This window comes from Oncorhynchus mykiss, chromosome 3, assembly GCF_013265735.2.
Source record: "Oncorhynchus mykiss isolate Arlee chromosome 3, USDA_OmykA_1.1, whole genome shotgun sequence".
NCBI classification, from domain to species: Eukaryota; Metazoa; Chordata; class Actinopteri; order Salmoniformes; family Salmonidae; genus Oncorhynchus; species Oncorhynchus mykiss.
This window is the reverse complement of record NC_048567.1, coordinates 78,201,046-78,272,443: the sequence shown is the minus strand read 5'-3', so window position 1 is coordinate 78,272,443 and position 71,398 is coordinate 78,201,046. Positions and strand designations below refer to the sequence as shown.

General features: G+C 43.6%; 3 protein-coding genes across 14 annotated transcripts; all 3 read left to right on the top strand.

The window, feature by feature from the left end:
- Nucleotides 1–31,259: 31,259 nt before the first annotated feature.
- Nucleotides 31,260–37,405, top strand: LOC110520639 (uncharacterized protein C21orf62). 7 transcript variants are annotated; one of them, XR_005051388.1, is made up of 4 exons: nt 31,260–31,385; nt 31,503–31,628; nt 33,828–36,386; nt 36,611–37,405. XR_005051388.1 is itself a non-coding variant. In XM_036975292.1 (3 exons), exon 3 carries the CDS (start codon nt 33,891–33,893, stop codon nt 34,665–34,667), a length of 777 nt encoding a protein of 258 aa, XP_036831187.1. In that variant the 5' UTR covers nt 31,260–31,385; nt 31,536–31,628; nt 33,828–33,890; the 3' UTR covers nt 34,668–37,405. The 7 variants fall into 7 exon arrangements, 4 of the variants coding, with proteins under 4 accessions (XP_036831187.1, XP_036831185.1, XP_036831186.1 ...); XR_005051387.1 differs by having other exon boundaries at nt 36,499–37,405; XR_005051386.1 differs by having other exon boundaries at nt 36,443–37,405.
- Nucleotides 37,406–45,017: 7,612 nt separating this feature from the next.
- Nucleotides 45,018–53,242, top strand: LOC110520637 (interferon lambda receptor 1-like). 4 transcript variants are annotated; one of them, XM_036975287.1, is made up of 8 exons: nt 45,018–45,517; nt 45,921–46,034; nt 46,825–46,945; nt 49,052–49,212; nt 49,438–49,586; nt 49,779–49,938; nt 50,084–50,253; nt 50,631–53,242. In XM_036975287.1, exons 2-8 carry the CDS (start codon nt 45,986–45,988, stop codon nt 51,525–51,527), a joined length of 1,707 nt encoding a protein of 568 aa, XP_036831182.1. In that variant the 5' UTR covers nt 45,018–45,517; nt 45,921–45,985; the 3' UTR covers nt 51,528–53,242. The 4 variants fall into 4 exon arrangements, with proteins under 4 accessions (XP_036831182.1, XP_036831183.1, XP_021453728.2 ...); XM_021598053.2 differs by having other exon boundaries at nt 45,022–45,517; nt 50,126–50,253; XM_036975288.1 differs by lacking the exon at nt 45,921–46,034.
- LOC110520638 (interferon lambda receptor 1-like) lies at nt 51,718–63,971 on the top strand. 3 transcript variants are annotated; one of them, XR_002473015.2, is made up of 9 exons: nt 51,718–52,946; nt 53,982–54,135; nt 54,809–54,938; nt 56,441–56,619; nt 56,895–57,040; nt 57,271–57,436; nt 57,512–57,624; nt 61,745–62,658; nt 62,725–63,971. XR_002473015.2 is itself a non-coding variant. In XM_021598057.2 (9 exons), the coding sequence occupies exons 2-8, from the start codon at nt 54,087–54,089 to the stop codon at nt 62,528–62,530; spliced, it is 1,569 nt and encodes a 522-aa protein (XP_021453732.2). In that variant the 5' UTR covers nt 51,718–52,946; nt 53,982–54,086; the 3' UTR covers nt 62,531–62,535; nt 63,276–63,971. The 3 variants fall into 3 exon arrangements, 2 of the variants coding, with proteins under 2 accessions (XP_021453732.2, XP_021453730.2); XM_021598057.2 differs by having other exon boundaries at nt 61,745–62,535; nt 63,276–63,971; XM_021598055.2 differs by having other exon boundaries at nt 61,745–62,801.
- Nucleotides 63,972–71,398: the final 7,427 nt, after the last annotated feature.

Here is a 71,398-nt window from a genome sequence, read left to right as displayed (position 1 = left end):
AAGGGAAGAAGAAGAAGAATCAGGGAAAGAGAAAGGAAAGGGGAAGAAGAAGAAGAATCAGGGAAAGAGAAAGGAAAGGGGAAGAAAAGAGGAATCAGGGAAAGAGAAAGGAAAGGGGAAGAAGAAGAAGAATCAGGGAAAGAGAAAGGAAAGGGGAAGAAGAAGAATCAGGGAAAGAGAAAGGAAAGGGGAAGAAGAAGAAGAATCAGGGAAAGAGAAAGGAAAGGGGAAGAAGAAGAATCAGGGAAAGAGAAAGGAAAGGAGAAGAAGAATCAGGGAAAGAGAAAGGAAAGAAGAAGAAGAATCAGGGAAAGGGAAAGGAGAAGAAGAAGAAGAATCAGGGAAAGAGAAAGGAAAGGAGAAGAAGAAGAAGAATCAGGGAAAGGGAAAGGAAATGAGAAGAAGAAGAAGAATCAGGGAAAGAGAAAGGAAAGGAGAAGAAGAAGAATCAGGGGAAGAGAAAGGAAAGGAGAAGAAGAAGAAGAATCAGGGAAAGGGAAAGGAAAGGAGAAGAAGAAGAATCAGGGGAAGAGAAAGGAAAGGTAGACTTCTCTTTGCTAATAGGTGAAACCTGAAGAGACAGTTTCAATTGACTACAAACATTCTGTATTACACTACATGACATGTTGTAATACCTCCATTACATTTAACAGACTTGTCCAGATCCAGTTACTGGGGCAGTCAGCGTTAAGTCACATGTTGTAATACCTCCATTACATTTAACAGACTTGTCCAGATCCAGTTACAGGAGCAGTCAGCGTTAAGTCACAGGTTCTAATAACTTCCTGTTTCCCTTTGGAGTAGTTTGATTGGGCACAGTTCATGTCAATAGGGAATGTGTGTGTGTGTGTGTGTGTGTGTGTGTGTGTGTGTGTGTGTGTGTGTGTGTGTGTGTGTGTGTGTGTGTGTGTGTGTGTGTGTGTGTGTGTGTGTGTGTGTGTGTGTGTGTGTGTGTGTGTGTGTGTGTGTGTGTGTGTGTGCGTGTCAGCTGGGGATGATTCATTTCTAGAACAATTATTTTTTAGTTCCAGGAACCGTCTCCCTTCTGTTAGCAGTGGTGGGTCTCTCTCTCTCTCTGTGTGTGTGTGTGTGTGTGCACTTCTTAGAATATCAAATACCACCACAGTAAGTAAGACACATTTTGTTCCTGGAAACTACCCCTTCATTTCCTACTACTGATGGGGTTCACTGCCTACCTGAGAGAGAGACGGAGAAGGAGAGACAGATACGGAGAGACAGAGGCGGAGAGACAGAGGCGGAGAGACAGAGACAGAGAATGAGACGGAGACAGAGACAGAGAATGAGACAGAGAATGAGACAGAGACAGAGAATGAGACAGAGAGAGACACAGAGAGAGAGACAGAAGCAGAGCTAGAGACAGACAGAGATAAATAGTCAGACAGAGAGACAGAAAGACAGAGCGACAGAGAGACATGGAGACACAGAGAGAGACAGGGAGACACAGAGAGAGAGAGAAAGACAGAAAGACAGAGAGACAGATAGAGAGACAGGGAGACACAGAGAGAGACAGAAAAACAGAGAGACAGACATAGAGACAGAGACAATCACATTAGAATGCAACCAAACATTTCAGATAAAGAATTATTAAAGTCTTAGAAATGTAGAATCAGCAGCTCCTCCTTTTAGGTAGTTGATCAGTGTTAAATAGAGCTGCAGGCCTGTAATGAGCCGGTCATGGTAAGTGGATCACAGAGAGCTGTAGGCCTGTAATGATCCGGTCATGGTAAGTGGATCACAGAGAGCTGCAGGCCTGTAATGATCCGGTCATGGTAAGTGGATCACAGAGAGCTGCAGGCCTGTAATGATCCGGTCATGGTAAGTGGATCACAGAGAGCTGCAGGCCTGTAATGATCCGGTCATGGTAAGTGGATCACAGAGAGCTGCAGGCCTGTAATGATCCGGTCATGGTAAGTGGATCACAGAGAGCTGCAGGCCTGTAATGATCCGGTCATGGTAAGTGGATCACAGAGGGCTGCAGGCCTGTAATGATCCGGTCATGGTAAGTGGATCACAGAGGGCTGCAGGCCTGTAATGATCCGGTCATGGTAAGTGGATCACAGAGAGCTGCAGGCCTGTAATGATCCGGTCATGGTAAGTGGATCACAGAGGGCTGCAGGCCTGTAATGATCCGGTCATGGTAAGTGGATCACAGAGAGCTGCAGGCCTGTAATGATCCGGTCATGGTAAGTGGATCACAGAGAGCTGCAGGCCTGTAATGATCCGGTCATGGTAAGTGGATCACAGAGGGCTGCAGGCCTGTAATGATCCGGTCATGGTAAGTGGATCACAGAGAGATGCAGGCCTGTAATGATCCGGTCATGGTAAGTGGATCACAGAGAGCTGCAGGCCTGTAATGATCCGGTCATGGTAAGTGGATCACAGAGGGCTGCAGGCCTGTAATGATCCGGTCATGGTAAGTGGATCACAGAGGGCTGCAGGCCTGTAATGATCCGGTCATGGTAAGTGGATCACAGAGAGCTGCAGGCCTGTAATGATCCGGTCATGGTAAGTGGATCACAGAGGGCTGCAGGCCTGTAATGATCCGGTCATGGTAAGTGGATCACAGAGAGCTGCAGGCCTGTAATGATCCGGTCATGGTAAGTGGATCACAGAGAGCTGCAGGCCTGTAATGATCCGGTCATGGTAAGTGGATCACAGAGGGCTGCAGGCCTGTAATGATCCGGTCATGGTAAGTGGATCACAGAGAGCTGCAGGCCTGTAATGATCCGGTCATGGTAAGTGGATCACAGAGAGCTGCAGGCCTGTAATGATCCGGTCATGGTAAGTGGATCACAGAGGGCTGCAGGCCTGTAATGATCCGGTCATGGTAAGTGGATCACAGAGAGCTGCAGGCCTGTAATGATCCGGTCATGGTAAGTGGATCACAGAGAGCTGCAGGCCTGTAATGATCCGGTCATGGTAAGTGGATCACAGAGAGCTGCAGGCCTGTAATGATCCGGTCATGGTAAGTGGATCACAGAGAGCTGCAGGCCTGTAATGATCCGGTCATGGTAAGTGGATCACAGAGGGCTGCAGGCCTGTAATGATCCGGTCATGGTAAGTGGATCACAGAGGGCTGCAGGCCTGTAATGATCCGGTCATGATAAGTGGATCACAGAGGGCTGCAGGCCTGTAATGATCCGGTCATTGTAAGTGGATCACAGAGGGCTGCAGGCCTGTAATGATCCGGTCATGGTAAGTGGATCACAGAGGGCTGCAGGCCTGTAATGATCCGGTCATGGTAAGTGGATCACAGAGAGCTGCAGGCCTGTAATGATCCGGTCATGGTAAGTGGATCACAGAGAGCTGTAGGCCTGTAATGATCCGGTCATGGTAAGTGGATCACAGAGAGCTGCAGGCCTGTAATGATCCGGTCATGGTAAGTGGATCACAGAGAGCTGCAGGCCTGTAATGATCCGGTCATGGTAAGTGGATCACAGAGAGCTGCAGGCCTGTAATGATCCGGTCATGGTAAGTGGATCACAGAGAGCTGCAGGCCTGTAATGATCCGGTCATGGTAAGTGGATCACAGAGAGCTGCAGGCCTGTAATGATCCGGTCATGGTAAGTGGATCACAGAGAGCTGCAGGCCTGTAATGATCCGGTCATGGTAAGTGGATCACAGAGGGCTGCAGGCCTGTAATGATCCGGTCATGGTAAGTGGATCACAGAGAGCTGCAGGCCTGTAATGATCCGGTCATGGTATGTGGATCACAGAGAGCTGCAGGCCTGTAATGATCCGGTCATGGTAAGTGGATCACAGAGAGCTGCAGGCCTGTAATGATCCGGTCATGGTAAGTGGATCACAGAGAGCTGCAGGCCTGTAATGATCCGGTCATGGTAAGTGGATCACAGAGGGCTGCAGGCCTGTAATGATCCGGTCATGGTAAGTGGATCACAGAGGGCTGCAGGCCTGTAATGATCCGGTCATGGTAAGTGGATCACAGAGGGCTGCAGGCCTGTAATGATCCGGTCATGGTAAGTGGATCACAGAGGGCTGCAGGCCTGTAATGATCCGGTCATGGTAAGTGGATCACAGAGGGCTGCAGGCCTGTAATGATCCGGTCATGGTAAGTGGATCACAGAGAGCTGCAGGCCTGTAAAGATCCGGTCATGGTAAGTGGATCACAGAGAGCTGTAGGCCTGTAATGATCCGGTCATGGTAAGTGGATCACAGAGGGCTGCAGGCCTGTAATGATCCGGTCATGGTAAGTGGATCACAGAGAGTTGTAGGCCTGTAATGATCCGGTCATGGTAAGTGGATCACAGAGAGCTGCAGGCCTGTAATGATCCGGTCATGGTAAGTGGATCACAGAGAGCTGCAGGCCTGTAATGATCCGGTCATGGTAAGTGGATCACAGAGAGCTGTAGGCCTGTAATGATCCGGTCATGGTAAGTGGATCACAGAGGGCTGCAGGCCTGTAATGATCCGGTCATGGTAAGTGGATCACAGAGGGCTGCAGGCCTGTAATGATCCGGTCATGGTAAGTGGATCACAGAGGGCTGCAGGCCTGTAATGATCCGGTCATGGTAAGTGGATCACAGAGGGCTGCAGGCCTGTAATGATCCGGTCATGGTAAGTGGATCACAGAGAGCTGCAGGCCTGTAATGATCCGGTCATGGTAAGTGGATCACAGAGAGCTGCAGGCCTGTAATGATCCGGTCATGGTAAGTGGATCACAGAGGGCTGCAGGCCTGTAATGATCCGGTCATGGTAAGTGGATCACAGAGAGTTGTAGGCCTGTAATGATCCGGTCATGGTAAGTGGATCACAGAGAGCTGCAGGCCTGTAATGATCCGGTCATGGTAAGTGGATCACAGAGAGCTGCAGGCCTGTAATGATCCGGTCATGGTAAGTGGATCACAGAGAGCTGCAGGCATGTAATGATCCGGTCATGGTAAGTGGATCACAGAGAGCTGTAGGCCTGTAATGATCCGGTCATGGTAAGTGGATCACAGAGGGTTGCAGGCCTGTACTGATCCGGTCATGGTAAGTGGATCACAGAGAGCTGTAGGCCTGTAATGATCCGGTCATGGTAAGTGGATCACAGAGGGTTGCAGGCCTGTAATGATCCGGTCATGGTAAGTGGATCACAGAGAGCTGTAGGCCTGTAATGATCCGGTCATGGTAAGTGGATCACAGAGAGCTGCAGGCCTGTAATGATCCGGTCATGGTAAGTGGATCACAGAGAGCTGTAGGCCTGTAATGATCCGGTCATGGTAAGTGGATCACAGAGGGTTGCAGGCCTGTAATGATCCGGTCATGGTAAGTGGATCACAGAGAGCTGTAGGCCTGTAATGATCCGGTCATGGTAAGTGGATCACAGAGAGCTGCAGGCCTGTAATGATCCGGTCATGGTAAGTGGATCACAGAGAGCTGTAGGCCTGTAATGATCCGGTCATGGTAAGTGGATCACAGAGGGTTGCAGGCCTGTAATGATCCGGTCATGGTAAGTGGATCACAGAGGGCTGCAGGCCTGTAATGATCCGGTCATGGTAAGTGGATCACAGAGGGCTGCAGGCCTGTAATGATCCGGTCATGGTAAGTGGATCACAGAGAGCTGCAGGCCTGTAATGATCCGGTCATGGTAAGTGGATCACAGAGGGCGGCAGGCCTGTAATGATCCGGTCATGGTAAGTGGATCACAGAGAGCTGTAGGCCTGTAATGATCCGGTCATGGTAAGTGGATCACAGAGAGCTGCAGGCCTGTAATATCCGGTCATGGTAAGTGGATCACAGAGAGCTGTAGGCCTGTAATGATCCGGTCATGGTAAGTGGATCACAGAGAGCTGCAGGCCTGTAATGATCCGGTCATGGTAAGTGGATCACAGAGAGCTGCAGGCCTGTAATGATCCGGTCATGGTAAGTGGATCACAGAGAGCTGCAGGCCTGTAATGATCCGGTCATGGTAAGTGGATCACAGAGGGCTGCAGGCCTGTAATGATCCGGTCATGGTAAGTGGATCACAGAGGGCTGCAGGCCTGTAATGATCCGGTCATGGTAAGTGGATCACAGAGAGCTGTAGGCCTGTAATGATCCGGTCATGGTAAGTGGATCACAGAGAGCTGCAGGCCTGTAATGATCCGGTCATGGTAAGTGGATCACAGAGGGCTGCAGGCCTGTAATGATCCGGTCATGGTAAGTGGATCACAGAGGGTTGTAGGCCTGTAATGATCCGGTCATGGTAAGTGGATCACAGAGAGCTGCAGGCCTGTAATGATCCGGTCATGGTAAGTGGATCACAGAGGGTTGTAGGCCTGTAATGATCCGGTCATGGTAAGTGGATCACAGAGAGCTGCAGGCCTGTAATGATCCGGTCATGGTAAGTGGATCACAGAGAGCTGCAGGCCTGTAATGATCCGGTCATGGTAAGTGGATCACAGAGGGTTGTAGGCCTGTAATGATCCGGTCATGGTAAGTGGATCACAGAGGGCTGCAGGCCTGTAATGATCCGGTCATGGTAAGTGGATCACAGAGAGCTGCAGGCCTGTAATGATCCGGTCATGGTAAGTGGATCACAGAGAGCTGCAGGCCTGTAATGATCCGGTCATGGTAAGTGGATCACAGAGAGCTGCAGGCCTGTAATGATCCGGTCATGGTAAGTGGATCACAGAGGGCTGCAGGCCTGTAATGATCCGGTCATGGTAAGTGGATCACAGAGGGCTGCAGGCCTGTAATGATCCGGTCATGGTAAGTGGATCACAGAGAGCTGTAGGCCTGTAATGATCCGGTCATGGTAAGTGGATCACAGAGAGCTGCAGGCCTGTAATGATCCGGTCATGGTAAGTGGATCACAGAGGGCTGCAGGCCTGTAATGATCCGGTCATGGTAAGTGGATCACAGAGGGTTGTAGGCCTGTAATGATCCGGTCATGGTAAGTGGATCACAGAGAGCTGCAGGCCTGTAATGATCCGGTCATGGTAAGTGGATCACAGAGGGTTGTAGGCCTGTAATGATCCGGTCATGGTAAGTGGATCACAGAGAGCTGCAGGCCTGTAATGATCCGGTCATGGTAAGTGGATCACAGAGAGCTGCAGGCCTGTAATGATCCGGTCATGGTAAGTGGATCACAGAGGGTTGTAGGCCTGTAATGATCCGGTCATGGTAAGTGGATCACAGAGGGCTGCAGGCCTGTAATGATCCGGTCATGGTAAGTGGATCACAGAGGGCTGCAGGCCTGTAATGATCCGGTCATGGTAAGTGGATCACAGAGGGCTGCAGGCCTGTAATGATCCGGTCATGGTAAGTGGATCACAGAGAGCTGCAGGCCTGTAATGATCCGGTCATGGTAAGTGGATCACAGAGGGCTGCAGGCCTGTAATGATCCGGTCATGGTAAGTGGATCACAGAGAGCTGCAGGCCTGTAATGATCCGGTCATGGTAAGTGGATCACAGAGAGCTGTAGGCCTGTAATGATCCGGTCATGGTAAGTGGGTCACAGAGGGCTGCAGGCCTGTAATGATCCGGTCATGGTAAGTGGATCAGAGAGGGCTGCAGGCCTGTAATGATCCGGTCATGGTAAGTGGATCACAGAGGGCTGCAGGCCTGTAATGATCCGGTCATGGTAAGTGGATCACAGAGGGCTGCAGGCCTGTAATGATCCGGTCATGGTAAGTGGATCACAGAGGGCTGCAGGCCTGTAATGATCCGGTCATGGTAAGTGGATCACAGAGGGCTGCAGGCCTGTAATGATCCGGTCATGGTAAGTGGATCACAGAGGGCTGCAGGCCTGTAATGATCCGGTCATGGTAAGTGGATCACAGAGAGCTGCAGGCCTGTAATGATCCGGTCATGGTAAGTGGATCACAGAGAGTTGTAGGCCTGTAATGATCTGGTCATGGTAAGTGGATCACAGAGGGCTGCAGGCCTGTAATGATCCGGTCATGGTAAGTGGATCACAGAGAGTTGTAGGCCTGTAATGATCCGGTCATGGTAAGTGGATCACAGAGGGCTGCGGTCCTTGAAAACAATTTACTAAACAATTTAGAAAGTAACTGTAAATGCAGAAGCTGCTTAGAAAAATAGAAACTAAATTAAGGAAACCTGTTCTACAGTTGAAAAATAACAAATGCTTGTTTCCTAGAAATGATGATAGACAACACAGACACTAACCTTGTCTCTCACAGCAGTATTCATCTAAGTGGATTACCCATTTTTTTTTTACCTTTATTTAACTAAGTCAGTTAAGAACAAATTCTTATTTTCACTGATGGCCTAGGGACAGTGGGTTAACTGCCTGTTCAGGGGTAGAACGACAGATTTGTACCTTGTCAGCCTCAGGGGTTTGAACTTGCAACCTTCCGGATACTAGTCCAACGCTCTAACCACTAGGTTACCCTGCCGCCCCATAACAAGTCCGTAGATCCAGCGCACTGCACACATGCCTTTCACCAACAACAAGAAATGTCATGACCTTTTGGACCATACGTAACTTACACGGACACATGTTTGAATTGTGCCCATAATGAAATTGACCATCAAGTCAGAATATGACCTTTACAGTTTTACAGACGTTTACAGCTTAAACTGTAACCTACATGACATCACATGAACTAAATTAAGTATGTAGCTGGTGTCTATTCCACTGTCTCATCAGCCCAGCCAGGCAATTTATAAACTTGATTTCCACTATAAAAAGCATCTAGACATTATCTCACATTACTTTTAGTCGAATATTTAGTTTTCAACAGCAGATATTTGTATTAACCTTGCTGTCTGTCTCTCTGACATTTGTAACATCGTTTCCATAGTCAAATTCGATTTCCAGCTGTCCCATAGTGATGAACATGTTGGGAGTCGGGACGATACGGACAGACAGACAGCGTTTCTCATACAGTCAAAAGCATGAATCAGCTGGCATCCTTTTTATGGATATGTACAAAGAAATGTCAATTGGAAACAAAGTGCAGTTAGTTTGAAGTATTTCCAGCTTCAGTTTGAAGTGATTGTGTTAACTGTGTTGTTGGCTAGCTCCTCTGAACAACAGCGTCCTGACGAGAGAGCACATTTTCTATGCCAGGTAAAATCACACCTCATTAGCTCATTGTTATGGATGTATCCAAATAAATGTCACTAGAAAACAGCTTAAACAAATGCAAATGAAGCTACTTTGTTGTTATTCTGGCTGCACTTTTTGACGTGACTGTAAGTTAGCCGTAGTTGGCTAGCTAGCAAGCAAGGGATAAGAAGTTGACAGCCAGTATGGCAATAGAACATTTAGAACAAACAAGAGAGACAGAGAGAGACAGAGCAACGACTGGGTCGCGTCTCTGGCAACCCGAAGCGATAGAATGAATGACCAGCAGGGTTAGGTAGCAACCCTAGATTTGTGTCGGGACTATATCTTGTGGAAGGACGAAATAGGAATCAATTAATCAAAATATTTTTTTTTAATGAAAATATGTCAATCATTATTTAAATATGCGGGTAACCCGTTGTATAAAAGTGATAATGCCCTCGAAGACGGTGTTTAGAGGATATATTGACACGGTTTGCCTGCCCTTGAATTCATCAAAACCATTACCAATATATCCTCCAAAACACCGGCTTCTCAAATCAAATCACATTTTATTGGTCACCCACACATATTTAGCCAATGTTACTGCTTGTGTTCCTAGCCCCAAACAGTGCATGTTTATTTATATATATTTATATGTAACAATTCACAATGCATAGAAATCTAAACGTTTTAAAAAATGAAAATAAGAATATATAAATATTAGGATGAGCAATGTCAGAGTGGCATTGACTGAAGTATTTTTAATCCACCATTGTTGGCCTGCCTGTGCCAGGTGTTTGTGATTGTTAACTTGTCTGGGAACGCAACAGCCAATGAAATTGCAGAGAGCGCCAAATACAGATCAACAGAAACTTCATAAATCAAATTTCTCAAACATACAAGTATTAGGCCCCATTTTAAAGATACAATTCTCGTTAAACCAGCCACAGTGTCTGATTTCCAAAATGCTTTACAGCGAAAGCTCCACAAACGATAATGTTAGGTCACCACCAAGCCACAGAAAAACCCAGCAATTTTTCCTACCAAAGAGAGGAGTCACAAAAAGCACAAATAGAGATAAAATTAATCACTAACCTTTGATGATCTTCATCAGATGACACTCATAGGACTTCATGTTACACAATACATGTATGTTTTGTTCGATAATATATTTATTTATATTTCTATAAAATAATCTCATTTTACATTGGAGCGTTACGTTCAGTAGTTCTAAAACTTGATTGTGCAGAGAGCCACATGAATTCACAGAAATACTCATTCTAAATGCTGATGAAAATTCAAGTGTTATGAATGGAATTTTAGATACAGTTCTCCTTAATGCAACCGCTGTGTCAGATTTTTTTTAAACTTTACGGAAAAAGCGTAATCTGAGTACGGCTCTCAAACCCAAGCCCAAACCAGCCAAAATAAATATACGCCGTGTTGCGCAGTCAACATTAGTCATAAATAGCATTATAAATATTCACTTACCTTTGATGATCTTCAACAGAATGCACTCCCAGGAATCGCAGTTCCACAATAAATGTTTGTTTTGTTTGATAATGTCCATCATTTATGTCAATTTATGTCCAAATAGCTTCTTTTGTTAGGGCTTTTGGTAAACAAATTCAGGTCCAGTCGGACGAAAAGTTCAAAAAGTTATATACAGGTCGAAGAAACTTGTCAAACTAAGTATAGAATCAATCTTTAGGATGTTTTTATCATAAATGTTCAATAATGTTCCAACCGGAGAATTCCATTGTCTGTAGAAAAGCAATGGAACGGAGGTCGCGCTCATGTGAAATGCGCATGACCAGCCCGTGGCTCTCTGCCAGACCACTGACTCAAAGAGCTCTCATCCGGTCCCACTTCACAGTAGAACCTTGAAACAACGTTCTAAAGACAGTTGACATCTAGTGGAAGCCTTAGGAAGTGCAACTTGACCCATATCCCACGGTGTATTCAATAGGGCTGAGTTCAAAAACTACAAACCTCAGATTTCCCACTTTCTGTTAGGATTTCTTTCTCAGGGTTTTGCCTGCCATATGAGTTATGTTATACTCACAGACATCATTCAAACAGTTTTAGAAACTTCAGAGTGTTTTCTATCCAAAACTAATAATAATATGTATATATTAGCATCTGGGACTGAGGAGGAGGCAGTTTACTCTGGGCATGCTTTTCATCCAAAAGTGAAAATGCTGCCCCCTATCCCAAATAAGTTTTAATTAAGAGCTTGGCCTTTTGTATAAAAGCATTCCAGTTTGTGTCAGTCCGGTCAGTGTGCAGCAGTGATGAGTTTATGTGTATATATATATATATATACTGTTGAAGTCTGAAGTTTACATACACCTTAGCCAAATACATTTAAACTCCATGTTTAATCATTCCTGACATTTAATCCTATAAAAAATTCCCTGTCTTAGGTCAGTTAGGATCATCACTTTATTTTAAGAATGTGAAATGTTAGAATAATAGTAGAGAGAATTATTTATTTCAGCTTTTATTTCTTTCATCACATTCCCAGTGGGTCAGAAGTTTACATACACTCAATTAGTATTTGGTAGCATTGCCTTTGTTATTTAACTTAGTCAAACGTTTCGGGTTGCCTTCCAGAAGCTTCCCACAATAAGTTGGATTTTGGCCCATTCCTCCTGACAGAACTGGTGTAACTGAGTCAGGTATGTAAGGCCTCCTTGCTCGCACACGCTTTTTCAGTTCTGCACACAAATTTTCTATAGAATTGAGGTCAGGGCTTTGTGATGGACACTCCAATACCTTGACTTTGTTGTCCTTCAGCCATTTTGCCACAACTTTGGAAGTATGCTTGGGGTCATTGTCCATTTGGAAGACCCATTTGCGACCAAGCTTTAACTTCCTGACTGATGTCTTGAGATGTTGCTTCAATATATACAGATCATTTTCATACCTCATGAAGCCATCTATTTTGTGAAGTGCACCAGTCCCTCCTGCAGCAAAGCACCCCCACAACATGATGCTGCCACCCCCACAACAATGATTCTGCCACCCCTGTGTTTCACGGTTGGGATGATGTTCTTCGGCTTGCAAGCCACCCCTTTTTCCTCCAAACATAATGATGGTCATTATGGTCAAACGGTTCTATTTTTATTTCATCAGACCAGAGGACATTTCTCCAAAAAGTATGATCTTTGTCCCAATGTACAGTTGCAAAACATAGTCTGGCTTTTTTATGGTGGTTTTGGAGCAGTGGTTTCTTCCTTGCTGAGCGGCCTTTCAGGTTATGTCGAGATAGGATTCGTTTCACTGTGGATGTAGATACTTTTGTACCTGTTTCCTCCAGCGTCTTCACAAGGTCCTTTGCTGTTGTTCTGGGATTGATTTGCACTTTTTGCACCAAAGTACATTCATCTCTAGGATCTCTATTTTCCAAGCTGTTTAAAGGCACAGTCAACTTAGTGTATGCAAATTTATGACCGACTGAAATTGTGATATAGTGAATTATACGTGAAATAATCTGTCTGTAAACAATCTTTGGAAAAATATCTTGTGCCATGTACAAAGTAGATGTCTTAAAGGGCACCCCCTCCTTGTGTTGAAAAACATTATTAGACTGTTGTCTGTTTGAATATGTGACATCTGTCTTGTAAGACAGTTGAACGGAGCTCCTGGAGCTGAAGAGCATGAAAATTATGTAGCCTATGGAGATTGTTCCTTTTTTTGTGACGCTGAAAATTGTTGTCGCATCCTAATAGTCTGATTCCCGTGCTCCACTCCTTGATGCAAATAAACTGTTATGTTTAGCTTAGTCCCGACCTCACCTCGTGTATCGTTCTTCTTCTTGTCTTCGTACAGTACAGGAATAGGTTGTTTGTTATTCCTGCATGGAAATATTTTAAGTGTTCAATTATTGGTAAGCGATCTATGATTTTTAAGTCATTCATTTGCATTTTATTGCATGACATACAGTGGGGCAAAAAAGTATTTAGTCAGCCACCAATTGTCCAAGTTCTCCCACTTAAAAAGATGAGAGAGGCCTATGATTTTCATCATAGGTACACTTCAACTATGACAGACAAAATCAGAAAAATAAATCCAGAAAATCACATTGTAGGATTTTTAATGAATTTATTTGCAAATTATGGTGGAAAATAAGTATTTGGTCACCTACAAACAAACAAGATTTCTGGCTCTCACAGACCTGTAACTTCTTCTTTAAGAGGCTCCTCTGTCCTCCACTCGTTACCTGTATTAATGGCACCTGTTTGAACTTCTTATCAGCATAAAAGACACCTGTCCACAACCTCAAACTGTCACACTCCAAACTCCACTATGGCCAAGACCAAAGAGCTGTCAAAGGACACCAGAAACAAAATTGCAGACCTGCACCAGGCTGGGAAGACTGAATCTGCAATAGGTAAGCAGCTTGGTTTGAAGAAATCAACTGCGGGAGCAATTATTAGGAAATGGAAGACATACAAGACCACTGATAATCTCTCTCGATCTGGGGCTCCACGCAAGATCTCACCCGTGGGGTCAAAATGATCACAAGAATGGTGAGCAAAAATCCCAGAACCACACGGGGGGACCTAGTGAATGACCTGCAGAGAGCTGGGACCAAAGTAACAAAGCCTACCATCAGCAAGGGCATTGAAGATGAAACGTGGCTGGGTCTCTCAGCATGACAATGATCCCAAACACACCGCCCGGGCAACAAAGGAGTGGCTTCGTAAGAAGCATTTCAAGGTCCTGGAGTGGCATTGCCAGTCTCCATATCTCAACCCCATAGAAAATCATTGGAGGGAGTTGCAAGTCCGTGTTGCCCAGCAACAGCCCCAAAACATCACTGCTCTAGAGGAGATCTGCATGGAGGAATGGGCCAAAATACTAGCAACAGTGTATGAAAACCTTGTGAAGACTTACAGAAAACGTTTGACCTCTGTCATTGCCAACAAAGGGTATATAACAAAGTATTGAGATAAACTTTTGTTATTGACCAAATACTTATTTTCCACCATAATTTGCAAATAAATTCATTAAAAATCCCACAATATGATTTTCTGGATTTTTTTTTCTCATTTTGTCTGTCATAGTTGAAGTGTACCTATGATGAAAATTACAGGCCTCTCATCTTTTTAAGTGGGAGAACTTGCACAATTGGTGTCAGACTAAATACTTTTTTGCCCCACTGTAAGTATTTGATACATCAGAAAAGCAGAACTTAATATTTGGTACAGAAACCTTTGTTTGCAATTACAGAGATCATACATTTCCTGTAGTTCTTGACCAGGGTTGCACACACTGCAGCAGGGAATTTGGCCCACTCCTCCATACAGACCTTCTCCAGATCCTTCAGGTTTCGGGGCTGTCGCTGGGCAATACGAACTTTCAGCTCCCTCCAAAGATTTTCTATTGGGTTCAGGTCTGGAGACTGGCTAGGCCACTCCAGGACCTTGAGATGCTTCTTACGGAGCCACTCCTTACTTGCCCTGGCTGTGTGTTTCGGGTCGTTGTCATGCTGGAAGACCCAGACACAACCCATCTTCAATGCTCTTACTGAGGGAAGGAGGTTGTTGGCCAAGATCTCACGATACATGGCCCCATCCATCCTCCCCTCAATACGGTGCAGTCGTCCTGTCCCCTTTGCAGAAAAGCTCTCTTCAGCTCTCTTCAGGTCATTGACCAGGTCCTGCCGTGTAGTTCTGGGCTGATCCCTCACCATCCTCATGATCATTGATGCCCCACAAGGTGAGATCTTGCATGGAGCCCCAGACCGATGATTGACCGTCATCTTGAACTTCTTCCATTTTCTAATAATTGCGCCAACAGTTGTTGCCTCCTCACCAAGCTGCTTGCCTATTGTCCTGTAGCCCATCCCAGCCTTGTGCAGGTCTACAATTTTATCCCAGATGTCCTTACACAGCTCTCTGGTCTTGGCCATTGTGGAGAGGTTGTAGTCTGTTTGATTGAGTGTGTGGACAGGTGTTTTTTATACAGGTAACGAGTTCAAACAGGTGAAGTTAATACAGGAAATTAGTGGAGAACAGGAGTGCTTCTTAATGAAAAACTAACAGGTCTGTGAGAGACGGAATTCTTACTGGTTGGTAGGTGATCAAATACTTATGTCATGCAATAAAATGCAAATTAATTACTTAAAAATCATACAATGTAATTATCTGGATTTTTGTTTTAGATTGCGTCTCTCACAGTTGAAGTGTACCTATGATAAAAAAATTACAGACCACTACATGCTTTGTAAGTAGGAAAACCTGCAAAATCGGCAGTGTATCAAATACTTGTTCTCCCCACTGTATATATACATATACAGTGCCTTGCGAAAGTATTCGGCCCCCTTGAACTTTGCGACCTTTTGCCACATTTCAGGCTTCAAACATAAAGATATAAAACTGTATTTTTTTGTGAAGAATCAACAACAAGTGGGACACAATCATGAAGTGGAACGACATTTATTGGATGTTTCAAACTTTTTTTACAAATCAAAAACTGAAAAATTGGGCGTGCAAAATTATTCAGCCCCTTTACTTTCAGTGCAGCAAACTCTCTCCAGAAGTTCAGTGAGGATCTCTGAATGATCCAATGTGGACCTAAATGACTAATGATGATAAATACAATCCACCTGTGTGTAATCAAGTCTCCGTATAAATGCACCTGCACTGTGATAGTCTCAGAGGTCCGTTAAAAGCGCAGAGAGCATCATGAAGAACAAGGAACACACCAGGCAGGTCCGAGATACTGTTGTGAAGAAGTTTAAAGCCGGATTTGGATACAAAAATATTTCCCAAGCTTTAAACATCCCAAGGAGCACTGTGCAAGCGATAATATTGAAATGGAAGGAGTATCAGACCACTGCAAATCTACGAAGACCTGGCCGTCCCTCTAAACTTTCAGCTCATACAAGGAGAAGGCTGATCAGAGATGCAGCCAAGAGGCCCATGATCACTCTGGATGAACTGCAGAGATCTACAGCTGAGGTGGGAGACTCTGTCCATAGGACAACAATCAGTCGTATATTGCACAAATCTGGCCTTTATGGAAGAGTGGCAAGAAGAAAGCCATTTCTTAAAGATATCCATAAAAAGTGTTGTTTAAAGTTTGCCACAAGCCACCTGGGAGACACACCAAACATGTGGAAGAAGGTGCTCTGGTCAGATGAAACCAAAATTAAACTTTTTGGCAACAATGCAAAACGTTATGTTTGGCGTAAAAGCAACACAGCTGAACACACCATCCCCACTGTCAAACATGGTGGTGGCAGCATCATGGTTTGGGCCTGCTTTTCTTCAGCAGGGACAGGGAAGATGGTTAAAATTGATGGGAAGATAGATGGAGCCAAATACAGGACCATTCTGGAAGAAAACCTGATGGAGTCTGCAAAAGACCTGAGACTGGGACGGAGATTTGTCTTCCAACAAGACAATGATCCAAAACATAAAGCAAAATCTACAATGGAATGGTTCAAAAATAAACATATCCAGGTGTTAGAATGGCCAAGTCAAAGTCCAGACCTGAATCCAATCGAGAATCTGTGGAAAGAACTGAAAACTGCTGTTCACAAATGCTCTCCATCCAACCTCACTGAGCTCGAGCTGTTTTGCAAGGAGGAATGGGGAAAAATTTCAGTCTCTCGATGTGCAAAACTGATAGAGACATACCCCAAGCGACTTACAGCTGTAATCGCAGCAAAAGGTGGCTCTATAAAGTATTAACTTAAGGGGGCTGAATAATTTTGCACGCCCAATTTTTCAGTTTTTGATTTGTTAAAAAAGTTTGAAATATCCAATAAATGTCGTTCCACTTCATGATTGTGTCCCACTTGTTGTTGATTCTTCACAAAAAAAATACAGCTTTATATCTTTATGTTTGAAGCCTGAAATGTGGCAAAAGGTCGCAAAGTTCAAGGGGGGCGAATACTTTCGCAAGGCACTGTATATAGTGTACCAAGTATATTATTGTAGTATTCTGGAAATTAATGTTGTTGTTTTTTAGAAATGTAATTATGATGACCTAGGCTATTCATCGTTGCAGAGCTGTGTGTGTAGGTTGTGTGCCCGTACAGTTTTGGGAAAGTTTGTAGTATGGAATGTGGTTGGGGCTCTCCCTCTTCAGAGTGCTGTAAATGTGTGACTCAGAAGATCTCTCAGTTCCGATGATGATGATGTAATGTGAATATGACGTCATGGGAACTGTTGGTATTTGACATGATTCTTCAGAACAGGAACAAAAGAATAATTATTTACTGGTTTCCTTTCTCTAATGTACAACCGTGTAAGCAGTGGTGGTTCTAGCTTGTATGTCTCCCTGGGCGAACCCCCCTTCAGCGCCCCCGAACCAAAGAAAAGCACCATTTTGCACTAACAGTCATTGTTATTCAGACGTTAGGAACAACACACATAAATAATCATAACATTTACAACTATATAAATATAAAAATATATACAAAAAATAAAACTCATAGATATTTTTAAAAAGTAACAAAGACAAATATAAACAAATTTGTTGATTTGTCCCTCAAGCATCAATACATTACCCATCCCGCAACACTGTCAACCAAGAGTCAAGACTAAACCAATTCTCCTTGGTGCTGTGCAGACTGGTTTTATATTATTATTAATGATTTTACACAAACTAGAAAAAAAAGCAACAATATGTCCGTGAAACTATATATTCACAGTATTATGAATGAATTGTGGTTTATTTGGTAGTGTTTTGTAGTGTGACTGATTTTACTAATTGCATTAGTACTGTACAAAGTTAGAGGTTCACTATTTGATAGATTCCCCCGCTCCCCCTACCTCAGACTTACAGTGGGGAGACCTGAGCCTCAAACTACCCCCGCCCCATCTCTTACTTCTGAGTGGGGAGACCTGAGGTCAAACTACCCCCGCCCCATCTCTTACTTCTGAGTGGGGAGACCTGAGATCAAACTACCCCCGCCCCATCTCTTACTTCTGAGTGGGGAGACCTGAGGTCAAACTACCCCCGCCCCATCTCTTACTTCTGAGTGGGGAGACCTGAGGTCAAACTACCCCCGCCCCATCTCTTACTTCCAGTGGGGAGACCTGAGGTCAAACTACCCCCGCCCCATCTCTTACTTCTGAGTGGGGAGACCTGAGGTCAAACTACCCCCGCCCCATCTCTTACTTCCAGTGGGGAGACCTGAGGTCAAACTACCCCCGCCCCATCTCTTACTTCCAGTGGGGAGACCTGAGGTCAAACTACCCCCGCCCCATCTCTTACTTCTGAGTGGGGAGACCTGAGGTCAAACTACCCCCGCCCCATCTCTAACTTCTGAGTGGGGAGACCTGAGGTCAAACTACCCCCGCCCCATCTCTTACTTCTGAGTGGGGAGACCTGAGATCAAACTACCCCCGCCCCATCTCTTACTTCCAGTGGGGAGACCTGAGGTCAAACTACCCCCGCCCCATCTCTTACTTCTGAGTGGGGAGACCTGAGGTCAAACTACCCCCGCCCCATCTCTTACTTCCAGTGGGGAGACCTGAGGTCAAACTACCCCCGCCCCATCTCTTACTTCCAGTGGGGAGACCTGAGGTCAAACTACCCCCGCCCCATCTCTTACTTCTGAGTGGGGAGACCTGAGGTCAAACTACCCCCGCCCCATCTCTTACTTCTGAGTGGGGAGACCTTCCCAGGCAGTAGCTATTGAGAATTTTCCAGACCATGTGTTTTAATTATTAATTGCAGAAGAGCTTTGAGCTAGAAACCGGAAGTGGGTGACCAGCAGAGATAGATGGGATGGGCTGAGGGTTGGTATGTGGAAGTGGAGACAGGTGGGAGTGGAGTTGCTGTGTGAGAGAGAGAATGATGGTCAAAGATAAAAGTCAAAATATAAAATAAAAACATGTATAAATTAAAGATAATAAAAATAACCTTTACATATGTTACAGGAATTAAATTCCTCTGTTTTTAATACCCAATTAAAATGAATCACTCTGTCAATTCATAAGAGTTTGTAAGACCCTTATTTGTATAAAATGGACAGAGACCAGCCTTTGAAATCAACCAGCTGCGTTTATTCTCGTGAGTACTGCCCCTTACACATTTTACCACAGGTTATAAACTGAAAATGACGTCATCGGTTTTAGTACCAGCCCGTGCCATCTCCGCTCTAGTACAATGGCTGTATGGTTCTCACATCGTCTCTCCCTATTAAGATGATATATGACCGAGCCTAGGCCAGCTTGTGTAGATAAGCCTTCTAGCCAGTCTGGCTATAAGTTCATTCATTTCTACCATGGTACAGACAGTCATTGTTCTAATTCTTGATTATATTTGCAACCAGTATATTCAGTACTAAGATTAAAAAGAAAATTCAAACAAATACAGTAACATAATAGTATTCTGATTAGTACATATACAGTAACATAATAGTATTCTGACTAGTACATGTCCTGATTGAAATGTATACATAATTAGTCATCATTGATAAAAAAAAGTCCCTTAACACATGACATTTGAATGAGTGTTTGCCCTGCAGGTGTTTGTACACGTGCATATACACACACTCTCATTCAAATAAACACATGCAAGAACACACACATACATGTAATAGTGCCAGACATGTACACAAACATATACAGTTGGCATTGCTGTTATGATTTTAGTTGTCCTAGGTGTCCTTTGTTTTAAATTATAATTTTTTATTTATTTTGCTGTTTGTTTATTTACATGTTTTATTTATTTTTGTTGTTTGCTGTTTTCTTCTGTCTTTTCCATTTTTTTTTTAGGTTCTCTTGGTTGTTGGTGCATTGGGGGGGTTCTTGGGGGTGGGGAATGGAATTAATTGTATTAATTGTATATTTTTTATTTATCGTCCTGGGGGGGGGGGGGGGGGGGGGGGGGGGACTTTGGGAGGGGTCTCGATTGGTTGAGGGACAGCTATTGAGGAACGGTAGGGGGGGGGATCTTGGAGGGTTCAGGTTCACATTTTCTGGCCTGGTGGTAGATCTGTCAACATGCCCCTTGAGCAGAGCATTGACCCTGGATGCTTCTGTGTGTCGCTCTGAATGGGAATCTGTTGGATGACTGGTATGATGTAGTTGTTGAGAGCCTTCACTACAAGTATATTGGATGTTTCGAATATTCAATAAATTAAAAAATATATACAAAAATAAATGTAAAAAAAAATTGTAGAAGAGCTAGTAAGATAGGTCATTAAACACCATTAGACATGCACCTGTCTGGGGTTGGACACGACTGGTTATTCCTGTAACTGTGTTATGGCCTGATATGTACTGTTGCTACTATTTTGTTATATAAAAGTGAATACATTATTTGTTAATTTCTTTTTTATGATTATTTTTTCAACCGGGCGCAGCGGCCTCTAACTCAGCAATCTCTCTTTCTCGCTCTCTCTCGAAGCAACACCCACCTCTACTAATGCCCTGTCTAATCCAATCGCGTGGTTATATGCAAATGCAAGAGGCCGCATCTTACCCAATCACAATCTAAATATCCTCTGCAGAACCTTGGGCCAAGAAGGCAGAAAAAAACAGCAGGGGTTCAAACTTAAGAATCCAGTTCCTACATTTGAATATAAAAACTTATTTTATCAAACAAAACTATTCTACATTTTATCTTTGGGACTCTCAGGATGACAAATCAGAGCCAGATTACTGAATGTAAGTACATAATTTACCTTCAGAGGTGAATGTATCAAACCAGTTGCTGTGAAAGTCCTTGTCAATTCCCTGACAGCCCAACAATGAGCAATGGAGTGTTCACTGAGGATAGCTTGGGTTTAGTGAAAACAAAAAAAAAACATTTTCAGACACTGAGATGGTAAAAATAATGCATGTGTGAAGTTGCTGACGCCTTGCTTGAAGGTAAAACAAAAAGATGAGCTCAGAGAAAAGATCAAACAGATCCCACTGTCAGAATCCACAGCAACGAGGAGAAGTGAAATATTAGCTGAAGATTTAACTTCACAACTTCTTTGTTTCATTAGCAGTGAATGAATCAACAGATGGCACTAATGCCTAGCTTCTGGTGTTTGTCAGATTTTACATCAAAACATAGCAGGTAATTCTCTGAGGAGCTGTTGGACACATCTAGAAGCAAACACACAGGGAGAGGATATCCATGAGGTCATCAAAGGGAGACAAAAATGGGGAGAGAGCGCTGAAGTAAGGGGTCTCCATGACCACTGATGGAGCTCCAGACACGATAGGAAGAGGGATGAGACTGGTTGCACATTTGAAAGAGGACCACCCTGATCTGACATATCACTGCATGATCCATCAATCTGTCCTGTGTACCAGTCTAGGAAAATAACCCCTGCAAAAAAAAAGAAACGTCCTCTCACTGTCAACTGAGTTATTTTCAGCAAACTTAACATGTGTAAATATTTGTATGAACATAAGATTCAACAACATAAACTGAACAAGTTCCACAGACATGTGACTAACAGAATTTGAATAATGTGTCTCTGAACAAAGGGGGGTCAAAATGAAAAGTAACAGTCAGTATCTGGTGTGGCCACCAGCTGCATTTAAGTACTGTAGTGCATCTCCTCCTCATGGACTGCACAAGATTAGTCAGTTCTTGCTGTGAGATGTTACCCCACTCTTCCACCAAGGCACCTGCAAGTTCCCGGACATTTCTGGGGGGAATGACCCTAGCCCTCACCCTCCGATCCAACAGGTCCCAGACGTGCTCAATGGGATTGAGATCCGGGCTCTTCGCTGGCCTTGGCAGAACACTAATATTCCTCTCATGCAGGAAATCACACACAGAATGAGCAGTATGGCTGGTGGCATTGTCATGCTGGAGGGTCATGTCAGGATGAGCCTGCAGGAAGGGTACCACATGAGGGAAGAGGATGTCTTCCCTGTAACGCACAGCATTGAGATTGCCTGCAATGACAACAAGCTCAGTCCGATGATGCTGTGACACACCGCCCCAGACCATGACGGACCCTTCACCTCCAAATCGATCCCGCTCCAGAGTACAGGCCTCAGTGTAATGCTCATTCCTTCAACGATAAACGCAAATCTGACCATCACCCCTGGTGAGGCAAAACCGAGACTCGTCAGTGAAGAGCATTTTTTGCCAGTCCTGTCTGATCCAGTTACGGTGGGTTTGTGCCCATAGGCGACGTTGTTGCCGGTGATGTCTGGTGAGGACCTGCCTTACAACAGGCCTACAAGCCATCATCAGTCCAGCCTCTCTCAGCCTATTGCGGACAGTCTGAGCACTGATGGAGGGATTGTGCGTTCCTGGTGTAACTTGGGCAGCTGTTGTTGCCATCCTGTACCTGTCCCGCAGGTGTGATGTTCGGATGTACTGATCCTGTGCAAGGGATGTTACACGTGGTCTGCCACTGTGAGGACAATCAGCTGTCCATCCTGTCTCCCTGTAGCTCTGTCTTAGGCGTCTCACAGTATGGACATTGCAATTTATTGCCCTGGCCACATCTACAGTCCTCAAGCCTCCTTGTAGCATACCTAAGGCAAGTGCATGCATATGAGCAGGGCATCTTTGGGCATCTTTCTTTTGGTGTTTTTCAGAGTCAGAAGAAACGCCTCTTTAGTGTCCTAAGTTTTCATAACTGTGACCTTAATTGCCTACCGTCTGTAAGCTGTTAAGTGTCTTAACGACTGTTCTTTAGGTGCATGTTCATTGATTGTTTATGGTTCATTGAACAAGCATGGGAATCAGTGTTTAAACCCTTTACAATTAAGAACTGTTAAGTTATTTGGATTTTTACAAATTATCTTTGAAAGACAGGGTCCTGCAAAAGGGACATTTCTTTTTTTGCTGAGTTTAGCATTAAGGTCATGACAACAAGGATGAGACTTGTCCACTTTTTTGAGAGCAACATCCCTACAACACCGCCTGCTACGAGGCATTCTGACAGAGGCCAATGCCAGTTTTAATGACTTACTACTGCCCAATCATGTCAGATGGCTCGGCAAAGGCAGGATTTTGGAAACACTTTTGGGGCATTCGGGAGAAAATCAAAGCTTTCTTATCAGAGCAAAAGAGTGACAAGGCAACTCAGTTTTCTCTTCTTCTGAGTTTTGTTGGAAGATGAGGAGAAGATGGAAACAGTTGTATTTTCGACAGACATTACATCACACCTTTATCCACTGAATGTTAAGCTGCAGGGATGGGACATAACAGCAGTTCAGGCTTTCCAGAAATGTTCGCTTTTTAAGAATCCCCAGGGAGAACTTGCCAACTCCCCAATCTTCTGGTGCCCAATCTTCTGGTGCCCAACCATGTCGATTTCATCCAAAACGAATGGATAGCTTCAAGGCTCGCTTTGATGACTTCACTGTTGGAAGAGAACTGCTGCTGCTCATTCAGAACCTCTTCTTGGTCACAAATGTGAGTTGTCAGAAGAAGCAAAACAGATCTTCAGATGGGTAGATGTTGCCTCAATGCAGATGGAGTTGATTGAGCTGCAAGAAAATGTGTCTTTGAAGGAGCAGGCTAATGATTGTGACCCTGTTACTTTCTGTGGAAAGATGTTGCCTGCAGCCGATGTCCCTGTTCACATGAAACTGGCACTATACATTCAGACTATGTTTGGCTCCACATATTGCTGTGAATCAGCCTAGTAGTTCAGTACCCCAGATTTAGGGTATACGTTTTTTGACAGCTACTGGACATATAATGTTATGCTAAAATATAATTAACAATATCTAGTTAGTAAACGTTTTTTCAATACAAAGTTGTGCCCTGACATTAAAATGTAGAACACATCTAATGTAGAACACATTTTACGATAGTTGCTGTAAAGTAATTTATTGGCATATAACCTAGCTCCGCAATATTTATTGCGTTATTGCCTGGACGGTTAGTTGCCATATAGGTGGCTAAGTTTAGTTACTTACTAAGCTAGGCTAGCTAACTTCGGTTCACTCAGATTTTAAATTCTCAATGTTGAGCACCTCATCATAAACAATTTCACTTCTCTAACTACATGTATATAGACCTGCTGGCTATCATAAGGTTGTTGCTGCTGGTGTGCTTACTACTAACGTTACAGCAACGTTAACATTGGGTAAAGTTAGCTAGCTGGCTACAGCCAGGGTCGCATGGTAAGCACTGTCACTTGGCACTGAATTAACGTTGAACTAGCTTTTTTAGAAAATTAAACTTAACGTTCTGTACTGAGTTTCTCAAACATCGTAGCATTAAACTAATCTTAAGAGGTTAGCATGTCTTGGGGGGTATAATATTCGTGCCTCTGTCTGTACATTTTCCACTCATCATTATTCACAATTAATTCTGGTTTATCCATAACCATGATCGCATCCACATTCATGTAGAAGTGTTAAGAAACATTATATTCTTATTTACAACAAAGTGACTCCAAAATGACACTGTACGTTATACATGAATTTCTATTGGCACAAAATAATCTGAAACGCAACCAAAATAAACAGCAAATGCAGCCAACACATTTGTAGAGTCAGAAGCTTGATGTAGTCATTGCGTGCTATGAATATGGGATCAAAGACTTTACTTTATTTGAATTTGCCCAAGTACTTTTGGTCTCCTAAAATGGGGGAGACTATGTACACAAAGTGCTGTAGTTTCTAAACGGTTCACCCGATAATGATGGAAATACCCTGAGATTAAAGCTGACAGTCTTCACTTTGTATCAATCCAAATGCAAATTGCTAGAGTACAGAGCCAGAAGGGGGAAAAAATGCTTTACTGTCCCAATAATTAGAGGGTCCTACTCTGAGATGTTGTGATTACAGACCCTGCTTAATGACCAAATTGAGCATGATCTTCTTTTGTGACATCTTATGAAGTGATCTTTTGTCTTTAAATTCTTGTTTCAGCTGAGGGCTGATTCAACTGGCCCTTGGTAGCCCTGAGCTAATTATTTTTTCAGGTGAGGGCTGATTCAGCTAGAAGTCTCCTGGGGATCAATCCAGAACTGGGTCAAAGACCAAGATGAAGGGGGGGGGGGGGGTGAACAGATACTGTTCTGAACGACTTTGAAAATCCTTGGAAGTGTTGAAGAGCGCAGGTTAGAAGGAACACGCCTTAGTGAACAAACAGTAGAAAGAACTTTCAATTTAGATTGAAAGAATACGCTAATCTCTCTCCATCTCTTTCCCCTGTCTGTTATTCTTCCAACCTCCCAGCAAACCAATTTTGGTTCTGTTCTCGGAATGCAAAAACTGTCGTTGTGATGATAGTTATAAAATGTTTTTTATAATTTACTTAATGTTGCAAGAACGTTCCCAGAACACATAGTCTGTTCTTTAAAGGCTCCCAAAATGTATTTTATTTAACTAGGCAAGTCAGTTAAAAACAAATTCTTATTTTCAATGACGGCCTAGGAACAGTGGGTTAACTGGTCTAGGAACAGTGGGTTAACTGGTCTAGGAACAGTGGGTTAACTTGTCTAGGAACAGTGGGTTAACTGGTCTAGGAACAGTGGGTTAACTGGTCTAGGAACAGTGGGTTAACTGGTCTAGGAACAGTGGGTTAACGGTCTAGGAACAGTGGGTTAACTGGTCTAGGAACAGTGGGTTAACTGGTCTAGGAACAGTGGGTTAACTGGTCTAGGAACAGTAGGTTAACTGCCTGTTCAGGTGCAGAACAACAGATTTTTACCTTGTCAGCTCAGAGATTTGAATTTACAACCTTCCAGTTTTTAATCCAATGTTCTAACCACTAGGCTACCCTGCCATCCCAGAATGTCCTAACCTGTGTTTGAATACCCATACTAACATACTGTACATACTGAATGAGTGTATATACTATATTATTAGTTCATTTTAGAAGTCTGTAAACTAACAGTATCCTTTCAGTTGAGTTTACGAGCTCTTCGCCTGTCTCCCAGAAGTTGATGCTGTTGCTAGGCAACCTCTTACTTGCTAGTTAGCGTAACAAATAACTAGTTAGACATTTTATGTCTTCGGGTGTGTTCTTAAATTCAATCTGAAGTGCCAGTGTGCGCTCGTAAATTCAGAGCATTGGTACGTTTGTAATTTCTGAGCATTTGGCTCTCTGAGCGCACACTGGATGTTCGGGCAGAGGAGTAGGGTTGATTTGACCGTTCTGACCTTACAACAGACAGTCAAGCACCCAAGCTAACATTGGCTAAGCTTACTAGCTACTTCCAGACACATGAGACAACTCTGACCATTTTACTCGCCTTAGCAGAGCTGGAGAGGCAGTTATCCAGAGCGTTGGTGACTGTAACTGACGTTTACTGACACTGGCCATATTCAACTGGTGTTTAGCCCTCTTAAATTCATTATTATGCGCTCTGGTACACTCAGACGAGAGTGCTCTGAAATCGGAGTAGATAGCCAGAGCTACTTTACAAAAGCACCCGAATGTCCATTGAGAACACACAACGACTATACTATTTGGCTAAGAATGACGGGTATAATCAAGTCAATAAACGTTGGGTAGTTAGATAGCATATAGTTAATATACTGGCAAGTTTGATGTATAAGTAGCCAACTAACATTAGGTAGCTGGCTAACATACCGGTACATACTGCTGCACTGATACGCTATGTGGTTCATAAGGACAGCCTAACCTAACGTGTAACATGACATATTTGCAAAGTCATTACTTTATTACATTGCTCAACATTTTCTTAACATTTGTCATAATTAGTTTGTAAGTTTTTTTGAACACACTACCATAAACAACCTCTGAGAAACTGATGAAACCATCTCCTGTAAGTAAACTACTGTAAGTGGTACATTTGTCAACTGGTACTAGTGCACCAAGTAGGTTATTGTAGTATTCTGAAAAAAAAAAAACGGTTGATATTGTTTTTAATGTAATTGAGAGGAAGTAGACTATTCATCGGTGCAGAGCTATAGGTGTGCCCTTACAGTTGATCAAAGGCTGGGTTATGGAAAGTGATTGGGGCTCTCCCTCTTCAGAGTGCTGTAAATGTGTGACTCAGAAGATCTCTCAGTTCCGATGATGATGATGTAATGTGAATATGAAGTCATGGGAACTGTTGGTATTTGACATGATTCTTCAGAACAGGAATATAGAAGGATTTTTTTACTGGTTTCCTTTCTCTAATGTACAACCTTGTATTTTTTTATTTGATTTATTTCACCTTTATTTAACCAGGTAGGCAAGTTGAGAACACCTTTATTTAACCAGGTAGGCAAGTTGAGAACAACTTCTCATTTACAACTGCGACCTGGCCAAGATAAAGCAAAGCAGTTCGACACATACAACGACACAGAGTTACACATGGAGTAAACAAAACACAGTCAATAATTCAGTAGAAAAATAAGTCTATATACAATGTGAGCAAATGAGGTGAGATAAGGGAGGTAAAGGCAACAAAAGGCCATGGTGGCAAAGTAAATACAATATAGCACGTAAAACACTGAAATGGTAGTTTTGCAGTGGAAGAATGTGCAAGGTAGGGATAGAAATAAAATGGGGTGCAAAGGAGCAAAATAAATAAATACAGTAGGGGGAGAGGTAGTTGTTTGTGTTAAATTATAGATGGGCTATGTACAGGTGCAGTAATCTGTGAGCTGCTCTGACAGCTGGTGCTTAAAGCTAGTGAGGGAGATAAGTGTTTCCAGTTTCAGAGATTTTTGTAGTTCGTTCCAGTCATTGGCAGCAGAGAACTGGAAGGAGAGGTGGCCAAAGGAAGAATTGGTTTTGGGGGTGACCAGAGAGATATACCTGCTGGAGCGTGTGCTACAGGTGGGTACTGCTATGGTGACCAGTGAGCTGAGATAAGGGGGGACTTTACCTAGCAGGGTCTTGTAGATGACCTGGAGCCAGTGGGTTTGGCGACGAGTATGAAGCGAGGGCCAGCCAACGAGAGCGTACAGGTCGCAGTGGTGGGTAGTATATGGGGCTGTGGTGACAAAACGGATGGCACTGTGATAGACTGCATCCAATTTATTGAGGAGGCTATTTCGTAAATGACATCGCTGAAGTCGAGGATCGGGAGGATGGTCAGTTTTACAAGGGTTTGTTTGGCAGCATGATGAGTGAAGGATGCTTTGTTGCGAAATAGGAAGCCAATTCTAGATTTAACTTTGGATTGGAGATGTTTGATGTGAGTCTGGAAGGAGAGTTAACAGTCTAACCAGACACCTAAGTATTTGTAGTTGTCCACGTATTCTAAGTCGGAGCCGTCCAGAGTAGTGATGTTGGACGGGCGGGCAGGTGCAGGCAGCGATCGGTTGAAGAGCATGCATTTAGTTTTACATGTATTTAAGAGCAATTGGAGGCCAAGGAAGAAGAGTTCTATGGCATTGAAGCTCGTCTGGAGGGTTGTTAACACAGTGTCCAAAGAAGGGCCAGAAGTATACAGAATGGTGTCGTCGGCGTAGAGGTGGATCAGAGACTCACCAGCAGCAAGAGCGACATCATTGATGTATACAGAGAAGAGAGTCGGTCCAAGAATTGAACCCTGTGGTACACCCATAGAGACTGCCAGAGGCCCGGACAACAGGCCCTCCGATTTGACACACTGAACTCTATCAGGGAAGTAGTTGGTGAACCAAGCGAAGCAATCATTTGCGAAACCAAGGCTATCGAGTCTGCTGAGGAGGATGTGGTGATTGACGGAGTCGAAAGCCTTGGCCAGGTCAATGAATACGGCTGCACAGTATTGTTTCTTATCAATGGCGGTTTCGATATTGTTTAGGACCTTGAGCATGGCTGAGGTTGTCTAGCCCGGCTGATTTGTACGGGTCCAGATTTTGCAGCTCTTTCAGAACATCAGCTGACTGGATTTGGGAGAAGGAGAAATGGGGAAGGCTTCGGCGAGTTGCTGTGGGGGGTGTAGTGCTGTTGACCGGGGTAGGGGTAGCCAGGTAAAAGGCATGGCCAGCCGTAGAAAAATGCTTATTGAAATTCTCAATTATAGTGGATTTATAGTGACAGTGTTTCCTATCTTCAGTGCAGTGGGCAGCTGGAAGGAGGTGTTCCTATTCTCCATGGACTTTACAGTGTCCCAGAACTGTTTTGGGTTTGTGTTTTGGGGGGGGGGTTGAGTTTGTGTATACACATGTCTGCACGTGCACTCACACACACACACACAAGTTGATGTCAATCTGGAACTCTTTGGGGTCTCAGTGAATCCATCATCCCAGAATCCTTTGGGGCACTGGAGCTCCTGAGATTCAGCCACATCACCCACTGGGCCACAGGATTGTGTGTTTTTTATAGAGGCCCAACTCTATGCAAAGGGGATGTGACGCTGCACGGGGCAGATAGTGGTCACACCAGTATTCAAACACAATTCTAGACTGCCTCAGGCTTTTCCTGTTTTTCATTTAACCAACCTGGAAGACCAGGTGTGTTGAATTTATCTCTGAACTGATCAATTAGCTCAGTTGGTCAGGAGTGGTGCCTAGTTGAAACAAAATCCTTCAGTACCTTCGACACTCCAGGAACACTGGCCTTGGCTCTCACATTGAGCAAAGAGACAGCTATGTTAATGTAACGGATGTGAAACGGATAGCTTAGTTAGCGGTGGTGCACGCTAAATAGCGTTTCAATCGGTGACGTCACTTGCTCTGAGACCTTGAAGTAGTAGTTCCCCTTGCTCTGCAAGGGCCGTGGCTTTTGTGGAGCGATGGGTAACGATGCTTCGTGGGTGACTGTTGTTGATGTGTGCAGAGGGTCCCTGGTTCACGCCCGGGTATGGGCGAGGGGACGGTCTAAAGTTATACTGTTACATTAACATGAGTTAAATGTCATGTGTCTTGCTCTGTGGGAAATATTTTCTCGTTACTTAAACTGTATATATTATTTCTATTATTTTGATCTACACTGCTCAAAAAAATAAAGGGAACACTAAAATAACACATCCTAGATCTGAATGAATGAAATATTCTTATTAAATACTTTTTTCTTTACATAGTTGAATGTGCTGACAACAAAATCACACAAAAATGATCAATGGAAATCAAATTTATCAACCCATGGAGGTCTGGATTAGGAGTCACACTCAAAATCAAAATTAAAGTGGAAAACCACACTACAGACTGATCCAACTTTGATGTAATGTCCTTAAAACAAGTCCAAATGAGGCTCAGTAGTGTGTGAACTCCACGTGCCTGTATGACCTCCCTACAACGCCTGGGCATGCTCCTGATGAGGTGGCGGATGGTCTCCTGAGGGATCTCCTCCCAGACCTGGACTAAAGCATCCACCAACTCCTGGACAGTCTGTGGTGCAACGTGGAGTTGGTGGATGGAGTGAGACATGATGTCCCAGATGTGCTCAATTGGAATCAGGTCTGGGGAACGGGCGGGCCAGTCCATAGCATCAATGCCTTCCTCTTGCAGGAACTGCTGACACACTCCAGCCACATGAGGTCTAGCATTGTCTTGCATTAGGAGGAGCCCAGGGCCAACCTCACCAGCATATGGTCTCACAAGGGGTCTGAGGATCTCATCTCGGTACCTAATGGCAGTCAGGCTACCTCTGGCGAGCACCCCACACCACACCACACCATGACTGACCCACCGCCAAACCGGTCATGCTGGAGGATGTTGCAGGCAGCAGAACGTTCTCCACGGCGTCTCCAGACTGTCACGTCTGTCACATGTGCTCAGTGTGAACCTGCTTTCATCTGTGAAGAGTTGATGTGTGCAGAGGGTCCCTGGTTCGCGCCCGGGTACGGGCGAGGGGACGGTCTAAAGTTATACTGTTACACAAGTAATGGTACTCAGACACAGCCAGTGTATTAGTGTGCTTTGGTGAGTGAGTCATGGCAGAGAGGGTTTGAATACTACAAATCATGCATGGTTCTGCAAGCAGAGGTATCTCTTAGATTTTTTGGTTCTATTCTGTACACTGTCAGGCCTTACCCATGAGCCCCAGTGTCACAATGTTCCATGGAAGACAAATGGTGTGTGTGTGGGGGGGGGGGTAAAAACATTTCAGATTCATTGTTTGGTATTCAAATAACATGATTTGATAGATATGATCTTGAATACTGACATTTTTATAGTGTAAGTAGTCTGTATTAGTCTGAATGGTAAAAGATTTATTCAGTAGTAGGCTTATTATATTCTACCAGCAGATGGCAGCTTGAGGAACATCGACAAGAGGGGAGGGAGTGACATAAGAGAGGGAGGGAGGGAAATAAGAGAGGGAGGGAGTGAAATAAGAGAGGGAGGGAGTGAAATAAGAGAGGGAGGGAGGGAAATAAGAGAGGGAGGGAGTGAAATAAGAGAGGGAGGGAGGGAAATAAGAGAGGGAGCGAGGGAAATAAGAGAGGGAGGTGGGGAGGAAGAGGGAGGGAAGAAAGAAGAGAGAGAGGGAATGAAAGCGAGTGACATGAGGAGAAAATGGGCAGATTATTTGTGTCCCGTGTCATCATCACCGAAGACTGTCCGTGCTGTCCCATGTTCAGAGAGTAAGTCTGTCTTTCTTTCTCCTCGCCTTCTCTCACTCTTCCCAGCTCTCTCTCTGTCTGTCTCTCCCCTCTGTGCCTCTCTCTGGGCTGACTGTTTCTCCCCCTTGCATCTGCTAGACGGGTGAGGAGTTCCACTGTGTCTGCCAACAGATGGGGAAGGCTAAGTTGCTGCGTCTGGAGCAGAGCTGAATCATAACGTCTGAGAAGCATATGCCTCCCTGACTGCTGCCAGCGCTCTTCCCTGTAAGTTGCCATACTTTTAATAATCAAGCCACATCGTCTCATTTATCGCGTGTGTGTGTGTGTGTGTGTGTGTGTGTGTGTGTGTGTGTGTGTGTGTGTGTGTGTGTGTGTGTGTGTGTGTGTGTGTGTGTGTGTGTGTACGTGACAGTCTCAGACAGAAAATGGGATTTCGAGGAAGAAGTAGAGGGAGTATTTTGGAGAGGCAGAGAGGGAGAAAGGGATGATTTGGAGAGGCAGAGAGGGAGAGAGGGATGATTTGGAGAGGCAGAGAGGGAGAAAGGGATGATTTGGAGAGGCAGAGCGGGAGATAGGGATGATTTGGAGAGGCAGAGAGGGAGAGAGGGATGATTTGGAGAGGAAGAGAGGGAGAAAGGGATGATTTGGAGAGGCAGAGAGGGAGAGAGGGATGATTTGGAGAGGCAGAGAGGGAGAAAGGGATGATTTGGAGAGGCAGAGAGGGAGAGAGGGATGATTTGGAGAGGAAGAGAGGGAGAAAGGGATGATTTGGAGAGGCAGAGAGGGAGAAAGGGATGATTTGGAGAGGCAGAGAGGGAGAAAGGGATGATTTGGAGAGGCAGAGAGGGAGAAAGGGATGATTTGGAGAGGCAGAGAGGGAGAAAGGGATGATTTGGAGAGGCAGAGAGGGAGAAAGGGATGATTTGGAGAGGCAGAGAGGGAGAGAGGGATGATTTGGAGAGGCAGAGAAAGAGAAAGAGAGGGAGGATTCAATGGGTGCTTGCGGCCGCATGCGGAACATGATGTCAGAGGAATGTCCTGCACCGCTCCTCATAGCTGACTGGAACAGCAGCCACCTTCCTCTCTCTCTCCCTCCCCGTCTCCCTTTCCTTCAGCATCCGGCCCAGCAGCTGGAGCTTGAAGCTAATGAAGGGAGTGGAAGGGAAGAAGGGAGAGAGACAGAGGGAGAGGCAACGTTTGGTGTGACATAAAGAGAGGGGGATAAGTTGGACTGGGACATTAAAGGAGTGGGAAGGAAGGGAACAGAACAGTAGTCTGTAAAGCTGCACTGAGCTCTATAGTAATGCAAACCTGTGAGTCATGGCTGTGGTCTGTATAGGAATGGAACAGAACAGCAGTCTATAGAGCTTGGGCTCCGGTAATGTAGACTGGGCTGTGGTCTGTGTACTTAGCAGGGATCCGGTGACTGAAGGATACAGAGGCTACATGGAGCAGTCAGACACCTTAGCACAGAGTGGGAGTAAGTTGACACAGTGTTGTATGGCGTCATGGCTGCTGAGCTTCTAGTTTAGGTTTGAGGTCTATGGTATATTCCGTTTAAAGACTGAGAATGTCTTGATGTTTTGTGATGGATAGGAGATGTTTGATGCTAGGCTGAGGAGAGGGGATCGACATAGCCGAATCCTCTGTTAGTCTGGGTTTTCAACCAAACATATCCTCTTACATAACTTCAGTTGCCACTACAGTGCCAGACTGGCAGACTATCATTAGCGCTACATGCTGGTTATATAAGAGATAAATAAATAGGATTCTTTGTGACCAGAGCCATCCTTCTATTTTTTCAGACGTGTTTCAGACAACTAAGTACATTTTGTCCAACTGTGATGCCAATCACAACATCGGAAAGTCCTCTCCTTTAAAAACAAAAAGAGGGAAAAAGTTATTCTGGAAGTCTTTTATTCATCCCACTTTTCCTCTGCTCCTCGATGGGGAAAGAAAGAGGCAGTGTTTTATTTTTCCTGACAGTTTTAATGTGGCTGGCCTCTGCCTTTACCGCAGCACGGTGCAGGCATTTTTATAGACAGTCGTATGCCATCCGCAGTAGCCCAAGGCCTGAAGGACCTCTCCCCAATAAAGTTGGAGAGCAACAAAAAAAAAAAGCTAAATTACGGGCGCCTGGAAATAAAGAGCTGAATTCAGCTGGCTGTCTCTCACGGACCTCCAACCAATAAACTGGAATTTTAAATAAGAAGCAGCTAGGTTACTGTAGGACAGAAGAGCTATTTATCATGTGCTATTCTGAGCGAGTGAGTATGATTGAGTTCTTCTGTGACAGAGGCAGAAGGCTATCTGACACATTTTTCCCAACTGGTAGGATTTGTCTTGGTTTCAATTTTGCTTTTTTTTTTTTTTTTGTCTTGGTGTCTATATTAGGTTGAAATCTATCTCAAAGTACACTTTGCTCTTTAAAAATCTGCATAACTTTCACCTCCCATCCTACAGATTTGCTTACAGGCTTCAGGATATCCACTCTGTGAAGATGTAGTCCATTTGGTTTCCGTGGAGATGTCTCTAAACAGGGCCTCCTCTTGTCGCTTCCCTCCTGCCCTGTTGCCGTGGCTACTGTGGACTCTGTGGGTTCTACTCCTCCCCACGGCCGTCCCCACGACCGTCGCCTCGACCACGGGCCCCGGCAACAGCACCCTGCTCTTCAACAGTGCCGCCCACGGCAACAGCCTGCGGAAATGCAGCTGCTCCACCCACATCCAGGATTGTGACGAGGCGTTGGCAAACCTGCTGTGCAGCTGCCGCACCATGTCGCACTCAGAGCTGACCCCTGGGGGCCTGAGGGAGCAGGGTAGCTTGACCATGTGGCTCAGAGAGCCTTGGGTCCTCACAGAGCTACTGAATGGGAGTGTGGTGCCAGACCTGCGCCTGTCCTACTGTGGACCCGGGTCCCTGGCCATCCCCACCCAGTACCTGGCCCTGTTCGGTCTCCGTAGGCTGAGGGTCCACAGCGCTGCCCAGGGTGCCCCACACCCGGAGCAGGTCCTCACAATCGCCTCTGGGACTGAGGATATAGACGGGATGGGGTCCCTAGCCTCCACTGACCCCTCGTCTTCTATCCTCCATGTCTCCTTCCTGGATGTAGCGTTGCTTAATGGCTTATCGTCCCTAAAGGCCTACAGTGTGAGCGCCCCTCCCATGCCCACCCTCTCCCAGTACTTCCCCCACCTGCCCCTGTACCCCTCCACCGCCTTGGACCAGCCCCTGTACCCCTCCACCCCTCTGGACCAGCCCCCAGACCCCCAACAGGACTGCATCTTCACCTTCATCTACTAGACCTGTAGGCTCTGAGCAGAGAGCAGGGCTGGGTCAGTCCCTCAGCTAAATAGATCTATGGAAACTAGTCTGGGCTGGATGGATAACACTGAAGTGGTAAGTGCAAGAGCTCCATTCACCCTGATGTTACTGAATGGACTTGATGTGCAGAGAGCTATGCTGCTTTTCAATTTGTTTCTATATAGTGCGTTTCTACGCTGCAGAAAACACTATTCCAATATCCACAAGAAGACTCTGGACAAGACAAGACAACCATCTCTGAGAAGAAGAAGGAGGCATCTTGCAGTATCAATGCAAGAGCAAGGCAGAGAATAAGAGATGGAAAGAGACTGAGAACGAGACAGAGAACGAGACAAGGACGGCATCCGTCTGCTGCCCTAAAGACTAACAGAAAGTTTGTAGGCCTGCTGTTATGAATGCTATCTGACAGTTAGCTTGTAGGCCTGCTGTTATGAATGCTATCTGACAGTTAGCTTGTAGGCCTGCTGTTATGAATGCTATCAGACATTTAGCTTGTAGGCCTGCTGTTATGAATGCTATCAGACAGTTAGCTTGTAGGCCTGCTGTTATGAATGCTATCTGACAGTTAGCTTGTAGGCCTGCTGTTATGAATGCTATCTGACAGTTAGCTTGTAGGCCTGCTGTTATGAATGCTATCTGACAGTTAGCTTGTAGGCCTGCTGTTATGAATGCTATCTGACAGTTAGCTTGTAGGCCTGCTGTTATGAATGCTATCTGACAGTTAGCTTGTAGGCCTGCTGTTATGAATGCTATCTGACAGTTAGCTTGTAGGCCTGCTGTTATGAATGCTATCAGACAGTTAGCTTGTAGGCCTGCTGTTATGAATGCTATCAGACAGTTAGCTTGTAGGCCTGCTGTTATGAATGCTATCAGACAGTTAGCTTTGCCAGCTGCTCTTTTCTTCAGTTATTCGGTGCAGATGGCCTATTAAGGCATGTTGTTTTGAAGCAGGTTACCATGGCTCCCCTATAAATGGGTCTTCCTGGTTGGAACCCTAATGGATCGTCAGGTCATGTGACCGTTCTTAGTTGAACTGTACGGTTGTGGACCCACCTTAAGCTGGACTTGGTTGGGTTTGTAATTCAAGATGAAGCTGAGGTAGAAGCCTTTTGTACTGTTGTGCTCTGGTGACTGGGTCCGTCCGGTCCATGCTGGATTGATTACATCACTGTGTTTCTGGTGTTCTAGAATACAGGGCTTGTCCTGGAACGGCCTTGGTCTCACCCCTATGGTCCACAATATGTCATTCTGCTCATGTCCTAGAATGAGCATGTCTGTACCCTTTTAGTTTTTAAGTAATACCCTGGCCAGGAATTAGACCATGTTAGTAAAAGTTAATACATCTTACCCTTGGTTTAAAAAAAACAAAATAATTAATAAGAGGGGGGAGAAGGAACATCACAAGAGGTGTTAGGAAATATTTTCTGATCTCCACAACTCAAAAAACAAAATAGCTATATATGTTCTATTTTCAGCTGACATCCGGAGAGAGACATAGTCATATCATTCATCTAAAACCACCCTCACAAACCGACTGCAGCCAACACTTCTGTTCTGCGTGTGCGTGTGCCTAGGCGTGCAAGTGTACATGCATATTCTTATATACGTCTTGTAAATAATTGTTGAAGATGGGTGACGTGACGCTTCAGTTCCTCTGCCTGCCCTGTGGTGAGCAATGGTGGGTATTTTCTAGATTATGTCACTCCAGAACACACTCACTAATGACAGTTGGGAAATTAAGTTTTCTGGATTAGGTCACTCCAGAACACACTCACTAATGACAGTTGGGAAATGAAGTTTTCTAGATTAGGTCACTCCAGAACACACTCACTAATGACAGTTGGGAAATGAAGTTTTCTAGATTAGGTCACTCCAGAACACACTCACTAATGACAGTTGGGAAACAAAGTTTTCTAGATTAGGTCACTCCAGAACACACTCACTAATGACAGTTGGGAAATTAAGTTTTCTGGATTAGGTCACTCCAGAACACACTCACTAATGACTGTTGGGAAGTGAAGTTTTCTGGATTATTCTACATTGACATGACACTACAACATTCAGACGCATCAGATCCCAACCAGGTCCATGTATTTAAGAGAGCTGGCAATGTTTCATGTGGTTTCTAATTCTACACATTCGGTTATATAGCATTAGTGGAATAGTAAAATATTGCCTATGTCATGTTAATGAGGAGCGAACACATCTCGGATACAATCTCTCAAGCACAGGCTCTCTCTGTAGAGACAAAAACCTGACGCTGGTGCTTCCCATTGGGGAAATTTAGGTCACACCTCTGGGGAACCATTTACTGTGGATTAAACATTTAGGCTAGGTCGTCACAAGATGTGTCGCTCCTCACGCTCACTGTCTGCACCCTAAAGTATATCTCAGTCACTCACAATCCGGGCAGAACGATCCACGAGCCTCCGTAGCAGGGGATGGGTGTTTGTGTTTCATGTCATGTTTATTAACTAGTGTTTGCTACTTTGATTTTAAAGCACCTTTTGATTCAAGCACTTTTTTTCTTCACTGTATCATATCAGGATATTTTTTGAAGGTATATACACTTGAAATTTGAAGTTTCAATAGACCTTAGCCAAATACGTTTAAACTGAGTTTATCACACCTCCTGACATTTAATCATGGTAAAAGTTATCTGTCTAAGGTCAGTTAGGATCACCACTTTATTTTAAGAATGAGAAATGGCAAAATAACAGTAGAGAGAATTATTTATTTCAGCTTTTATTTCTTTCATCACATTCCCAGTGGGTCAGAAGTTTACATACACTCAATTAGTATTTGGTAGCATTGCCTTTAAATTGTTTAACTTGGGTCAAACTTTTCGGGTAGCCTTCCATAAGCTTCCCACAATAAGTTGGGTGAATTTTGTCCCATTCCCCCTAACAGAGCTGGTGTAACTGATTTAGGTTTGTAGGCCTCCTTGCTCGCACGCTTTCTCAGTTCTGCCCACAAATGTTCTATAGGATTGAGGTCAGGCCTTTGTGATGGCCACTTCAATACCGTGACTTTGTTGTCCTTAAGCCAGTTTGCCACAACTTTGGAAGTATGCTTGGGGTCATTGTCCATTTGGAAGACCCATTTGTGACCAAGCTTTAACTTCCTGAATGATGTCTTGAGATGTTGCATCAAAATATCCACATTTTCTTTCCTCATGAAGCCATCTATTTTGTGAAGTGCACCAGTCCCTCCTGCAGAAAAGCACCCCCACAACATGATGCTGCCACCCCCGTGCTTCACGGTTGGAATGGTGTTCCTCAGCTTGCAAGCCTCCCCCTTTTTCCTCCAAACATAACAATGGTCATTATGGCCAAACAGTTCTATTTTTGTTTCATCAGACCAGAGGACATTTCTCCAAAAAGTACGATCTTTGTCCCCATGTGCAGTTGCAAACCGTAGTCTGGCTTTTTTATGGTGGTTTTGGAGCAGTGGCTTCTTCCTTGCTGAGCGGCCTTTAGGGTTATGTCGATATAGGACTCGTTTTACTGTGGATATAGATGCCTTTGTACCTGTTTCCTCCAGCATCTTCACAAGGTCCTTTGCTGTTATTCTGGGATTGATTTGCACTTTTTGCACCAAAGTACATTCATCTCTAGGAGACAGAACGCGTCTCCTTCCTGAGCAGTATGACAGCTGCGTGGTCCCATGGTGTTTATACTTGCGTACTATTGTTTGTACAGATGAACTTGTTACCTTCAGGCGTTTGGAAATTGCTCCCAAGGATGAACCAGACTTGTGGAGGTCAACAATTTTTTTTTCTTGGCTTATATCTTTTGATTTTCCCATGATGTCAAGCAAAGAGGCACTGAGTTTGAAGGTAGGCCTTGAAATACATCCACAGGTACACCTCCAATTGACTCAAATCATGTCAATTAGTCTACCAGAAGCTTCTAAAGCCATGACATCATATTCTGGAATTTTCCAAGCTGTTTAAAGACACAGTCAACTTAGTGTATGTAAACTTCTGACCCACTGGAATTGTGATACAGTGAATTATAAGTGAAATAATCTGTCTGTAAACAATTGTTGGAAAAATTACCTGTGTCGTTGCACAAAGTAGATGTCCTAACCGACTTGCCAAAACTATAGTTTGTTAACAAGAAATTTATGGAGTGGTTGAAAAACGAGTTTTAATGACTCCAACATAAGTGTCTGTAAACTTCCGACTTCAACTGTATGCTTTGCAGAAACATGTATAAATCACATATAGATAAGTACAGGCTCTCTGGTGTTGGGACTGGCTGTATAAATTGCTCTGGGTACAAGCCTTCGATGACATATTTAATATGTCATCAATAAATCACGTATCACAGTTTGGTGGCTTTGATTTGTGTATAATTTGGTTCAAGGCAGATTATTGACTGTTTTATAAGGTAGAAATAATTTGTTTATATAGGTGAGTGTGGGTTATGGCCTCTGTCTACACTCCATTAATGTTGAATATGAGTATTATGTTATTAAAAACCAATAAAAGTGACAATGTCTAAAATGCTATTATTTCTGTGTCGATGTGCGCACACATTTACAGGTGTCAGTGTATGGCCCATAGAGGGCACCTTGGAGCTACACAAACAGCAAAGTACAAAAACATTCAATGTTTTGAGGGGCACCAACTCAAATCCATTCCTTTTTACAGGTGTATAGTTTATGGAACAGCAGCAAAGATTTTGATTCAGAAGCTGGACAGAATCTGGTTTATAGCTTAAAGGATATGTATTGGTGCATTTAAATCAACATATGTACGTGTCTTACTAGTGGAGGCAGGTGAGATGCCTTTGGATATATGGTGTAATAAATTGTCATTGGCTTATTGGGTTGGAAGGCTGTGAGGTTGAGCATCCCACTGCTACTGTTCTAGATGACTGTTGGGAATATACTAGTAGACAAGGCAGGGGTTTTGGTTGGACAGTTGGAAAGCTTGCTGATGACAGTGGTTTGAGGGAGTTGGAGGTTGTTTTCTGTGTTGATAGAGGATGTTCCTCCATGGTTACTCCCAGATCCTGTTGTTGATCTACCTTGGTAGAGAAAAAGGAAAGATTGGTCAGAAGTCAGTGATAAAGGAAAACCGGTTGACATTTACATTGGTAGAAGTTTACATGCTTTTAAACGCTTTTCACAGATGGATCCAAGAACCCAGATAGTGGAGCACAGGAGCAGGCGTTTACCTTCCTGGATTTGATGTGCAGATATGTAGAACCCAGATAGTGGAGCACAGGAGCAGGCGTTTACCTTCCTGGATTTGATGTGCAGATATGTAGAACCCAGATAGTGGAGCACAGGAGCAGGTGTTTACCTTCCTGGATTTGATGTGCAGATATGTAGAACCCAGATAGTGGAGCACAGGAGCAGGTGTTTACCTTCCTGGATTTGATGTGCAGATATGTAGAACGCAGATAGTGGAGCACAGGAGCAGGCGTTTAACTTCCTGGATTTGATGTGCAGATATGTAGAACCCAGATAGTGGAGCACAGGAGCAGGCGTTTACCTTCCTGGATTTGATGTGCAGATATGTAGAAGACTGACAGATGAACTGTCAGAACACTCAGTTGAACTGTTGGTGATAATAGCTGCCCTCTGGTGGGTGGAGGACGTACAACCTGTTAGAATTATAGGATGCTCAGATTCTCTGTCTGTATTGAATAGTTTATCATCTGGTAAATCTAATAGGAGGGATTTACTATTGGAGGTATTCATGTTATTATGGAGAGTTGAGACACTGGGTGTGATAGTGAGATTCTGCTGGGTCCCAGCACATTCAGGTGTGGAAGGGAATGAAATTGTAGACCAGCTAGCTAAAAGAGCTTTGAAATGAGACATAATTGATATTAATGTTCCACTGGGTAGAGGTGAGACCAAATTTAAGATCAGAGACATTTTGAGAGATTCAGATGAGATGGGACTCTGAGCCCAATGGCCGGCATTTATATGGGCGGCAGGGTAGCCTAGTGGTTAGAGCGGCGGACTTGTTACCTGGAAGGTTGCAAGTTCAAACACCCGAGCTGACAAGGTACAAATCTATCGTTCTGCCCCTGAACAGGCAGAACTGTTCCTAGGCCGTCAGGCAGCACTGTTCCTAGGCCGTCATTGAAAATAAGAATTTGTTCTTAACTGACTTGCCTAGTTAAATAAAGGTTCAAAAAAATGAAATATGCCCTCCAAAGAAATGTCAGTGGACCAAGATTCAAAGGTCAGATCAGGAAGGAAGAGGTGGTGTTTGCTCGACCGCGCTTAGAACTCGTCATTACAACTGGTCAGCAAGCATGTGAATGGTTTGTGTCTGAAGTGTATGGTCACGAAACAGTGTGCGTTGTAAGTATGTTGAAGAGAGGGAAAGATTGAAGTGTGGGGTCATTGAGTTGGGGGGGTTGGAAGGCAATTGTGTGAAGGGGAGGGTCTATTAGAAGTTAGTAGGGTTATTTTGTATTTTCTCAGAAGTACTGAGTTAGGTAGGAGGATTTAGAAATGTTGCAAACAGTGATTGACCACAGACTCCAGCCCAGTAGGTGGCGGCATGCACCTTTAACCTTGGAGGACCGCCATTATATCGTAGAAGAAGAAGTCCATTCGTTGAGGACTATGGTTCCGGCTAAAGAAAAAGATGGCGGAAGTGGATCCTGAGTTCGAATCAAGCAGCGCGTCGAGCCAAGTTGATGAAGACGAATGTTCTTAATGGACAACGGTAGTAGTGAAAACTGTAACAAAAATGAAATCGGCTAAAATTGGAGTGGAGGATATGTGTATGAATGATAATGAATCGCTTCTTGTTGGGATGCATATGTGGGAAACCCGTTTGAGGTGTCGAAAATTGGGAAAACGCTGGGAAAAAGTGGAGTACAAATGTATTAATTGTTTTTCTGAAGAACAGAGGAAGATTGCAGTGAGCCTGAAAAGAATCCGAACAACAGAAGTGTTGGGTTTTGAACTTCGCTGTAAAGCACCCGTCAAAGGAGTCATCTGAAGGGTGACGACAGATGTTCAGTTTGAATAACATTTACCTGAAGAAAACTCCTGCTGTGATTGGTTCCTGGTGTCTGATCCTCTGGGGGTCTGATCCGCTGGTGTCTGATTCGCTGGTGTCTGATCCGATGGGGGTCTGATCCGCTGGTGTCTGATCCGATGGGGGTCTGATCCGCTGGTGTCTGATCCGCTGGTGTCTGATCCGCTGGTGTCTGATCCGCTGGTGTCTGATCCGATGGGGGTCTGATCCGCTGGTGTCTGATCCGCTGGTGTCTGATCCGCTGGTGTCTGATCCGCTGGTGTCTGATCCGATGGGGGTCTGATCCTCTGGTGTCTGATCCGCTGGTGTCTGATCCGATGGGGGTCTGATCCGATGGGGGTCTGATCCGCTGGTGTCTGATCCGCTGGTGTCTGATCCGATGGGGGTCTGATCCGCTGGTGTCTGATCCGATGGGGGTCTGATCCGCTGGTGTCTGATCCGCTGGTGTCTGATCCGCTGGTGTCTGATCCGCTGGTGTCTGATCCGATGGGGGTCTGATCCGCTGGTGTCTGATCCGCTGGTGTCTGATCCTCTGGTGTCTGATCCTCTGGTGTCTGATCCGCTGGTGTCTGATCCGCTGGTGTCTGATCCTCTGGTGTCTGATCCGCTGGTGTCTGATCCTCTGGTGTCTGATCCGCTGCCACTGGGTGAATGAAGAAAAAGAAAGTCTGATGGACCTGTCGTTTTTTGATAAAGAGCTTGCCGGGCACGCTCATAGTGTACATGGGGCATTAGGCGGCCGAATATGGCGGCCGATCAACGACCTAAACTGACCAAGATGCACCTCCAACAACAACACACACAAAACCTCACATAATTCTGCCCACAAACAATTACAATTTCTCTCAACCAGTGGCACATGGGCTTTTTAGGTGTGTGCTTATGCCGCATTTGATAAGCAGTACCCACTGCAACATATTTTGCTTGTCCATTCCCTGCGCACCTCTCCAGGGTGGAGGGACGCATCTCTTAAGTGTGGGTGCCCTGGTTCACCTGGTGTGCGAGGTTGTGGAGGTGTCGGGGGGGGGGGGGGGGGGGGTTCCCCTGCTGGAATCATTAAGCGCTCCACCAATGTTTTTCATTAATCTAACGTAAATCATGTAGCAGATATAGGATATGGTAGAAAGAGTGTGGCCTTTTCTATAGCCTACAGCCTGGAAATATAAATATATATATAAGGATGCAGACACTTTTTTGTTTACATCATGCAGGTTTCTCCAGATCAAATACCGGAACCTAAATGGCACCCAATCAAATAAAATATGTGACGTCATGTTAACAAAATAACATATCCTAACAACAGGACAGGTCAAAGTGAAATGGACCATATGGAATGGACCAATCACGACTGTTGACCAGGAGTTTCACTCCCATTGTCATGATCAGTGGTTTCAAGTTTGTATCGGTCAATGTTTGACAAGCTGATCGTAGCGAAACAAGACAAATACTTCTCCATTTCCCACTATGTGTAAACACACTGCAAATAGGCTCGAGAACTCCTGATGAAGTTGACTAACTGATTTCAGAGCTTAAATAGACAAATGAATTAGTCACAGGAATCAGAACTATTAAAGCCAATACAACTTCCTGTTTTACAAATGGTGGGCCTACCACATGGATGGGCATTCATAAAATTCCATTGCCAGCCACACCCCAGTAAGCACAAGCCGACATCTAAGTTTATCACATCGATGGGCATTCATAAACATGTAATTTTAGGCAACATTGTAAGTTATACCTCAGTTAGCACAGGAGGATGTCTTTTTTTGGTGCAGTTCCAAACAGGCCTTGATTTCAACATCCACAGACATAGATTTTTGATCCGGACCAAATTTGAACCAATCATATGTTAGGTTCAGTTTTTGTCCAGTCTAGACCATTCTTGATTTGGCCCAAACATAGACATATATTTAACCAGGCAAGTCAGTTAAGGACACATTCTTATTTTCAATGACTGCCTAGGAACAGTGGGTTCAGGGGCAGAACGACAGATTTGTACCTTGTCAACTCGGGGGTTTGAACTCGCAACCTTCCGGTTACTAGTCCAACACTCTAACCACTAGGCTACCCTAAATTACTTATTTTCAACTTTCATTCAGAACTGAAAATGAACCTGATTTCAACATCCATAGAATATGTTTTTTTTCCTGGAAAATGTTATTTAAACATATGGAAAATACCTTTTCACCTTCCATTCAGAACCTAAATTGAACCTAACTTCGTCTTTTAAATACGTATTTTAGACGTCCTTTTAACGTCATTATGCTTACTGGGACTATTCTAGTTATGTGCGGGGGCGATTTTTTTTGGTCTCGCCTATTCCGGCATAACGCCAAGGACCGGTGTTGTGCCGAAAATCTCCCCCCTGCCAGAATCCCCCATTCGCGTGAACGCGCACGCACTCAATTCTTCATTGCTGCGATTTGCTTGCTAGTTGAGATTTCTGATCACGTTAGGCTACGCCCTGGTGAAGTGTAGACCTTACCGTGAAATGATTACTTTCAAGCCTTTATTAACGAACAATGCAGTTTTCATAAAATATAGTTAAGAAAATATTTACAAAATAAACTAATCCAGACATCCTGGAGTGCCCTGTAAACGTGAAGGAGATTGAGGTGACAAAAATCAGAGCGGTCAATCGAATCTCTTATGCAGAAGCGATTAACAGAATTGAGAAAATAAGTGATGCTAGTGAATATGTGGTTGTGGACGCATCACAGTCTGTAGTAAATGTTTGCTGCCAGCCAAAAGATAGCCTGTGCGTTAAAAGGGTGGATTTTGTGGCGTTCATTTCCACAGTTATAAACTGTGCGGCACAAGTCTCTAATAAGTATAAGAATAAGAAACTGGACATTATTGTGTTTGCGGCAGAACGTTTTTGAGACTTAAGGATCTTACTTCTGAAGGCCCGCCCTCCCAGGTTCCCCGTGAGCCTGTGTATGGATCATATGGTTTATTTTGTTAACAGAAAAGTTGTTTGATTTAGTTTATTTTTTGTTAGTTTTTTGTTGTTGTTGGTATTTTGTTCCATTTTGGGGAATCCTGTTTCCATCCCGCACAGCAGGTTGCCGGATGCACATTTAATTGTGCGATCGTCAATATACCATAGAAGAAGTCCATTCCACAAATAGAACAATGAGACAGATATTTCACCAGATGTATAAATGTAAAGCATCCGCTTGGCGTTTAAACTCCCTACCAAATATGGTAGTGAGAGGAAGCCCAGTGGCCGGCAGTGGTAGAAGACGCAACGAGATGGATTTTGGCCAACATTCTGTACATTTTCTCATCGATTAAACATTTTTATCTCAATACAGTTTTCTGTTCCCAAAACTAGAATCTGTTGTAAACAGAGTGGACTACGTTTTGTAGACTTTAACATTTGCCAAAGTTGTAAAAAAATGCATTGTTTAGAAGGAACGCAAAGACGAATTTAGTTATTGCACACGCGCACTTCACCGAGTAGGGTTCCCTAACATGAATATGCAGATATCTGCTAGAACCGGCGAATAGGATCTCATCTCAATATGACTCATTTGTTCCCATTGCAAATGGCAGGCCCTGGTCTATCTTGGTTTAGTTAAAGAAATATTTGCCCCATTGCCTTTTGGGGGCGTTCGACCTGGTTATCATGTGATTTCACAAAAACGAGTGACGTTTGGAAAACACAAGTGACCGGAAGAATTACTAGTATTCACAGCACGGTCAGACTGTTTATGTGTTTACATGTCTATTTTCTCTTCTGCTTTTACCCACGGCGGGAAATATCACGTTCTTTGAAAGGGATTCATCAAGGAAGGCATATCTTCAGGTACAATTATTTATTAATGCCAGCATTTAGTTCGGATCAAGAAACGTGTAGGACAAGCGTAACTTTACCCCTTTACACGCAAAATCATTATTAGAAACACTGTAGACTTGGAAGACGACACAAATCTCTATTTTATTTTCTTCATTAAAATTGTTTGTTGTGTTTTATCATTTCAAGAGTTGCATACTGGTTGTAGACAACATATTTATATAAACACATAACAGTAACCTAAAGTAAGCATAGATTGAGTCAAGTGTTGTTCACCTGTCCCAACGTTAGATCATACAACCTGATCGCTATAGCAATAGACGCCACACAAACCTCACAGTACTGCTGTACCTTTCCTTTTGTTTGAGTGAGAATTTCATTTTCACTTCTGTATTCAATATCTTTTGTTTTTCAGAACATTGACCAACAATGGACCAGTCCTCTCGATAATTTTTTTAAAGGTTTTAGGAATAACAAGATATGAAATATTTCCTTCTAACTATTTACTTGATGTTGCAGTGTTTTTATGGTAAGTTGTCCACTGCTATTATGGGTTTCTGAACAGGTTCAACGTAGCAGTGTTTACCGCTGAGCATGTTTACCGCTGTGCATGTTTACTGCTAAACAGTGCGGAGTTTCCCAAACTAGGGGTCAAGTTGAAAATGCGGTCGCAAGACAAAATTTGGGGCAGATTCTAGATGCGGTTGTAATTAACAGACCGGTTTCTGTTTTCTTCCTATAAATGTGGCTCTCTTTTTAACGTTTTAAGCGTAACAATATTATGATGCCTTCACTGAAAGACACGACTCAGGAACACTTGTTTCCAGCTACTATGCCCACAAGCCATTAGAATGGCGCGGACAAGACCAGGCTCTAAATCAGACTGCGGGGGAAAGAACATTGTCAATGATGGTGTTATTTTCAACACAGAAGATCACACAACGTTATTGCCTGATGGTCTCCTGAACTTCTCAGTACCTTTCTGATGCATTTCAGTCACTTCAAACCATACTGTCTTTCAGACTGAAATACTGTCAGACTGATTTGTAATAAACTGTCATAGTCAAATTAAGAAAGGGACCATTGGCAGTTGATTACATAACATGGTGGGGTTACTGGCGGCTAGGTAGCAAGTCATTGATTTACTGTACCTTGGCTGGGATAAGATACTGAAGTCTCTAGTTGCTCTCAGTTGCTCTCAGACATACACCCACAAACAGTCTGTGTCTGTGGGCAGTATAGTGTCTTGTACTGTATGTTATCTTCATTTACGAGTTTAACGATACAGTCCCTCTCTGTATCCCCTTTTGCCATCCTAGCCCTGTGTACCCTCCCTGCTCCGGTCAATGTTACCATCGATTCTCTCAACTTCCACCATGTTCTCCGCTGGATCCCTGGGCCAGGCACACCACCCGGGACCATGTACAAGATCTTACACAGGTTGTCACCTACACCCCCCCCCCCCTTCCCCCATATTAAATTCTAGATAGTAGTATCACCCATCATCATGATTGTGTTTGTGTTTATCATATTGGATAATTCTACTACTGCATTGTGGTTAAGGTTTATGGACTTTAGACGAATGATGGTGATCTGATTCCCATGACACTTGATATGACTGGGTTGTAACGTGTGTCAGACGTTTGGTGTAGTAATAATAAGGATAATGTCTCCCTGTCATGGCTTTTGCTCCATCAGTACAGATCCCATCACATCTTGACCACCAAAGTCCATTTGATGTCACAAATCTGTCCAGTACTTTAAAAATATCCTCTCCTGTTGTCCTGGTTTCCAGTGGTTTGCAGAAGAGGATGTCTTCCTTAATTGACCCCCCCCCCCCCATAAGCGTAACGGACACTCACCAGGAGCTGTGCCAGGCCCGCCACGTCTGTTGACTCATCCAGCTGTAACGCATAGAATTCACTGGCTTGTGTGTGAAGCAGTATTTGTTTCAAAACATCTCCTGCCATGTCACTGATGCGTCGTGAAACAGTGTTCGTTTGATGAAGGCATTGTCTGTATAGTTTTTTGGGTCTTTTCCCCCCAGCATTGTCCCAGCCCATATCCGCGGCAGCAGGAAGAATGAAGTCCTCCACAATAGTATGGGGCTTGCCTGTCCTAGCCACTCGGTAGCTCACCATATAAGACACTTCTAGCCCCTTCTTATTAATGGTGTCTGTTGCTTTTATACATGTCTTACTACTCGAGTCATCTTAATTCTCGCTCAAAAAACTCCTGTGGCTTATTTTTCACATTGTCATGTTTCGTTTCTAAATGTCTGCGTAAGAGTGAAGGTTTCGATCGAGAGAGTAACGGTTAATGTGATTGGATGAGTAACGGTTAATGTGATTGGATGAGTAACGATTCATGTGATTGGATGAGTAACGGTTAATGTGATTGGATGAGTAACGGTTAATGTGATTGGATGTTAATAATTTGACATGGCTACCTGTATTTGACATTGTGTTGTTATTTCGCCAGATGGTTTATCTTATTTTTGGCAGTGAAACAAGGCTACTCAGGTGAGGGGGAAAAAAAACTCACACAAATGTATAGCTCCGTTGGAAAAATATAAAATGTGCTGTTTGATTATAATATTTTTGGTCTGTGAACCACATTTTCATTTGGCGTGCCCCCGACGGCATTGCGTGTTCCCCAGTTTGGGAAAAACTGATATAGAGGATATCGCCGTAGTCTAAAATCGGAATGAATGTAGACTGAATGATTTGTTTTCTGCTATTTAACGAAAGACATTCCCTATTCCTAAAGACCTCTTAACTAACTCAGCAATTTGCTTTTTTAGAAAGATAGCTTTTTCATCAATCCAGATACCCAGATATGTATTAACCCTGGACATGATCAATGTGGGCATCATCTAATGTACATATGGATAAATCATCAGATACATTTCCAATATGGATAAATCATCAAGATACATTTCCAATGTGGATAAATCATCAAGATACATTTCCAATGTGGATAAATCATCAAGATACATTTCCAATGTGGACAAATCATCAAGATACATTTCCAATGTGGATAAATCATCAAGATACATTTCCAATGTGGATAAATCATCAAGATACATTTCCAATGTGGATAAATCATCAAGATACATTTCCAATGTGGATAAATCATCAAGATACATTTCCAATGTGGATAAATCATCAAGATACATTTCCAATGTGGATAAATCATCAAGATACATTTCCAATGTGGATAAATCATCAAGATACATTTCCAATGTGGATAAATCATCAAGATACATTTCCAATGTGGATAAATCATCAAGATACATGGATAAATACTCGTAAGCCATTATGGAACAGGAAATACTACTTTCTGTTTGGAAATGTGGTTACACAACACCACTCTGAGATAGAATATATCTTGTTGAGGTCTGAAGGCCACATTGATTCAAAATCATAATGATTTGGAATCCAAAATGAACTCACTGTATTTTGTCAATGAAGTAATTTAACTGGGTCTACTTTTTAATTTTATTCGCTACATTAAAAATGTACCTCCTCGTTTCTATCCTAACAGAGAAAACAACATGACCCTACAGCTACAGCATCAAACCAACATGACAAATCAGAAGCTGGATCTGAAGTACCCCAAAGAAGAATACAGATTGTGTGTTCAGGCTTCCCACGAGCTCTTAGAGTCGCCCCTGACCGTGATCACCTTCACCCCCTACACACAGAGTACGTCTGCTGGTCATTCTGTCTTGCTAATAGGTGGATGACTATACTTCTGCTAGGGATTTTAACCAGGTGTTTGTGTGAGGGCCATTCTTTGACATCACATAACACAATCTAGGCATGTATTTGTGTGTCAATGTGTCTGTTATAGTATGTAATATAATATGTTGTTGTAAAAAATTACATATTTAATTGTGAAATGATGCTACAGTATCATATCTTCCACAGCTGTTATTGGTCCTCCGACATTGTCTTTGGATGGATGTGGCAATTGTCTGGTAATCAACATCACACTGCCTGAGATGGAAACCATTCAAAATGTCTATGGGAGCACCGTATCCTTTCAGATCGACTGGAAGAGAGCAGGAGAGACTCGGGTAAAAACAACAATGCCTATCCTTTCCTGCCTCTCATTTCCCTGGTTTTCCTGCCTCTCCTTTCCCTGTCTTCATTGTAGTGTCAAATTCTATACATATTATTGTTATAATTTTTTTAAATGATGTCCATTTAATGAGAATGAGGACCATTTAATCAAAAAATGAATACTCTTCGATCATATTCATTTTCAGATCAAAGAGACCCGTACAACTCATTTAAGTTATATGCTGGAGAACTTGAAGGTGGGCGCAGAGTACTGTGTGAGGGTGCATACGATGATCACCACCAACCAAAAAACACAGCTTTCTGAGTGGAAGTGTGCACACACCAGTATTGTGGAGGCTAACAGAGGTGAATATTGTCTATAGTTATGTTAGTCAATGCTTCATCCTCACTTTTTACCATGCCAGATATTAGGTCATGTGTTGGCATTGTGTTACTATTTTAAATATTGCATGGAACTCTTTATGTTATCAGGATTATTCTGTTCATTCAGTGCACCTTGGATTGGGGTATAACCATGACTTGTCCCCCCCAGTCCCTGCTGTTGTAGCTGGGGTGTCGGTTCTCCTCATTGTGAGTGGGGCAGGCCTGATGGTTCTCATGTTTGTCTTGTTCTACACGGGGTTCTTGTGCAAGTTGAAGACCCACCTGCCTAGATCACTGGTGAGAAATGGCTCTATCTTGTAGCTAACCACACCCTACACTCTCACTCCTTTGTTTCAATTCAATTTAAAAGGGCTTTAGTGGCATGGGAAACATATGTTTACATTGTCAAACCCATTTCTCACAACTCTCTCACTGTTTGTCTATGATATTATTTGTTTGGCTTTGCCATTGTTGATTTGTTGGTCCTGGATGTGAGTTTGAAGAGCTTAAGAAATGCAAAGCCAAAGTAAATTCCTGCAAAAGGCAAATAACATTAACTTTAACTCTTTCATGCCCTGTTGTCCACATAAAGTTAAATCAGCTTCAGGCAGTGACATCACTGTGCTTTTCTCTGTGTCTAACATAGCCTCTCTCTTCTCCCTCTCCCCTTGCAGACTGACCTGGTTGAGGGCTACCTAGTCACCCCAGAGAGAACAGTTCCTGACCTGGTCTCCATATCCTCTGAGCCAGAGCAACAAGGGAAGGCCCTCACAACAAAAGCACACCACAACAGAGAGAACTCAAACCGAGCAGGGGAGGAAGAGGAGGAGGAGGAGGATGAAGAGAAGGAGGGGGGAAACGGCACGGTCTACATGGACCGCGATGCGGGGCTCTCCTTTGATAGCAGCTCCAGCACCATACAGTCCCAGGAAGCATCAGGGGCTAATGTTGCCCTTCTTAACGTAGCAGGGCATTCTGGGGGGTTGAGTTTTGAGACAGCAGCTGAGGAGGAAGAGGAAGTTCCTGTGGGTGTGGTGGTGCTTGGAGGTCAGGGTCAGAGCGAGGTCAAAGGTGAACTAACGAAGGTCATTTCCAGCCTAGACGGAGATCAACCCAGACCTCTGGGACTTGTAGGGTTGGGTGGAGAGGAGGAGAAAGAGATGAGGGAGGTGGAGAAAGAGATGAGGGAGGAGACCTCTGGTAACGTCAATCTGTTCTCTGTGACTCTGGGGGCTTTAAAGAGGGAGGAGGAGGAGGAGCATGAGACAGATGTTTTATTAGGCTGTTCCAAACAGGAGCAGAAGCCTCTACTTCCCATAGACTCCTTACAGAGGACATTAGGACTGGACAGCATGGGATCACAGGGTGAGATACAGGAAGATACAGGCCTAGTACTGACACCGTCACGGGCAGACTGCACACACAAATACTTTGAATATTCAGATAGACATGCTGTCAGCTGTACAAAGACATACTCTGACTGCCTGGTAACGCACACTGGCACTGTGCAGTCTCACAATGAGACAGAGGAAGAGGAAGAAGAAGACTTCTCAGGCTATATGGGACATTGATGCGTGCGTGCGTAGCGTGGTTCATTCTGCGTTGTGTACTTTTAATTAGGACGCTGCCACAACTGAAGGTCTGCTAGTTGAATTATTTTGATTTGCCCTGCACATGAAGAGACAACACACATTGTGTTAACCCTTGGCGCAGTCCTAGCTCTCAGACACCTGCACATGAAGAGACAACACACATTATGTTAACCCTTGGCACAGTCATAGCTCTCAGGCACCTTGCTAGCCGAAGGTCAGGCAAAGGAGAACAATAAGGGGGTATGGAAATACAGATAACCCGCGACAGGCCAAACCAAAATATACAACATTTATTATCAAATTATTAACATCCCCTCTAGACCTGGCCTATTTGAATTGGTCCTTGTGTGCAACTTGGTGCATAATCTAGGGGAACAACATCGCACTGCTACACATGCGTTCCGTGTAGGCCTACAGTGTAAGTGTTTTAGCCGATAATTGCACAGCTATTCCACTTGGTTGGATATGCCTTCTATCACGTCCATTCCTTCCCAAATATTGTCTTCTGTTGAGAATGTGTGTAAAACAAAGGTATTCACACTTTCCCGATCCTCACCCCAAAACGGATGACAGCCTTAAAATGTCTCTACGTGTTATCAGGATTCTGTTCATTCAGATACACTTAATTTTTGAAATGATCTTTCTCAAAAACGTTTGTATATTGTCAAATACTATAGCATGTACTATTCATTTGTATTTTTTTTTGTTATTTGGTGACATTAATGCAGTTCCTCCAGCCCGACTTTGAATACCACTGATGTGTCCGTTTCATTCATTGTAATGTACGTGCAATTTTATGAAAGAAGAATTAGAGCTCAATGATCAAATCGTGACCCGGTTTTTGTGTAGAATGTGTGTTTTTTAGGCTATTGTTTCTAAAAGTTATTATGTGGGAAATTCCTTGATACGTCGAGACTTGTATGTCATGTTAAAGTACACTGCTCTCTAAAAAAAAGAAATGCTTAGTGTGAAACAATGTCCCCCAGGAAAAGCCAATCCGTTCTTATAAAGATCTGTGGATGGTTGCTCAACATTGTCGTCATTTCCAGCAGCAGCGTTGTTATGCCGCGTTCAAAACAACTGGGAACTCGGAAAAATACGAGGTCGATGATCTTCATGTGAGAAAATCTGATCTCTAGAAAGAGGCCCGGGTTTCCGATTTGGAATTCCGAGTTGGATGACGGTTCGAAATGATTTTCCCAACCGTAACTCGTTTTTTAACGCCTGTAAATCGGAGATTTCCGAGTTCCCAGTTGATTTGAACGCGGCAAAAACCTTTTTGTATTTCTACAAGCTGGCAAGGCAGCAGTTACGGAAAGCACCCCAATTGTGGCAGAGGACTGGCTCTTCTTGTTTGACTTTCTGTTGCCAACCAGGCAGAAATGTCATCTCATAACGGTAGCTATGTTTTATTGTAATTGCATTATGCTTGGCGTTATCAAAGGATATCCACTGTTTGGCCTAGGCTTTGTTAGCGAGAAGCTAACGGACTCGTGGTATTAGTGGAACCGACAGCTAACTGTTGTTTTACTAGCGGTTATCGTGTTTTGTTCTTACTATCTCTCTGCACGTTTAGTTTGGGTAATGTTGATGTAGCTAGTTGGCAGGGGTGTAAAAAAGACTAAGTACCACTTAACGTTACCCCCATAAAACTACTTATCTGCTTTACTATTTTTTATTTTTTGACAACTTTTACTTCACCACATTCCTAAAGAAAATGATGTACTTTTTTTTACTCCGTACATTTTAACCCTGACAACCCAAAAGTACATGTTACATTTTGAATGCTTAGCCAGGACAGCTAATCAAGAGAACATCCCTGGTCCTCCCGCCTCTGATCTGCGGACTCACTAAACACAAATGATTCAGTTTGTAAATTATGTCTGGGTGTCGGCGTGTTCCCCTGACGATCCGTAAATAAAAACTATACATGTATGCGGTCTGGTTTGCTTAATATATGCCATTTTAAAAGATTTCTACTTCTGATACTGAAGTATATTTAAAGTCAAATACATTTAGACTTTTACTCAAGTAGTATTTTACTGGGTGAATTTTACTCGAGTCATTTTCTATTGAGGTACTCTACTTTTACTCAAGTATCCACCTCTGCTAGTTGGCCACCTGAAACGAGAATTTGTGATATCAACTAGTTATGCTACAAAAGTTCCCAGTTTCATTATCACAAAGCAGCAGATGTCTGTAAAAAGAGTTAAGGAAAAGAAACACATTCTGACACCGCCCCGGTTGCAATAGCCTAATGTAGCTTACCAAGTTAGTCTGTTTTTCCTTTTATCTTTCCAAAATTCCAGCACAATGTTGGTTTGAGTTGTGAATTATGAACCCCAGACGCAACTCGATCGCCCGATCCCTTTGAAACCAAGTGAACAAACACCACACCCAAAGAGACAATGAAAGCCCGCCTGTCCTTTTCAGCTAGAAGAGGATGGACATGAGAGCTGCTGCACAGTGGAGTCCAGGTGGAGGATGTACGAGTCAGCTTGATTGACATGACACACCGAGTGTTGTGGCAGTGGTGTCATGTCTCCAGTGATATGGATGGTTACCTGGTTACTACAGGCACATTCAGGTGAGACATTTTTGAATAGCTTGTCGTCCCTCTGCATCTTGTACAATATATATATTTTCCTCAGTAACGTTACGGCTATATAATTGTAGTCATCATTACTGTATTTCCGAGGGGTAATACCTAAAGTGACTGTCCAGTGTGATTTCTTTGAAATAATGACCTATAATTAATTACATTATGAGTGAAATAGCATTTTTTGGGGGATGAAAAACTAAATAATCTTTCCTGTGTTTGAATGGTGTGGCCGTACCCCAACAACAAAATGGTGTGGGTGTAGGCCTGTACTTTAAGTTGCTTTTATCAATAAGGCCTGAGTGGGTGTGGTATATTTAAGCAATATGGCCCGAAGGGGTGCGGTATTTGGCCAATATAACACGGCTAAGGACTGTTCTTACACACGACACGAAGTGGAGTGCCTGGATAAAACTCTTAGCTGTGGTATATTGGCCATATATCACAACCCCCCCCCCCCCCCCCCCCCCCCTCGAGATGCATTACTGCTATTATTAAAGACTGGTTACCAATGTAATTAGAGCAGTAAAACAAGTGATTTTTGTGTCATAGTATGTTGTGGTATACGGTCTGATATACCACAGGTTTTCAGCCAATCAGCATCCAGGACCCAAACGACACACTAAATAAAAATGTATCTTCCTCTTCTTCTCTTTCTCAGCTATGTGTGATTTGCCTGCTCCAGTCAATGTGACTCTCTCCTCCAGACATTTTGTCCACCAGCTGAGGTGGGACCCAGGCTCGGGGTCCCCCAGGAACGTGTCCTACCGCGTGATGATTTTCTCTAGCAGGTATGATGTAGGTGTGTCATTCAGTATGAGTATCTCTCTCGCTCTTTGATCCTCTCAGTTAAATAGGCCAAACTGCTTTTCCTTGATGCGTTTGCTCTTTGAATGATTCAGTACTGTAATCACAACATATTGTTTGATTCTGGGTTAAACTTGGAACATTGTTAAACTCAGTATCTTATTTAAGGAGTGATAGCGACTGGTTTTTGTTTTACATCAGAAGTTAATGGTTATCTGTAGGAGCCAGATGGCTTCGGAATGTGTTGGGTGGACGGGAGGAAGTCACAGGATTGCTATAGGGGATACGGGTGGTGATCTGTGGGTTAGGAAAATGAGGGGTTGAGGTCAGGTCAGGTCCCCTTAAAGGGAGAAATTATGCTTTATTGCCCTATTACTTCGTCTTCCCGTCAAACCATGATAGATGTAAGGATTAGAGAGAAGGAGTTGTGCCTAAATTTGAGTATATATACTAGTGGTGTTGGTGGAAACATGTTTTGTCTGAATGCAGTTGTATTGACCCTCTGGGAAGAATAAACTTGGTTCAAGCTTTCATAATGAGAATTAGAACCGAACTATATCATATACCTAGGTGAAGATAGACTTGTCAGAACATGACTTGGGAGTGTCTTCTTGTATTTTAGCTCAATGATACACACACCATACTAACTACCGTAATTGCTGGACTATCAAGCGCATCTGAATATAAGCCGCACACACTGAATTTAAAAAATATATGTATTTTGTACATAAATAAGCCGCACATGTCTATAAGCCGCTGGTGCCTACCGGTACATTGAAACAAATGAACTTTACACAGCTTTTAAACGAAACACGGCTTGTAACAATTTTTTTTTTTTTAAATAGCAGTAAACCGTAGCCTACCAAGAAAGTCATTGGTCACTATCTTCCTCCTCCTGTGCACTGAAACCACTGAAGTCATCTCCTTCGGTGTCGGAGTTGAATAGCCTCAGAATTGCTTCATCCGATGTTGGATCGCTGCCCTCTTCAACACGCAGCAGTCCATCCTTTCGAAACCCGTTGATGATAGTGGATTTTGTTGACAATGCTCCACGCTGTCAGCAGCTCTATTTCCTTTTCCAACAGCCAGATCGATCGCCTTCAACTTGAAAGCTGCATCATATGCATTTCTCCGTGTCTTTGCCATGATGAGGGTGACAAAATGACCACCGTAATCAGAATGATGGGAAGTTTGAGCGCGCTCGATTTACGTCACATTATGTGACGGTGCTCAGTTTTTTTGGGCGGCATGAATCTTGTGAAAGCGGGGGAAAAATCCATAAATTAGCCGCGTCATTGTATAAAACGCGAGGTTCAAAGTGTGGGAATAAAGTAGTGGCTTATAGTCTGGAAATTACGGTACTGTGTAATGTTAGGCCAACTAGCAAACAAATAAGCTAGACTTGAACTTCTCTGTCTGTCTGTCTGTCTGTCTGTCTGTCTGTCTGTCATTACCTCTCTCTTTTTTTCCCCCTCATTTAAATTAGGGGTGGCCAGTCTTGGGAGGTGGTGGCTGGCTGTGAGCACGTGGAGTCCCCTCTGGTGTGTAACCTGACTAAAGCATTCTCAAGCCGCAGTCAAACCTACTACAACAGGGTGTTCGCTGTGTCTGGGAACGAAGTCTCACCCCCGGGCAACCAAATCGGCTTTAAACCCATCGATGGCAGTGAGTGTCAGCGTTTCCTCAGTCATGCCGAAAAGGAGAGCAGGCCGGTGCTTATCAGGGTTGTGGGGGAAGGAGGGGCCGGGAATGGAGTTTGTAGGGTTAATGTTATAATACTTTGGAGTTGTGTTCAGGAGCGCTAGCAGAACAACTAGTAGGCTGACACGTTCTTCATTTAAAAAAAAAAAAACATGTTCTCCCCTTTCTGGAGAGACTTTAAAACTGCTTGGTTGAACAGCAGCCACTAAGTGCTGTTTGTCCCTCTGTGTGTCCTGTAGCCCTCCTGGACCCGCCCGTGGTGAGTGTTAAGGCCTGCGGCAGCACTCTGTGTGTGAACCTGAGGCCTCCTGTGGACGGCTTGTGGGATGTCTACGACAGTTTCCGCTACAGTTTAAGCATCAGAAGCAGCAGGCATGGAGCTAAGGTGAGGACAGGAAGAGTCAAACCTCTTGGAAAATCTAAAACATGCCTAAGGGTTGGAGCTACATGGGTCATTTTGATATTGAGTGACCGATTCACACACAGTATAACATCATCACTGCATCGTCAGAGATGCTTTACTTAATGCATGCCATGTTCTAATTTCAGTGCTGAATAACTCAGTGTATTCAAGCATGACGCATTGGTTTGATTGGTTTCTGTTGTGTGTCCAAGTACTCTGAGGAGATGACGTCTCTGAAAGAAAAGGTTCTAAATAACCTGGCTCCAGGCAGAGAGTACTGTGTCTCCGTCAGAATAAGGGACAGCGAGGAGAGAAGCAACAAGAACTCTTCCTACAGCCAACCACACTGTGCCTTCACAGCTGCCAAGTACAACGCAGGTACACTGTGTGTGTGTGCAAGCACATAAGCACATATGTGGTCTTTGTGTTCTGACTGCCGATCTCTCTCCACAGACGCAGAGATCTCAGTGGTTTTGTGTTTGCTTGTGTTGTCTGGCCTGTTAACTACCACCCTACTGTTCCACACTGGATTCATCTGTCTGAGACGACACCTTCCAGAAGTACTGGTAAGCTATAGACTGATACAGATAGATCTATTCTAGCCCTGTTTTCAATCAATAAAATCTATTTTATAAATATCTTTTAACAACAGCAGTTGTCACGAAGTGCTTCACAGATACCAGCCTAAAACCCCAGAGAGAGAGAAAGCAATGCAGAAGCACAGAAACTAGGAAAAACACCCTAGAAGGCAGGACATGGTTGGAATACTCGATCAGAAGGGGTCTGGGACTGGCCTGCCGAGTGGCGTAGCGGTCTAAGGCACTGCATCACAGTGCTAGAGGCGTCACTACAGACCCGGGTTTGATCCCAGGCTGTGACGCATCTGGCCGAGACCCGGATGACCCATGAGGCGGCTCACAATTGGTCCAGGTTAGGGGAGGGTTTGGCATAGTCCTTGTCCCATCGTGCTCTAGCGACTCCTTGCGGCGAGCCGGGCGCATGCACGCTAACTTTGGTCGCCAGCTGTACGGCGTTTCCTCCGACACACTGGTGCAGCTGGCTTCCAGGTTAACCACGCAGTGTGTCAAGAAGCGGTGCGGCTTGGCTGGGTTGTGTTTCGTAGGACGCACGGCTCTCGACCTTCGCCTCTCTTGAGGAGATGCAGCGATGAGACAAGACTGTAACTACCAATTGGATACCATGAAATCGGGGAGAAAAAGAGGTCTGGAACAAGGTAGAACTGACTGAAGAGTGTTGGGTCACGTTCACAAATCTTAACATTAGCTCATGCTAAAATGTCAACAGGAGGCTCAGACAGTGGAGATTGACAGCCCTGCAAAATTACTTTTTTTTAATCTTCAACATAGAAAATGCTACTAAAAATAACCCATGATTCACCAAACTATATTTTGAAAGGGGAAGCAGAGTACTTTAAGCACGTGTTTTTGTTTTAGTCCACTAGCCGAAGATAATTGTATGGATTTTTTTTCTACTATTAATGTAAAATTAACAACTGTACAGAAAGACTCGTGTGAAGGCCAAATTACAAAGGAAGAATTTCTTGACGCAATTAAAGGCTTTATGTCTGAGAGAACTCCAGGGTTGGATGGCATACCAGTGGAAGTATACCACACTTTTTAATATAGTCAGAAGACCACGATTAGCACTATTAGCACGAAACTATTAGTTTTAATAGAAATGGTAGATTACCAGATACTCAACAAGAAGGTCTGATTTCATTATTACTGAAACAGGACCCAGGTGGTAAATATAAAGATCCAGTCCATTTAAACAAAATTGGAGGCGCCCTTACATGTCAGTGTTCTAGTCAAATGCATAGTGCATAGAATTAAAACAGTATTGTTTGATATTATTCAACCTAATCAGACAGATTTTTTTTTTACATCGATGATACAATGGAGATAATATAAGATAAATACTGGAAACAATAGAACACTATAAAAAATAATCTGGGAAACCAGGTCTGGTATTCATAGCTGACTTTAAAAAGGATTTTGTATGCCTGGAATTTATAAGCGATGAGACAAGATAGTAGCTACTAAACAATTGAATACCACAAAATTGGGGAGAAAAAGGGGTAAAATAAAAAGGAATCTCAGACGACACGAAATAGAGGTTGAACAGGCTAGTAATAGGGGTTGCAACAATTTCGGCAGATCATTTTAGAAAGAAAGGGTCTAGATTGTCTAGCCCGGCTGATTTGTATGGGTCCAGATTTTGCCGCTCTTTCAGAACATCAGCTGACTGGATTTGACCCTGCCTATACCTAACAACCTGTTTTTTTTTTTAAATGATATCATCAAAAAATATTCAAGTTTATCTGAAATGGCAAATCAGACAAAATTAAACAGGATTATTTATATAATGAAGATGAATTCGGAGGGCAGAAATTATTAAATATTGAAGGATTAGACCTCTTACTAAAAGCTTCAGTCATACAAACGTTATTTTAAATCTAGACTGGTTCTCTAGCAAATTAGTAAGAATGTCTCACCCCATGTTCAAGAACGGCCTTTTTCCCTTTATTCAGATTACGAACTATTACTTTCGGATATTTTAAAATTAAATAATCTCCAAAATATTGCTATATTTAAAACAAGCCTTAGAAAGTTGGTTTCAATTTCAGTTTAATCCACCAGAAAAGACAGAACAAATAATAAAACAGATATTGTGGTTAAACTCAAATATACTAATAGATAAAAAAAATTAAAAAAACATTACAAAAAAAAGTATAATCTTTATAAATTATATCATAAATATGAGTCACACATGCAGTTTACAGAAATACATGGAAATGTCTACTCTAACCAAAATTACAATCAACTAATTGCAGCAAAATAATGGCGGATTCAAAACTTAGAATTTGTCTATTTAAATTAGTATAAAAATTTGAATAAATAATTTTGTACATGTGTATATTGTTTTTGGTCGCAGGTCCAGGATGGTTGGAGAAGTGCAACATTGACTTGGAACTAACTCAGCAGTTAGCACTACTGGGTGATTTGATAGATAATATAGTAATACTTTTAGCAATTAAAAAAAAAAAATCTTTAATATACAATCAGTAGAAACTATGAGAATAAGAAAGATTCAAAACTTTTGTGAACATCATAGCACTGTGGAAAAATATATGGCAAGTAGAAATACAAAAGTGATGGTGTGAAGAGATTTTCTGAGAGGGGTTGTGTGGAGCTGAAGGATGGGATTAGACACTACAGCTGAAGGATGGGATTAGACACTACAGCTGAAGGATGGGATTAGACACTACAGCTGAAGGATGGGATTAGACACTACAGCTGAAGGATGGGATTAGACACTACAAGATAACTAATGTAAAGTATACTTTGTCCGTGTGTATATAAGTTCAGAACTTTTGTGAAACATAACAGCACAGTTGGAAAAATAGAAATAAAACTGGATGGACTTCAGAGATCGATGGGAGGGGTTCGTGGTAGCTGAAGGATGGGATTTTAAAAAAATAAAAAAACACACATGATAACTATTGTAAAATACGTTTTGTCAAGTAAAATGTATAAACTGGAAGTAGAAGCCTAAGTGTTGTTGTCCATTAGTTTACTCCAATTAGAGGAGGAGTGGTAAAGTTGGGGGGGAAATAATAAAGGAAAATATAAATATATTTTAATATATACTATACCAGTCAATGTCTTCATTATTATTCTACAATGTAGAAAATAGTAAAAAAATAAAGAAAAACCCTTGAATGAGTAGGTGTCCAAACTTTTGACTGGTACTGTATATGTTTACAACAACAAAAATATACAGGGGGATTGGAAGTGATGCAGACGATTACGTTGATAGAAGCTACAATCTGTCTGCACTGTTAAAGCGGATCTACACCCTAACAAAAAGAAAGACAGCCCTGCACAATGCCGGAAAGAGCTGCAAGTCACACACACACACACACCCAACAAACGGCACCGTGTTTACCAGACAGCTGAAGCCCCAGGCTGCTGCAACCAACTTGGTTCAAACAAAAGCCCTCTTGTTTCTCTCCTAGTCTCTTTATCGGATTATGGGGTATTGTGATGTCATTATGGGGTATTGTGATGTCATTATGGGGTATTGTGTGTAGATTGATGAGGGGGAAAAAAACTAATGTGATACATTTTAGAATAAGGCTGTAACGCAACTAAATGTGGAAAAACAGTAATCCAACTCAGGAACTCAGGCCTCTTTCTACACCTCTGTCTCTGAAGATCACTGACGTCATTATTTGACCTTGTATTTTTCAAAGTTCCCAGTTGTTTTGAACACAGCATTAAACCACTGCGGAATTTACATTAATGTGTCGTACAGGGGAATGGGGGGGGCTGATTTAAACCACACAGCTGAATTAACATATCACACAGTGGAGGGGGGAGTCCAGGCTAACAATGTGCTAATGAAAGCTAGGTTGTTTCCCATCTGCTGTTTCTATCATGAAGTGTTGACCACAGCGGTGCTTTTAGTATTCATGAGGTGACCTTAGTCACAGGCTCACACATGGTGTCAAAAGAGGCGCAACGCTCTGTTGATTTAAGACTTGTTTTGTTTTTTAATCTACGTAATCTACATATTTAAAAACATTTTCGGTAGCCATGGTCTTATTCTGTGGTACGTGTCTGACTACTCACCTCACAGACGAACTCTATCTCTCCTCTGCAGAGCTCAATACAACACCACGAGGAGAGCCTATACCTAGTGCCCTGTGATGAGAAACCATGTCCCTCGGTGCTTCCAGTGCCACCATCGCCCCCTTCAGGAAGCACTGGGAAGGACACAGAGAGTGAGGAAGAAAGCGAGGCAGAGACAGAGCGAAGCATTGGGATAGGACAAGGATACAAGACACGAGGGATCACTGCTGGTCTGACCTCTCATAACCCCCTCTCTTCCTCCTCTTCCTCTAGAGCAGAGGTGTTCCTACACCCCTATCTAAGCACACGCTCTCTGGCATATCCCACTGCCACAGACACTCAGACCACCGCTGAGACGCAGTCCAACCGCCCTCACGTTCCTCTCTTCATAACCAGCGACCAGCAGCCTGAATCTCTGGTCAGACCTGACGGCCTCTCAATGTCTCTATCAAACAACCATCCACCGTCTGGACCGTCACAAACCAGTCAGCTTACAGAGCCAGCTCAATGTGCCTCACGGGGACAAGACTTGAGCTTCAGTCTTTCCTCAGAGAGGGACACAGGGAATGCAGGGGGATTACATCCGGAGGAGGAGGAGAGCTGCCTGGATGTCAACCTGCTTTCTGTAACCCTAGGTAGACATGAGGAGAGGAAGGATCCAGAACACCGCTCTCTGGGGGAGCCCCCTGAGCCCACCACTCCCTTCCTGCCCTCTGACACCAAGTTTTGGGCCACAGAGCCTGCCATAACACAGACGCACACTGCTACCTCTGAGGAGGAGGAAGATGAGGAGTATTTTGGTTACATGAGGCGATGAGAGAAGTAATTTGTTGCACAATTAACCATTCCATTTATTTTTTTTTGCCAGGAGTTTTTTTTTTATTTGTTAATGAAAGCCATATGGTGCCTGTGGACATTGTGTACTCTTCTGGCATAAATATCAAGGTCCCAAGGTAGCCTGAAGTGGCTTCCTGTGGACATTCAGTGTACTCTTCTGGCATAAAAATCAAGGTCCCAAGGTAGCCTGAAGTGGCTTCCTGTGGACATTCAGTGTACTCTTCTGGCATAAATATCAAGGTCTCAAGGTAGCCTGAAGTGGCTTCCTTGTCCTTCCTTTATTTTTGTTATAACATTTAACTAGGCAAGTCAGTTAAGAACAAATTCTAATTTACAATGACCGTCTACCGGGGAACAGTGGGTTAACTGCCTTGTTCAGGGGAACAGTGGGTTAACTGCCTTGTTCAGGGGAACAGTGGGTTAACTGCCTTGTTCAGGGGAACAGTGGGTTAACTGCCTTGTTCAGGGGAACAGTGGGTTAACTGCCTTGTTCAGGGGAACAGTGGGTTAACTGCCTTGTTCAGGGGAACAGTGGGTTAACTGCCTTGTTCAGGGACAGAATGACAGAATGTTACCTTGTCAGCTCGGGGATTCGATCCAGCAACCTTTCGGTTACTAGTCCAACGCTCTAACCACTGGGCTACCGACTGCTCCTTTATCTGCATTAGGTGAAAATAACTGTTTATCTCTCCACCATATTGCTTAGACTTTTCTTGTATTTTCAGACCAGTTCAAATTTAAAAGAGAAGAGCCAATGTATTTGCCTGACTACCCAGACTCCTTGCTCCGGCCATACGCTACGACACGCCCACGGACGTTAGTTTCTCCTCCGCAATGAGTCTGGATCCGAGTACCTCCCCGACGATTTCTAGAATGCAAACACTTTCTAACCATTCTGATTGGTCCCAGAAACTGATGGATTGGACCAGAGCCAGAACGAACACGTGGATAAAGCGCCGTTTTAAAAAATGTGTCATTGGGTTTTTGATACTCTGATTGGTCAGAAATGATCCAATCGCTGATGACTTTTTGTACAACACCCCCTCCTTTTGATGTCAGTTTGACTGAAGTATGTAGCGAACGACAGAACAGCGGAAGTATTTAGTTTGAGTCGTCGGCCAACCAATAGTATTGATATGGACTGTACTATATTATTGCAGTTTTTTAAAGTATTTAGACATATAGAATTGTTTTTTTTTACATCATTAAATTGTTAGTTTTTCCCAATTGCTAAAACACAATTTTGCAAACTAGGCTGATTTTATCCAAATACTAAACACAATTCACAAAACCACACAGCCAAACTGCAAAATGAAGCACTGCAACCAACTACATATATCAAAATCAAACAGTAGCACCAAACGGCCCAAACTTCATTCATATTACCAGATTTATGTCTAACCAACTACACACACTTCATTCATATTACCAGATTTATGTCTAACCAACTACACACACTTCATTCATATTACCAGATTTATGTCTAACCAACTACACACACTTCATTCATATTACCAGATTTATGTCTAACCAACTACACACACTTCATTCATATTACCAGATTTATGTCTAACCAACTACACACACTTCATTCATATTACCAGATTTATGTCTAACCAACTACACACACTTCATTCATATTACCAGATTTATGTCTAACCAACTACACACACTTCATTCATATTACCAGATTTATGTCTAACCAACTACACACACTTCATTCATATTACCAGATTTATGTCTAACCAACTACACACACTTCATTCATATTACCAGATTTATGTCTAACCAACTACACACACTTCATTCATATTACCAGATTTATGTCTAACCAACTGCACACACTTCATTCATATTACCAGATTTATGTCTAACCAACTGCACACACTTCATTCATATTACCAGATTTATGTCTAACCAACTACACACACTTCATTCATATTACCAGATTTATGTCTAACCAACTACACACACTTCATTCATATTACCAGATTTATGTCTAACCAAGTGCACACACTTCATTCATATTACCAGATGTATGTCTAACCAACTACACACACTTCATTCATATTACCAGATTTATGTCTAACCAACTGCACACACTTCATTCATATTACCAGATTTATGTCTAACCAACTACACACACTTCATTCATATTACCAGATTTATGTCTAACCAAGTGCACACACTTCATTCATATTACCAGATGTATGTCTAACCAACTACACACTGTTGGGCATAATGAAAAGCATTCTCATCTTTAGGATGCTTTGCCATAATACTAAAATAGTTCAAATTCTAGAAAATTCTTCAGATGCACAGAAATATTTGCAGATACACACACATGCTGTTGAAACATTTAATTTTTCACCAAAACAAGTCAGTGCAACATACGCACAGCAGATATATTTACATTGGACCGCACAAAAATATGCTCACAAAAAAACAGTCAACTGAAAAATAAAAATGTATAGAAAAAAAGAGGGATGAAAAATAATTAGGCAGCATCTTGCCGCACAGCTGGGTCTGGCCACAACGCCTCGTCCACATCACAGGCAATATCTTCCCTTGCCAGACATCGAGGGAAGAAGCGCCTTGAGTGCCTTATCCATCCCTGAATCACGCCCACATCAATCTCATCACATGCCTCTTCCATAGCCTGCACGAGAGGCCTACGCACTAAGGGCTGCCGGTCGTACACCTTAAACCGCCATGCCGAAAATAACTCTTCTATGGGGTTCAGAAATGGTGAGTATGGTGGGAGGTATTGCACGAGAAATGGTGGGTGGTCAGCAAACCAGTTTTGGACTGGGGCTGCACGATGAGAGCTCACGTTGTCCCATACTACAAGGTACCGGGTTCTTTGATGGTCTGCATCATTCATACGCTCTGGTGGTATGAGAACGTTGTGGAGTCTGTCCAGAAATGTGAGAATATGGGCTGTGTTGTATGGTCCAAGGTTGGCATGACGGTGGAGGACACCATGCGTATTGGAGATGGCAGCGCACATTGTGATGTTCTCACCACGTCGGCCAGGAACATCTATAATGGCTCTGTGGCCAATGACGTTTCTCCCACTTCTGGTCTCTGCTAGGTTGAACCAAAACTCATCTATAAAGATGAACTCATGTGGGATTGCATGAGCATCCATTTCCAGTACTCCCTGAAAAAATAGAACAAAAGCAGTCTATATGGTGTTATCCAGTACACTGGGAAACAATGTTGTAGTGTACTGCAGTCAATATGGTGTTATCCAGTACACTGGGAAACAATGTTGCGTGTAGTGTACTGCAGTCAATATTGTACTTACATCCACATATGCTCGTCTGACCTCTTTTGTTTCTTTGAGAGTTTCTCTCAAACGGCACCTTTTTATAAAGTTGTTTCATTCTGATTTGGTTTCGCGTGAGAATGCGAGCCAATGTGGACAGACTGACTCGTTGAATGTTGTTGAATATGGTGTTGTCTTGGATGATGTGGCTTTGAATTTCTCGTAATCTGATTTCATTATTTTCCAGAACCAAGTTTACAATGGCCCCTTCCTCCACCATGGTTGGCCCCTTCCTCCACCATGGTTGGCCCCTTCCTCCACCATGGTTGGCCCCTTCCTCCACCATGGTCGCGTCTCACCGTGCCTTTAGAAAAACAATAAAAATAGGGCTTGGACAATGCAGCCTAAAGATATTTCCCCCACAGTAGAGTCAATTCTACAGGAAATTTGGGCAGTTAGTGTATGACATCAGCCGTTCATGAAGTAAACAGGTGTCACCCAACTGATACACTATGACATGGGGTGTACTACATAGTGTGAAAGAAATGTTGGTTACATACCTGTACTCCAGTCTAAATGTCCGGAGGACACAGGCGACAGTAAAACGGCTCAAGTTGGGCTGCGCTCTCTGTCCAGCCTCTCGCATTGTCAGCCCATGGCTGATGACATGATCAACTAAGGTTGCTCTGATTTCATTTGAAAGTTGTCTTTGGCCATGAATTCCTCTACCCCTACCTCTCACTCTTCCTCCCCCTCTCATTCTCACCCTTCCTCTACAACGGCTTCCATTGTTGTTGTAAAACAAAAGGTGCTCACCTGTGGTCTTTTCATGGTGCTTACTTCCTGATTGAAGTGGTAACAATTAACCATTGAGGTGTTTGGCCAGGTGGCACATGTATTGGCCAATTAGCTCATGTAGTGTCATTTTGAATGGCAGTGTTTTGAAATGACCAACATGTGACTTTATGTCAGATTGTTGTGTCTTATGCAGAGAACTGTGTGCAGTGCATTTAAAAAGTGCCATTTTGAATTGCAAAAATGTGTGTAATGCAGAAAATATGTTCAGACTTTTGGAGACTTGAGAAGAGGTTTTGCTCTCTATGTGTCAGTTTAAATAATTGTGCTGTGTATGTCGTTTTAGTGTGTTAGCAATGTAAAGTACATATTACCTCAGCGGAGTTCTCAAGTTGCTAACTTGAATGTGAGAGCCATTATCAAAAGTTTAAATTAGGTTTCCAAGTACTTTGGGGGTTATATTATCGATGTTCACAGACAGCATTAGTACTACTGGCTAATGCTAACGGGCAAACGTCAAGGGCATCACTGGTCAAGCTATACGATACAGTATTCTGTACTTATTCAGAAGGTCAACATGCTTTTTAGTGTTTATGCGATCATCGTAGTAGTACTTCTTTACTTGCTTTTTGCTATACTGTAAGAAACATTACATTTTTTACATATTCAGGAAAAAGTAGTCCTTTTGAAGTGTGTATTATACAATTTTGCAATCAACGTTTATCGGTAAAATAAATGTAATATTTGTTAACGCCAATTCATTTTTTATAAATCTTATACATTAATTTTTTTAATCCTTAATGTTGTATGTAATAAAATATTTTTCTACCATCTTAACATTTTGTTTTATCGTTTGTTATAAACACAGTTAAGAAACTATTCAGTACAACATTAGAAGTTTCATGTTCCTGACAGATATCCTTCAAACCACAGAAACACAACTGATACAGCAAACACTTCAAAATATTACATCAAAATGGACAGCAAAGAAATACACTGAGTCTACAAAACATTAGGAACACCTTCCTAATATTGAGTTGCACCCCTCAGATCAGTCAATTCGTCGGGGCATGGACTCCACATAGTGTCCAAAGCGTTCCACAGGGATGCTGGCCCATGTCGACTCCAATGCTTCCAACAGTTGTCAAGTTGGCTGGATGTCCTTTGGGTGGTGGACCATTCTTGATACACACAGGAAACTGTTGAGTGTGAAAATCCCAGCAGCGTTGCAGTTCTTGACACTCAAACCGGTGAGACTGGCACCTACTACCATACCCTGTTCAAAAGCACTTAAATATTTTGTCTTGCCCATTCACCCTCTGAATGGCACACACAATGTATGTCCCAAGGCTTATAAATCCTTCTTTAACTCGTCTCCTCTCCTTCATCTACACTGATTTGAAGTGGATTTAACAAGTGACATCAATAAAGGATCATAGCTTTAATCTGGATTCACCTGGTCAGTGTGTATCATGGAAAGAGCAGCTTCCGTTACCTACCTTATCTTCATTGTTCTCTGAAACATCATTTTCTTGACTTGTTTGATTTGTGTATTATCTCTGGTACTAATATTTTGCTCTACTATAATATCTCTCTCTGGCTGTCCTGTTTAATACCTGTCTCTCTGGCTATCCTGTTTAATACCTGTCTCTCTGGCTATCCTGTTTAATACCTGTCTCTCTGGCTGGTGTCCTGTTTAATACCTGTCTCTCTGGCTGTCCTGTTTAATACCTGTCTCTCTGGCTGGTGTCCTGTTTAATACCTGTCTCTCTGGCTGTCCTGTTTAATACCTGTCTCTCTGGCTGTCCTGTTTAATACCTGTCTCTCTGGCTATCCTGTTTAATACCTGTCTCTCTGGCTGGTGTCCTGTTTAATACCCGTCTCTCTGGCTGGTGTCCTGTTTAATACCTGTCTCTCTGGCTGGTGTCCTGTTTAATACCTGTCTCTCTGGCTGGTGTCCTGTTTAATACCTGTCTCTCTGGCTGGTGTCCTGTTTAATACCTGTCTCTCTGGCTGGTGTCCTGTTTAATACCTGTTCTCTGGCTGGTGTCCTGTTTAATACCTGTCTCTCTGGCTGGTGTCCTGTTTAATACCTGTCTCTCTGGCTGGTGTCCTGTTTAATACCTGTCTCTCTGGCTGGTGTCCTGTTTAATACCTGTCTCTCTGGCTGGTGTCCTGTTTAATACCTGTCTCTCTGGCTGTCCTGTTTAATACCTGTCTCTCTGGCTGTCCTGTTTAATACCTGTCTCTCTGGCTATCCTGTTTAATACCTGTCTCTCTGGCTGGTGTCCTGTTTAATACCCGTCTCTCTGGCTGGTGTCCTGTTTAATACCTGTCTCTCTGGCTGGTGTCCTGTTTAATACCTGTCTCTCTGGCTGGTGTCCTGTTTAATACCTGTCTCTCTGGCTGGTGTCCTGTTTAATACCTGTCTCTCTGGCTGGTGTCCTGTTTAATACCTGTTCTCTGGCTGGTGTCCTGTTTAATACCTGTCTCTCTGGCTGGTGTCCTGTTTAATACCTGTCTCTCTGGCTGGTGTCCTGTTTAATACCTGTCTCTCTGGCTGGTGTCCTGTTTAATACCTGTCTCTCTGGCTGGTGTCCTGTTTAATACCTGTCTCTCTGGCTGGTGTCCTGTTTAATACCTGTCTCTCTGGCTGGTGTCCTGTTTAATACCTGTCTCTCTGGCTGGTGTCCTGTTTAATACCTGTCTCTCTGGCTGGTGTCCTGTTTAATACCTGTCTCTCTGGCTGGTGTCCTGTTTAATACCTGTCTCTCTGGCTGGTGTCCTGTTTAATACCCGTCTCTCTGGCTGGTGTCCTGTTTAATACCCGTCTCTCTGGCTGGTGTCCTGTTTAATACCCGTCTCTCTGGCTGGTGTCCTGTTTAATACCTGTCTCTCTGGCTGGTGTCCTGTTTAATACCTGTCTCTCTGGCTGGTGTCCTGTTTAATACCTGTTCTCTGGCTGGTGTCCTGTTTAATACCTGTCTCTCTGGCTGGTGTCCTGTTTAATACCTGTCTCTCTGGCTGGTGTCCTGTTTAATACCTGTCTCTCTGGCTGGTGTCCTGTTTAATACCTGTCTCTCTGGCTGGTGTCCTGTTTAATACCTGTCTCTCTGGCTGGTGTCCTGTTTAATACCTGTCTCTCTGGCTGGTGTCCTGTTTAATACCTGTCTCTCTGGCTGGTGTCCTGTTTAATACCTGTCTCTCTGGCTGGTGTCCTGTTTAATACCTGTCTCTCTGGCTGGTGTCCTGTTTAATACCTGTCTCTCTGGCTGGTGTCCTGTTTAATACCTGTCTCTCTGGCTGGTGTCCTGTTTAATACCTGTCTCTCTGGCTGGTGTCCTGTTTAATACCTGTCTCTCTGGCTGGTGTCCTGTTTAATACCTGTCTCTCTGGCTGGTGTCCTGTTTAATACCTGTCTCTCTGGCTGGTGCCCTGTTTAATACCTGTCTCTCTGGCTGGTGTCATGTTTAATACCTGTCTCTCTGGCTTGTGTCATGTTTAATACCTGTCTCTCTGGCTGGTGTCCTGTTTAATACCTGTCTCTCTGGCTGGTGTCCTGTTTAATACCTGTCTCTCTGGCTGGTGTCCTGTTTAATACCTGTCTCTCTGGCTGGTGTCCTGTTTAATACCTGTCTCTCTGGCTGGTGTCCTGTTTAATACCTGTCTCTCTGGCTGGTGTCCTGTTTAATACCTGTCTCTCTGGCTGGTGTCCTGTTTAATACCTGTCTCTCTGGCTGGTGTCCTGTTTAATACCTGTCTCTCTGGCTGGTGTCCTGTTTAATACCTGTCTCTCTGGCTGGTGTCCTGTTTAATACCTGTCTCTCTGGCTGGTGTCCTGTTTAATACCTGTCTCTCTGGCTGGTGTCCTGTTTAATACCTGTCTCTCTGGCTGGTGTCCTGTTTAATACCTGTCTCTCTGGCTGGTGTCCTGTTTAATACCTGTCTCTCTGGCTGGTGTCCTGTTTAATACCTGTCTCTCTGGCTGGTGTCCTGTTTAATACCTGTCTCTCTGGCTGGTGTCCTGTTTAATACCTGTCTCTCTGGCTGGTGTCCTGTTTAATACCTGTCTCTCTGGCTGGTGTCCTGTTTAATCCCGGTCTCTCTGGCTGGTGTCCTGTTTAATCCCGGTCTCTCTGGCTGGTGTCCTGTTTAATACCTGTCTCTCTGGCTGGTGTCCTGTTTAATACCTGTCTCTCTGGCTGTCGATATGTTCCAGTGGTTTGCCTGCCCCCAGTCTTTAGCAACGTGTCCATTGTCTCCTTCAACCTTGAGCACACTTTGATCTGGCTGCCCTGTTCAGGGACTCCTGCCAACACCCACTTCACAGTTCAGAGCCTCAGGTACGCTCTTACTCTTCAGTCCCATGCTTTCATTGTTCTATCCTTCTAGTGTAGCTGCTGAGTTAAGTGCTTCCATTTCAGCTGGTTACATGGTAAAGGCAAAATACTGACTCACTGCAGTCTAGGACAGGCACACTACTGGTAGAAATAGAGAGAAGGGGGGGAAAAAGTGATTTAATCCATGTAAGGGCTGTAACGTGAAGAAGGGGTCTGAATACTTTCCGAATGCACTGGATCTACTTCATTTGGAGGTTGTTGTTGTTTTACAGTGTAGAGAGGGTACATATACCTAGAAAAGAAAGCAAGTTCTGAGAATCTGGTCCAAACCCACTCACGTTTTCTTTTGAATAGAACCTGACAATAACACCAGGACTGAGGATGACAAAGTAGATCAGTATTTAGTCTAATATAATGATATAATGATTACATCCGGCACATT

Coding starts and splice junctions, on each gene's coding strand:
- LOC110520637 (XM_036975287.1), top strand. CDS start 45,986: ATGAAATATTTCCTTCTAACTATTTACTTGATGTTGCAGTGTTTTTAT. Junction 46,035..46,824: donor GATGTTGCAGTGTTTTTATG/GTAAGTTGTCCA, acceptor TTGCCATCCTAG/CCCTGTGTACCCTCCCTGCT. Junction 49,939..50,083: donor TATTGTGGAGGCTAACAGAG/GTGAATATTGTC, acceptor CTGTTCATTCAG/TGCACCTTGGATTGGGGTAT.
- LOC110520638 (XM_021598057.2), top strand. CDS start 54,087: ATGTCTCCAGTGATATGGATGGTTACCTGGTTACTACAGGCACATTCA. Junction 56,620..56,894: donor CTTTAAACCCATCGATGGCA/GTGAGTGTCAGC, acceptor TGTGTCCTGTAG/CCCTCCTGGACCCGCCCGTG. Junction 57,437..57,511: donor AGCTGCCAAGTACAACGCAG/GTACACTGTGTG, acceptor CTCTCTCCACAG/ACGCAGAGATCTCAGTGGTT.
- LOC110520639 (XM_036975292.1), top strand. CDS start 33,891: ATGTCTCTAAACAGGGCCTCCTCTTGTCGCTTCCCTCCTGCCCTGTTG.